We start from the raw sequence: 72,089 nt of genomic DNA on the forward strand, positions 1-72,089 counted from the left end.
CTCAGCCTCAAATCTCCGTAAGCTGATAAGCAACTTCAGCAAAATCTCAGGATACAAAATCAATTTGCAAAAATCACAAGCACGCCTATACACCAATAACAGGCAGAGAGCCAAATCATGAGTGAACTCCCATTCACAACTGCTTCAAAGAGAATAAAATACCTAGAAATCCAACTTACAAGGGATGTGAAGGACCTCTTCAAGGAGAACTACAAACCACTACTCAATGAAATAAAAGAGGACACAAACAAATGGAAAAACATTACAGGCTCATGGATAGGAAGAATCAACATCGAGAAAATGGCCATACTGCCCAAGGTAATTTATAGATTCAATGCCATCCCCATCAGGCTACCAATGACCTTCTTCACAGAATTGGAAAAAACTACTTTAAAGTTCATATGGAACCAAAAAAGAGCCCGCATCGCCAAGTCAATCCTAAGCCAAAAGAACAAAGCTGGAGGCATCCCAATACCTGACTTCAAACTATACTACAAGGCTACAGTAACCAAAACAGCATGGTACTGGTACCAAAACAGAGATATGGATCAATGGAACAGAACAGAGCCCTCAGAAATAACGCCGCTTACCTACAACTATCTGATCTTTGACAAACCTGACAAAAACAAGCAATGGGGAAAGGATTCCCTATTTAATAAATGGTGCTGGGAAAACTGGCTAGCCGTATGTAGAAAGGTGAAACTGGATCCCTTCCTTACACCTTATAAAAAATCAATTCAAGATAGATTAAAGATTTAAACATTAGACCTAAAACCATAAAAACTCTAGAAGAAAACCTAGGCATTACCATTCAGGACATAGGCGTGGGCAAGGACTTCATGTCCAAAACACCAAAAGCAATGGCAACAAATGACAAAATTGACAAATGGGATCTCATTAAACTAAAGAGCTTCTGCACAGCAAAAGAAACTACCATCAGAGTGAACAGGCAACCTACAACATGGGAGAAAATTTTCGCAACCTACTCATCTGACAAAGGGCTAATATCCAGAATCTACAATGAACTCAAACACATTTACAAGAAAAAAACAAACAATCCCATCAAAAAGTGGGCGAAGGACATGAACAGACACTTCTCAAAAGAAGACATTTATGCAGCCAAAAAACACATGAAAAAATGCTCATCATCACTGGCCATCAGAGAAATGCAAATCAAAACCACTATGAGGTATCATCTCACACCAGTTAGAATGGCAATCATTAAAAAGTCAGGAAACAACAGGTGCTGGAGAGGATGTGGAGAAATAGGAACACTTTTACACTGTTGGTGGGACTGTAAACTAGTTCAACCATTGTGGAAGTCAGTGTGGCGATTCCTGAGGGATCTACAACTAGAAATACCATTTGACCCAGCCATCCCATTATTGGGTATATACCCAAATGACTATAAATCATGCTGCTATAAAGACACATGCACACGTATGTTTATTGCGGCATTATTCACAATAGCAAAGACTTGGAACCAACCCAAATGTCCAACAATGATAGACTGGATTAAGGAAATGTAGCACATATACACCATGGAATACTATGCAGCCATAAAAAATGATGAGTTCATGTCCTTTGTAGGGACATGGATGAAATTAGAAACCATCATTCTCAGTAAACTATGGCAAGAACAAAAAACCAAACACCGCATATTCTCACTCATAGGTGGGAATTGAACAATGAGATCACATGGACACAGGAAGGGGAATATCACACTCTGGGGACTGTGGTGGGGGGGGAGGGCAGAGGGATAGCATTGGGAGATATAACTAATGCTAGATGACGAGTTAGTGGGTGCAGCGCACCAGCATGGCACATGTATACATATGTAACTAACCTGCACAATGTGCACATGTACCCTAAAACTTAAAGTATAATTAAAAATAAATAAATAAATAAATAAACCAATAAAAGAGCCCGCATTGCCAAGTCAATCCTAAGTCAAAAGAACAAAGCTGGAGGCATCACGCTACCTGACTTCAAACTATATTACAAGATTACAGTAACCAAAATAGCATGGTACAGGTACCAAAACAGAGATATAGACCAATGGAACAGAACACAGCCCTCAGAAATAATACCACACATCTACAACCATCTGATCTTTGACAAACCTGACACAAAACAAGAAATGGGGAAAGGATTCCCTATTTAATAAATGGTGCTGGGAAAACTGGCTAGCCATATGGAGAAAGCTGAAACTGGATCCCTTTCTTACACCTAATATGAAAATTAATTCAAGATGGATTAAAGACTTAAATGTTAGACCCAAAAACCATAAAAACCCTAGAAGAAAACCTAGGCAATACCATTCAGGACATAGGTATGGGCAAGGACTTCATGACTCAAATACCAAAAGCAATGGCAACAAAAGCCAAACTTGACAAATGGGATCCAATTAAACTAAAGAGCTTCTCTTCTGCACAACAGAAGAAACTACCATCAGAGTGAACAGGCAACCTACAACATGGGAGAAAATTTTTACAATCTACCCATCTGACAAAGGCCTAATATCCAGAATCTACAAAGAACTTAAACAAATTTACGATAAAAAAATCAAACAACCCCATCAAAAAGGGGGCAATGGATATGAACAGACACTTCTCAAAAGAAGACATTTATGCAGCCAAAAGACACACGAAAAAATGCTCATCATCACTGGCCATCAGAGAAATGCAAATCAGAACCACAATGAGATACCATCTCACACCAGGTAGCATGGCGATTATTCAAAAGTCAGGGAACAACAGGTGCTGGAGAGGATGTGGAGAAATAGGAACACTTTTACACTGTTGGTGGGACTGTCAACTAGTTCAACCGTTGTGGAAGACAGTGTGGCTATTCCTCAAGGATCTAGAACTAGAAATACCATTTGACCCAGCCATCCCATTACTGGGATACCCAAAGGATTATAAATCATGCTATAAAGACACATGCACACGTATGTTTATTGCGGCATTATTCACAATAGCAAAGACTTGGAACCAACCCCAATGTCCATCGATGATAGACTGGATTAAGAAAATGTGGCACATATACACCATGGAATACTATGCAGCCATAAAAAACGATGCGTTCATGTCCTTTGTAGGGACATGAATGAAGCTGGAAACCATCATTCACAGCAAACTGTCGCAAGAACAGAAAACCAAACACCACATGTTCTCACTCATAGGTGGGAACTGAACAATGAGAACACTTGGACACAGGATGGGGAACATCACACACTGGGGCCTGTCAGGGGGTGGGGAGAGGGGGAAGGGATAGCATTAGCAGATATACCTAATGTAAATGACGAGTTAACGGGTACAGCACACCAACACGGCTCATGTATACATATGTAACAAACCTGCACGTTGTGCACATGTACCCTAGAACTTAAAGTATAATAAAAAATAAATAATAATTAGAGGAAGACACACACACACACACAAAAAGAAAAAAAAACAAATACTAGTTGTTAATACCTTCAAAACACATTTCCTTTTTTTTTGTTTTGTTTTGTTTTTTGAGACGGAGTTTCGCTCCTGTTGCCCAGGCTGGAGTGCAATGGCGCCATCTTGGCTCACCGCAACCTCTGCCTCCCGGGTTCACGTGTTTCTCCTGCCTCAGCCCCGAGTAGCTGGGATTACAGGCATGTGCCACCATGGCCGGCTAATTTTGTATTTTTAGTAGAGACGAGGTTTTTCCATGTTGGTCAGGCTGGTCTCAACTCCTGACCTCAGGTGATCCACCCGCCTCAGCCTCCCAAAGTGCTGGGATTACAGGTGTGTGCCACCATCTCCAGCCTAAGATAATTTTAGAAGAAGATTAATGAGAGGAAGTTATATCCTACCAGATATTAAAACCTTATAATCATGTATTTAACGAGGTAATTACACAAGTATATGCAGATGTAAAGATGTGCCATAGGAAGTGGTCACAAAGATTCTATGTGTTTCCCTATATTTTATAGCCTGTTTTATAATCAGATTGAGATGGTTTCAAAATTGACTAGCTCTGGGCAGTGAACCGGGTGCAGAAAACATACACATCATTTTAAGGTTGAGGCACTTATGCCCTCATGTGGCTTTTTCATTCTTTTCTTCTGTCACAGTGACCTTGACAACCACGAGTTGACAAGGAAATGAACAAGATGGAGGAAGCCTGGCTCCATAAGGTATTGGATGGAAGAGTCTCTGCTCACCCAGACAGAAGTTTCATTCGTCAGAAAACAAACCTTTGTTATGTTAAATCACTGAGATTTTATTTTGTGATTGTTGTGGAGTCAGCACAGCCTAGCATTACTCTTACGAATACAAACGCCAATAAAAAGATATTAGTATTTCTCTACTGTTAAAAATAAACTAGTAGAAAGAGAATGTGCTATTCACTAAATGGAAAACTGTTTTAACCATTTCCACAACAAACTGTAGGCAAACTAGGAAAATGTATAATTTTTAAAGTATGCATAAAACAGCTATCAAAACTAATAACTATATAGGAAAGATTTCTTTTTTAGCTCACTTTCTTTTTCTTCTACCAACTTTGTGTCTTTTTCTTCTTTCCTTTTTTTTTTTTTTTTTGAGACGAATGCTCGCTCTGTCACCAGGCTGGAGCGCAGTGGCGCGATCTCGGCTCACTGCAACCTCTGCCTCCCAGGTTGAAGCAATTCTCCTGCCTTAGCCTTCCGAGTAGCTGGGATTACAGGCACATGCCACCACGCCCAGCTAATTTTTGCATTTTTAGTAGAGACAGGGTTTCAGCATGTTGGCCAGGTTGGTCCCGAACTCTTGACCTCAGGTGATCCACCCGCCTCGGCATCCCAAAGTGCTAGGATTACAGGCGTGAGCCACCGTTATATCTTTTTATGCAATGATTGCTAATTCCTATGCATTTATGCAATGCCTTCCTATGGTAGATAGCAATGATGGCCATATTATTTTACCCCTTCCTGAATCTACCCTTACATCATTTTGCTTTTCCTCTTATGACTTGCTTTGGCCAACAGAATGCAATAGAGTTTCAACGTGTCCATTCCAAGCCTAGTTTTCCATGACTCGTTGTGTGCATCCTCTTGCTTGCTGTTGCCCTCTGCTGTTAACTTCAAAACATGCCCAAGCTAACACACTTGTCTCAGAAGAAGAATAAGAGACGAGGAGCAGAGCCCGTCATCAGGTATGGGAGCAAGCTCAGGTAAACCCAGAGTACATCAACTGAACCTCACAGACACATGAGAAATTATTGGGTATTGTTATATGCCACTGGTGTTACAGTAGTTTGTTACACAGCAATACTGTGGAACTAGATAATTGATACTTATTCCACAAGAAAACCTGGGCACAATGATACTTTATAGGGATTATACTCTTACAATACATGTACAAAGAGATAATTTTATGTGTATTATCCGTTCATTGGAAGAAGGAGGATGTGAGCCAGAGTGAGATTTTATTGCCATAGCCTCTTCAGAATGCAATTTCAGAACATATAGAATCAATTTCTCAGTTTACTGAGTGCTGAGTAAGACCTTGGGACAAATTAAGACTAGAAATGGGGGCTGGATAAATATTTCACTTCAGGCTGGTGGGTTTCTCAAGCAGCAAAGTGTTTCAAATCTGCTGCCAATAGCAATTTTTTTTTCAGTACTGTTAGTAGAAACTCTTCCCATCTTCTGGCAAAAGGTTGGATGTTAGCTTTACTTTGAATTACGTTAAGGATTCCATCCCCTCTCTGAATCTCTCTTGTATTTTGGTGAGAACATAAGAGATGCTGAGAATGCAGGATAACTGCCTTAAATTGGAAGCCTCACATTATGGCACTCATGAGGAAACGGTTGAATAAAAATAATTTAGATGGGAGGGACCGGGCAAGAATCTTCTCTGGATGGAGGGTGCAAAAACGGGAAGACGGGAATCTACATGGAAACTACAAAGAAAATAAGGGAACAGAAATACACCTGCTCTTCAGGATAAACAACAAATCAAAGAATATGAAATAATACTGTTTTAATCAGAACATATTCATAATGGAGGACCTCAACTCATCCGTATTTGGCTAAATCCCAAACTTAGGAACTCAGTCCAAGGAACACCATAGAAATGCAATTAATATAACTGCATTTCTCTATTTTTTAAATTGGTATTCAAAACATTCTTTTCAATGATCCTGCAACTGTGCGATTTTCAATCCCCATGTCTGACCATGCCATGTCCTTGCTCAAAATCATTCATTTCCTCCAGTGCTTATACAATAATGCCCACAACTCTTTTTTTTAAATGTTTTCCAGTTGTTTTATATTTTGGTGGGTACACAGTAGTTGTGTATATTTATAGAGTACATGAGATGTTTTGATACAGGCATGCAATGTGAAATAAGCACATCATGGAGAACAGGGCACATCACGGAGACTAGGGTATCGATCGTCTGAAACATTTAGACCTTGAGTTACAAATAATCCAATTACACTCCTTATTTCAAAATGTGCAATTAAATTATAATTGACTATAGTCATCCTATCATGCTATCAAATAGTTTTTATTTACTTTTTCTATTTTGTGTACCCATTAACAATCCCAGCCTCCACCATCATCCCCCACTACCCTTTCCAGCCTCTGTTAACCACCTTTCTACTCTCTATGCCCATGATTTTAATTCATTTGACTTTTAGATCCCACAAATCAGTGAGAACATGCAATGTCTGTCTTTCTGTGCCTAGCTTATTTTGCTGAACATAATGATCTCCAGTTCCATCAATGTTGTTCCAAATGACTGGATCTCATTCTTTTTTATGGCTGAATAGTACTCCCCTGTGTCTATGTACCACATTTTCTTTCTCCATTCATCTGTTGATGGACACAGGTTGCTTCCAAATCTTAGCTATTGTAAATAGTGTTGCAACAAACATAGTAGTGCAGATATCTCTTCAATATACTGATCTCCCTTTTTTTGGGTGTGTATACCCAGCAGTGGGATTGCTGGATCATATGGTACCTCATTTTAGTTTTCTGAGAAACCTCCAAACTGTTCTCCATAGTGATTGTGCTAATTTATATTCCCACCAATAGTGTGGAAGGGTTCCCTTTTCTCCATATCCTCGCCAGCATTTGTTATTGCCTGTCCTTTTGATGTAAGTCATTTTAACTGGGGTGAGAAATCTCACTGTAGATTTGATTTGCATTTCTCTGATGATCAATGATGTTCAGCACCTTTTCAAATGCCTATTTGCCATAGTATGTCTTATGAGAAATGTCTATTCAAATATTTTGCCCATTCTTCGATCAAATTATTACATTTTTTCCCCTATAGAGTTATTTGAGCATCTTACATATTCTGGATATTAATCCCTTGTCAGACGGGTACTTTGAAAATAATTTATCCCAGTCTGTGGGTTGTTTCTTTACTTTTTTTACTGTATCCATGTTGCCCAGGACAGGTCTGGAAATGCCATTCAAGAGTCAAGTCCCAGGCCAGGCACAGTGGCTCATGCCTATAATCCCAGCACTTTGGAAGGCTGAGGCAGGTGGATTGCTTGAGCTCACGAGTTCAAGACCAGCCTGGGCAACATGGTGAAACCCCGTCTCTACCAAAAATACAAAAACTTAGCTGGGTGAGGTGGTGCGCATCTGTGGTCCCAGCTACTTGGGAGGCTGAAGTTGGAGGATCGCTTGAGCCCGGGGCAGAGGTCGCAGTAAGCTGAGATCGTATCACTACACTCCAGCCTGGGTGATAGAGTGAGACTCTACCTCAAAAAAAAAAAAAAAAAAAAAAAATTCAAAGATTCAAGTCCTGGAATTGGGGACCCTAGGAGCCCACTTGGCTCTCTAACCCCCTATAATGGTGCTGGTACCTAAAGTGCAAGACAAGGTCCCCTCTGCCTTTCCCTCTGCACTTCTCAAGCAGAAGGAGTTTTGTCCCATAGCCACCACAACTAGTAATATGCTGAGTCTTACCTAAAGCCAGCAAGTCTCAGAGGCTCACCAAGGCCCTAAACATAGTACCTGGGTATCACTGTTCATTATTCAGGGCCCAAGGGCTCTTCAATTAGCAAATAATGAATGCTGTCAGGACCGGGTCCTTTCTTTCAAGGTAGCTTGTTCCCTTCCGGTCCAAGTGTGCTTAGAAATGTCATCTGGGGCTAGAGCCTGGAACAGGGGCCTCTTGATTCCAACCATTGCCCTATCTTGCTGTGGCTGAGCTGGTATCCCAGATGCAAGCCAAAGTCCTACTCACTCTTCCTTATCTTCTCTTCAAGTGGAAGGAAGCGGTCTCTTTCGAAGTTGTGAGCTGTGCAGCCTGGGGTCAGGGGAGTGGCGATGCCAACACCCCCTTGCCTGCCCCAGCTGATGTCTTGGTATGCTGTGTGCCTCTCTAGTCCACAGTCTCTGGGCCTAATTCAAGACTAGGACTTGGCTATGAGTTGCAGATCTTATGGATTAGACTGCCTTTCATGTTTACTTAGGGACCAACAGCAGTTTGCCTTTCAGTGGTGAGGCTTCCGAGCACTCGAGTTCAGATAGCTGGGATTGGCGATTCCCCTCTGGCTAGAGCTAGTTTAAATGCTCCTTCTGTGTCATCTGAGTTTGGTCTAGTTTTCCTTCCTGATTTAACAGGATGAAACTTAGTTCAATGCCTCACAGTTGCTGTGTTCTCCTTCTCCGCTCCCAGAAAGTCTCTCTGTACCACGCAGCTGCTACCCAGGGTGGAAGAGGGGTCACGTAGGCGATTCTGGACATTTTTTTCTATCTCTTCATTGCCTCTTTCAGCCATATGAAGTTAAGCCAGGTACTATGAGTGCCCATCTAATTTTTGGTTCTTATAAAGGTGTTTTTATCTGTGTAGTAGTGGTTAACCTGATGTCCTTGTGCAGGGGACGAATGGTGGAGCCTTCTATTCTGCAATCTTGCTCCACCTCTCCCTGTCGACAGCTCTTGCCATCACACTGTGGATCTTTCACATCTGCAGGATTTCCCATTAGAGTTCCCTTGAAACTCTAAAGTAATTTTACAAAGTTCATTTTACTAATCCTGACTGAGTATCAATTCAAATGGGAGTAGCAGCTGTTCCACTAACTTGGCTCCTACTTTTGCCTTATTCCCTTTCTTACATTCTTCCTTCTGCCTTTAATGCTTTACTCGCTTCTCTTTCTTCCCATGTTCAAGTATTTCCTGAAGCTTTCCTTCATGCCTCTAGCCTGTCTTCTCTGAATTCTACTGGCACTTCTTATATGTTCTTTGTTTCGAAGCTGTTATTTGTATCTGTATGTGGCATCTACTCCTGAACTATTAGCTTCTTTCCAGTTTTGCTCTTGTTGCCCAGGCTGGAGTATAAAGACACGATCTTGGCTCACCATGACCTCTGCCTCCCGGATTCAAGTCATTCTCCTGCCTCAGCCTCCCGAGTAGCTGGGATTACAGGCGCCCACCACCACACCACGCCCAGCTAATTTTTGTATTTTTAGTAGAGACGGGGTTTCACCATGTTGGCCAGGCTGGTCTCAAACTCCTGACCTCGTGATCCACCCACCTTGGCCTCCCAAAGTTCTGGGATTACAGGCTTGAGCCACCGAGCCCGGCCTATTAGCTTCTTAGTGAAAGGAACTAAGTGTGAAAAAGTCAAAGAATTCGTTAATGTACAGAAACAAGCAATTTGTACTCCTTGAGGAGCTCAAAGTACTCGACAGCGTTTCCAGTCCTCTCCATCGTTACGGGAAATAGATGAGAGAACGTGGCTTTGGGGAACATGCATAGGCGAATAAACATAATGGGGCTTGAAACACGAATGAAGAGGAAAAATAAAGGTGTTGAATGATCTCCTTAAAAGACTCCTTTCTTTCTTGGTACCTTCTACCCAGCCTAGTTCCTCTTTATCTCCCATTTGAAAGCATGGGTGCCAGATGAGAACTTTCTCTCACATAGGTCAGCAGAAACACATAGAGTATTATTATATGGATTCCATGGAGTAATAAACTAAGGCCCCAAGTTATGACAGGTTCTCCGTGTCATCTGGTAATATTGTAACCGAGCGAGTTATAGAGAAATGCCACACTACGAGATTAATTCACGAGTCCTTTATTGCCGGCGACTGAGACACGGCTAGAGCTCAAAATTCTCTCGGCCCCGAAGAAGGAGCTAGATTTCTTTTTATACCTTGGTCTAAATAGGGGAGGGGGAGTGTAGCCGAAGCGATTTTTACAGAAGCAGAACAGGCAAAAAGTTAAAAAGATTAATGGTTACAGAAACAGTTCCAGAAAAATAAACAGTTCCAGGTGCAGGGGCTTAAACTATCACATAGAGATAATGCAGGGGCTTTGGGTACCACCCACCGAGCGCATCCCCAGGAGCTGCTGGTTCAGTTTGCCTCTATATCTTATCAGTAACTGCATTCCTGGACGTGCTTGGAGTCAGCTTGCACTAGTTATGTCCTTGAGGGAGGGGGATAAGGGGGACTGCGAGAGAAGAAACAAAAATGGAGTCTGTCCAGCTCTCTCAGCTAAGAGAGACAATCAGGTTAAAATAAGGTAAGGCATCACAGTAAGCCATCACTATGCCTCAAAGCCCTCATCTTCTCATCTGAACCGAGACTCTTCATGTGAGAAGCTGGGTATATTCTAATGCAAAATCAAAGTTAAAATTCCAAGAAGGGTGATAATCAAAGAGTTTAATTTTGTAGACAGGGGAGAGAGAAAACTGAGAGATGAGAATATTTTATTTATTAGATAAGGATGACAGAAGAGTGGCTCTTTGCAGGTTCCAGAAACCTATGTTAGCATATTCAAGAAAAAGAATAATCAGTATCAGAGGGTAGACACATGCAAAATAAAATCCTGACTAAAGCAGAAGCTTATTTGCCACTTTAGAAATGGACATTCTAACTGCCTAGTAGACCAGCAACACAGAGTCGCATAACAGTACCACAGTATGTCTGAGTTGAAAATTATTCAGTCATCACATTAAACCTTCTCATTTTATGATGGAAAAAAAATGAGATAAGGAGGCCGAGCGCAGTGCGGTGGCCCACGCCTGTAATCCCAGCACTTTGGGAGGCCGAGGCAGGCAGATCACCTGAGGTCAGGAGTTCGAGATCAGCCTGACCAACATGGCAAAACCCCATCTCTACTAAAAATACAAAAATTAGCCAGGTGTGGTGGTGGCCGCCTGTAATCTCACCTACTGGGGAGGCTGAGGCAGGGAGAATTGCTTGAACCTGGGAGGCGGAGGTTGCGGTGAGCTGAGACCACACCATTGCACTCTAGCCTGGGCGAGAGAGCAAGATTCTGTCCCGCCCCACCCCAAAAAAAAACAATGACATAAGGAAAGAGGATGTGTTTTGTGCAAGATCGCAGAGCTAGTTGGGGCGGAGTTGGAAATAAAACTCCTTATTTCTGAATCTCAAGCCAATGAATTACAACGGTAAGTCATTACTAATTCAATAAACATTTATGGAGCACTAAATATGAGTCAAACACAATAAGTCACAAATAGTAAAATGTGACCTGGGGCCTGTCTACAGCACACTGACACTGGCATTTTTCTGATGGAGGACCAGCAGCTGACTAGCTTTTCTGGAGTAGCCCAAGTCTTTCTTGAAATCCTCTCTAACAGAGATAATAACAGCAAAAAGCTTCTTATCAACTGGTCCTTTAAGTCATTTAAAAATCTATTTTCTCTATCCAAGTGCTGATTAATAGAAATATAACATAAGCTAGTTATTTCATTTAGAGTTTCCTAATAGCCATAATAAAAACATAAAATAGTTGAAATTATTTTAATTCATGTTTGATTTAACCCAATATATCTAACATATTGTCATTTCCTATGTATTTGATATAAAATGTATTAACGTCATATTATCCATTATCTTCTTTGTACTAAGTCTTCAAAATCCAGCATGCATTTTACATTTGCAGCACAGTCCTATTTCAACTGGCCACATGACAAATGTGCAATCGTTTGTGACCAGTTGCTACTGTAGTAGACGACACAGCTTCATATCATCTATTACGTTAGTCCCTGATGTATTTCTGAACAAGCAATTAAAATGCAACCAAAACATGTTATATTTATAAAACATATTATATTTAACACAGTAAATTACAACAGGTGGAAAATTCCTTTTCAGATAGATTCTTATGAACTTCAATTAAGTGTACTTCTTTCTTTAGTTATTCTATGTCATGCCTGAACATGCTAGGTCACTGGAAAGCTTAAATGAAAAGAAGCAAAAAGAACATTAAAGTAAAATGTTATATTAAACCCCGGAAGTTTTTAGTGATTTGTGGTCTTCACTTATTGCAAGTCTTTAGAATTGAGATTAAACATTATTTTCTCAGTGGTAAGTCAGAACAGAGAACAACAGGAATGGAGCCACCTCTCTGGTAACACATTAGGGAATTATCTGTCCATTTAAATTACGGGTTTTTTTCTATATCACTGTCAAGACTAGATTTTCATAAAAGGAAGATCATTTTACATGGAAGGAATTGCTAAACAGGCTAGAGGTTCGAAATCCATTACCTATTCATCACCTAGTTAATAGATGTTCATCCTCTATAACCTTCAAGAAACTCTGCCACAAAATTCAAAGGCAACATACAGGTCATATTTCTGAACCTAGTGCTACAAAATATGGCTGGACAATATTACAGAATCCTCCAAATTAAAACTTTCTAGAAAATCCAAAATCTATGGTCACACTAGCTGTAAGTCAATGAAATGCTACAGTAAATTTTGGATCCCAGGAAAAAGCGGCCTAACATTATAGTAGCTACCAGAAGGTACTTTCTGCAAAATGGTTAAACACCGTCCTCTTAGGGGTCCATTTTTCTATCACTCTAAAGAATACATGCTTTGGGGAAAATGAGCTATTTTTATGGTTTGGCTGTGTCTCCACCCAAATCTCAGCTTGAATTGTAGCTCCCATACTTTTTTTTTCTTTTTTTTCTTTGAGATGGAGTCTCGCTCCGTCACCCAGGTTGGAGTGCAGTGGCACAATCTCAGCTCACTGCAACATCCGTCTCCCAGGTTCAAGCGATTCTCCTGCCTCAGCCTACTGAGTAGCTGGGATTACAGGCATGTGCCACCACACCTGGCTAACTTTTGTATTTTTAGTAGAGACGGAATTTTGCCACGTTGGCCAGGCTGGTCTCGAACTCCTGACCTCAGGTGATCCGCCCGCCTTGGCCTCCCAAAGTGCTGGGGTGAGCCACCGCACCCAGCCAGCTTCCATAATTTCTACGTGTTGTGGGAGGGAGCCAGTGGGAGATAATTGAATCACGGGGGCTGTTTCCCCCATACTGTTCTCATAGAGATCTGACGGTTTCATAAGGGGTCTTCCCTTTTGCTTGATTCTCATATGCTCTTTGCCTGCCAGCATGGAAGATGTCCCTTTGCTCTTCCTTCATCTTCCACCATGATTATGAGGCCTCCCCAGCCATGTGGAGCTGTGAGTCCATTCAACCTCTTTCCTTTATAAATTACCAAGTCTCAGGTCTGTCTTTATTAAAAAGATGAGAACAGACTAATACTGGTATGAACACTGGATATTTCATTATTTTTTGTTTTCATTTATGTTGCTTCCTGCATTGACACTTGACAAAGTATCACTTTTCTTTTCCTGAAGAGTTGTAAAATATTTTATTTCATTTCCAGGTCTCTGGGGGTAAAAAAATATTACTTTACCTCTATTTTGCCTGCAATTTAAAACTTTCCTGCTCTAATTATTAAGAAGATAAACAATTAAAATTTATATGTAATTTAGTTTATGATAACTGAAATCATATGGGTTTTAAGGAAATGTCAGGAAATTTATTTTCTCAGAAGTTTATTTAATTTATTTATTTTTAGATGGAGTCTCGATCTGCATCCCAGGCTGCAGTGCAGTGGCACAATCTCGGCTCACCACAACCTCCGCTTCCCGGGTTCAAGCGATTCCTGCCTCAGCCTCCCGAGTAGCTGGGATTACAGGCACCCGCCACCATGCCCAACTAATTTTTGTATTTTTAGTAGAGATTAAAATTTCTACTATGTTGTTTCACCATGTTGGCAAGGCTGGTCTCGAACTCCTGACCTCAGGTGATCCGTCCGCCTCGGCTGCCCAAAGTGCTGGGATTACAGGCATGAGCCACCACGCCTGGCCCCAGAAGTTTACTTTCAAATAGAGTTATCTTCAAGTTTCCAAATATGAGTGTCTGCAGTTGTTTGGGGGCGGAAAACTGTCAATCACAAATTCTACAAATACTTACTACTATGACCTGGAGGCATTTACAAATTGGAGGGGTTTTGTGAGGAATTGTTGATGGAATCAGGAAAAAGGCTGTGGGAAGATGCCGCCTTTAACATTTATCTGTGCAACCCTCACCTCCCAATTCTAATCCAACTACAAGTCTGCTCTATTTACGAGATTGCCGCTGAGGCAGAAAGATCTATGAAACTCCAAGACTATAAAAACTAAGCCCCTTGTGTGCTGGGGTCCTCACAAAATTAGAGGATGACTGTGTACCTATCTGCTGAGACTAGAGCTTCATGATCTGCCAGTCAGGGGTGAGAAGCTGCTAGAAAGAGTTTAGCCAGAAAATATCTGTGAGTCCTCCTGCAGGATGGGAAGTGGTGTCCCTAGCTCCCACTGTGCTACGGAAGTTTATAAGGTGCTTTGAGCCTTCTATATGCCTAATGGGACAGAGTGGAAATTTTTGCAACTGAGACCAGAGGGCAGAAATACATTATACGAGTATCGCCACAGAGGACTAGTGACCTGCACAGGGATAAAGACTACCATGCCACACGACACAATCACCATTACCAGTGCTTAAGGTACCGTATAGCTTGATCTGAGCTCTGATAATAAGTATATCCATGACTAAGCAAAGGAAAGTAAAAATTCCCTTAAGACGACCCATTGTCAAGTAAAGAATGAAAAAGCAAGAGAGCAAGTTACTAGTGAAATGAAGCTGCTGGCAGAGATGGATGACAATAAAAATACGTTAATAAAAAAACACTTAAAGAAATTCAGCCAGGCACAGTGGCTCATGCCTGTAATCCCAACACGTTGGGAGGCCGAGGTGGGCGGATCACAAGGTCAGGAGTTCGAGACTAGCCTGGCCAAGATGGTGAAACTTCGTCTCTACTAACGAAATGCAAAAATTAGCCCGGCATGGTAGCGTGTGCCTGTAATCCCACCTACTCGGGAGGCTGAGGCAGGAGAATTGCTTGAACCCGGGAGGCAGAGGTTGCAGTGAGCCGAGATCACACCACTGCACTCCAGCCTGGGCAAGAGAGCAAGACTCTGTCCCCCCCACAAAAAAAAAACAAAGAAATTCAATTATGGCATTAAAAGATTGTGAAAAATAAAAATATCAGTTGTGAATTAAAACATTTAAATGATGGAATGAGACGGGATAATACTTCCCAAACACAAATTACATCCTTGGAAGATCAAGTAGAAGAAAAATCTCAAAAGATAAATGATGATGGGAAAACTTCATCTCCACATGCAAAAAAATAAGACTAGGTCCCTACATCTCACCATATACAAAAATCAACTCAAAATGGATTAAAGGCTTAAATGCAAGACCTGAAACTATGAAACTACTATAAGAAAACAGTGAAAATGCTTCAGGACATTGGTCTAGGCAAGGATTTTTTGGATAAGAACTCAAAAGCACAGGCAACAACAGCAAAAATAGACAAATGGGATTAAGTCAAACTCAAAAGCTTCTGCACAGGAAAAGAAACAATCAACAGAGCAAAGCTACAACCTACAGAATGGGAGAAATACTTGCAAACAATGTTCTGATAAGGGATATGATGTATATCTGGAATTTATAAGGAATTCAAAGAATTCAATAACAAAAAAATAAATACTTTGATTTAAAAATGGGCAAAATATCTGAATAGACATTTCTCACAAGAAAACATACAAATGACCAACAGGTATATGAAAAAATGCTGAACGTTACACTAATTATTAGGGAAATGCAAATCAAAATCACAATAAGATCATCTCGCACCTTTTAGAATGGCTATTATGAAAAAGACCTTTTAAAAAACCCCACAAATGTTGGTGTCTATGTGGTGAAAGGCAACCTTTTATATGCTGCTGATGAGCGTGTAAATTAGTACAGCCATTATGGCCAATAGTATAAAGGTTCTCCAAAATGTTACAAATGGAACTACTGTATGATCCAGCAATCCCAGTACTGGGTATATATCCAAAGGAGATAGAATCATTATGTCCAAGACATATCTGCATTCTCATGTTTATTGCAGTACCATTTACAGTAGCCAAGATATAGAATCAACCTAAGTGTTCATCAGTGAATGAATGCATAAAGAAAATGTGGTGCATGTACACAATGGAATACTATTCAACCATAACAAATAACAAAAACCTGTCTTTTGCAACAACACGGATGAACCTAGAGGACATTATTTTAAGTGAAATAAGCCAGACACAGATGGACAAATACTGCATAACCTCACTTATATGTGGAATCTTAAAAACGCTGATCTCATAAAAGTAGAGAGCAGTTACCAGTTGCTGAGGAGGGTACTGGGGAGGAGAGATAGGGTGAGGTTGGTCAATGAGTATGTCACAGTTAGCCAGGAGAAAAACGTTCTGGTACTTTATAGTGCACCATGGTGAATATAGTTAGCAATAACGTGTTGTATATTTCAAAATAGCTAGAAAAGAGGATTTTGAATATTCTTATCACAAAAAAAATGGTTAAGATTACGGATATGTTAATTGCCCTGATTTTACTTCTTTTATTTCCTTTTGTCTTTTCTTTTTTTTTTTTTTTTTGAGACAGTCTCTCGCTCTGTCGCCAGGCTGGAGTGCAGTGGTGCAATCTTGGCTGACTGTAACCTCTGTGTCCCGGGTTCAAGTGATTCTCCTGCCTCAGCCTCCCGACTAACTGGGACTACAGGCGCGTGCCACCACGCCCAGCTGATTTTTGTATTTTCAGTAGAGACGGGGTTTCACCATGTTGGCCAGGATGGTCTCAATCTCTTGACCTCCTGATCTGCCTGCCTTGGCCTCCCAAAATGCTGGGATTACAGGAGTGAGCCACCGGGCTCGGCCCCCGATTTGATTTCTAAACAATGTATACATGTATTGAAACATTACATTGTACTTCACAAATATGTACAATTATATGTCCATTAAAAATAAAATAAAACTAAAATAAGATATGTAAATCTGGCTAGAAAAGCTGAGGAACTTTGAGCATAGACCCTGAAATTAATAGGGGTTCCAGAAAGAGAAAAATCAACAGATGAAGAAGTAATCATTAAGGAAATAATTGAACAGAGTGTACCTACTGAAAATAACATGGGGGTTTCCAGAAGGGACTCATTAAGGAATATACAGCTAGGTATATCCTGATCTTAAAAAAAATAGAAAATGAGTATAGCATCTGGAGAGGGAAGTAACTTTTTAAAAGAGTAAATTAATACTGGACTTGTCATCTGTAATACCAAAAACTAGAAGTTGTAGGCTAAGGGGCAAACCACTGTGAAAAAAACAAAGTGTGACCCCCAAATCCAGGCAAGATATACATAGTGCCCATAGATCTCTTTGAGTAATACTTTCAAGAAAAGACTAATGGACACCGATCAAACATCTAATAAACTCTGCCAAAGCCTTAAGAGAGGAAACAATGATGAAAGGAAAGAAACAGAGGTGACAATAAATACTGAAATATATATAAGTAAATCGAAATGCAATATGCCATTGTGACTGTGAATGTGTAGTATACATGAAAGAGAAAAGATATACTACAAAAGAAATCTAATCACAATCTGGAACTAAAAATATTATCGCAGGAAAGTTGAAGGGAGGATAACAATAGGAGCAAAATCCAAATTCCAAACCAGGTGAAAGATGGGAAAGAAGGAAAAAAATAAGCAAAAATAGAAGGAGAAATAGAAAACATAGACTATGATGACAGATATATAAGTCCCAATATGACACTAACTATAATAAATGTAAATAGATTACACTCTAGAACCAGTTTCCACAAACTGTGACCTGAGGGCCCAACAGAATATAAAATTTCATAGGGACCCCACCTGTTTACATATTGTCTATAAATGTTCTTATCTATAATGGCAGAGTTGAGTAGTTGGAAAACATACCAGATGGCCCACAATGCTGAAAATATTTCACTATCTGGCCTTGTACAGAGGAAGCTTACAACATCTGTTTTAGAATCAGAAAAAGAGATTCAATGATTGGATTATTTTAAGAAACACATATATGCCAAGATATTATCTAGAGCAAATGCATTTAGACCAAAAAGATAGAGTGATTCAAAAATAAAAATACAGGAAAATGTAAACTGAGCAAATGTGAACCAGAAAAAAAAGCAGAGGTAAAAACTTTTCATTTCAAGAAAAGGTCATTATGTACCAGTAAATGGTCAAGAGATCGAGGGAAATATACAATGACTATGAGCATGTATGCACTCAGTAATATAGCTTTGAAATAAAGCATGTGGCTGAACTATGCAGCCAAATAATTAAGTTGATAAATGTACTTGGGAGATTTTAATGCACCCCTCTCAGACACTGGTAGTTCAAGCAGATAAAATTTAAACGAGTGTAATCAACTGTAGATTTGTTTACATTTAAAATTTATATTCGGCAAACGAAATACATACTTCATTTTATTTTTTTATTTTTAAGACGGAGTTTCGCTCCTGTTGCCCAGGCTGAAATGCAATGGTGCGATCTCGGCTCACTGAAACCTCCGCCTCCCAGGTTGAAGCGATTCTCCTGCCTCAAGCCTCCCAAGTAGCTGGAATTACAGACACGCGCCACCACGGCCGGCTAATTTTTCTATTTTTAGTAGACATGGGGTTTTCACCGTGTTGATCAGGCTGGATGGTCTTGAATTCCTGACCTCAGGTCATCCACCCATCTCAGCCTCTCAAAGTTCTGGGATTACAGGCTTGAGCCACCGTGCCCGGTCTCATTTTCAAGCACACGAGGAATATTCTCATTAACTATACTAGGCTGTTTCACAGTATGTATCAAATACCTTAAAATTACACAAATCCTTTAAACCAGCAACTTCTCTTTCAGGCATTTACCTTAGGGAACTAATCAGACTTGCACATAAATATATTTTCACATAACGTTCATTGCAACATTGTTTATATTAGAAATAGATTGCTAATAACCCACGGTCACACAACGGAGCAGTGATTAGATAAATCACTGGTGCACTCACATGCTGTAACAGCCAGGAATGCCCTTTCTTGGACATGAATAAAAAATTGCTAGTTCCCATATAGGCACAGACAAAGGACCATTGTATAACCTGATGCACAGACCCAGATGAATGAAAATGCTATGCTTGCGAATAAATGTGAAAGAACAACAATTTTAGGACCCGGAATTGTAACGCTAAGCCTTAGTAATGAACGGTACTTCTTGAGTCGCAAAAGTATTCACTTTTGGGCTAGTATATGATGCTTTGGGGCACTTATGTGACCCTTTAAGCAGAGGTCAAAATAAAAGCCTACAAACTCTTTTGCTCAGGACACCACGGATCTAACAAACTCCTGCCAATGGACAGTAAAGGGACATTCAGAAGCTACCCTACCTCAGATATGTCCTGTGCGTATCTGTTCTCTTACCTTTTTTAGCTTGATAAAACTTAGGAGTAGAAGTCATAGGTATCCATACCTTTCATTTTCAGCATTCCTCACATCTGGTCTGATCTTTGTCCAGCACCTAAGGCATAATTACACCAAAAATGATAAATCCATTAAGAGTAATGTTAGACAAATCTTGAATTCTTATAGCAAAAGTTTATTATGATATATCCAAAAAGCAATCACTAAATAGCATTACAGAATGAGACACCATTAAATTACAGCTATCCTTTGGACACATACATCGAAAAAATAACTAGAAAATGTATACCAGCTTGTTCACAGTTCTCCAGAACTGAGATTATCATTAGTTCACTTCTTTTTAGTCTTATGTGTTTGCTACATTGAGACCAATTAATATGTATTACTTTGGTAATCAGAAAAATTGATGTTATTTCACAAATGAATGCCATAAAATTATTGTGTAATATTTCATATGGTAGTTCTTAATTAGCCCACTTTTTTCAACAATACGCTGGAAAATTCCCACTGAGTTTGATGGGAATTATAAAGCCCGTGGGCGAGGGGAAGAACTGATTCAATTTCTGTTTCTAATGCTAGTGTAATAGATAACTTCTAATTTTGGATTCTAAAACTAAGATACATTGAATTTATATCTAGGAATGTAATTCATATAAATGTTTCCATACATAAAATTAAAACTCTAATTTTAAACATATAAATAATTAACAATAATTTAGGACAGCTCATTTAAAATCCTTAGGATTAAATCTCTGAACTTAAATAAAGAAAATATTATTTCCATGATTATATTGTTTTCCTGGGAAATACAACATAGTTCCTACAATGGGAAAAAACAGTGACCTGGATCTGCTAAATATCTCACTGTGAGTTGGACAAGTCAGATTTATCTCCAAATCCTGCATCTGAATACAATTATGCATTTATATCTTTATACATACATTATCTATTTATTTATGTTTCTACAGAGCAGCCTTCTAAAATACACCACTATTTCAAAGTTTATTCACTGAGCAGGTTCTATTTTCTTCATGTATGACGTGAGACAGTTGGAATAAATGATCTCTGATGATTGCTTAAATGGGGCAATTGTCACCCTACAGACACAGCAGCTCTATGAAGGAATCTGTGTTGATATAAAGCCATCCCGGTTTTATACAGAGATTCACAGATCTAACTTAAGAACAAATTTGTCCCCATAAAGAAACCTTCTTTGCCAATCTGACCCAATGACCACATTGAAACGTCCCGGCAATGATAAAGCACACCCAGGCTTACCCATAGGAATGCCTCCTGCTCCACAGAAACTGAATTCCTTTAAAGAATTCCTATAATCTCCTGCCATTTGTAATCTCTCCAATATGTGAAAGGGTTTCTCAGTCACCATGCAATTAAAGGTCCTCCTACACATCCAGATGTACTCATTCACATCATCATTTCACATTTTGGTTTTATAGGTTAATTTATACAAAGGTCTCACTTGCAAGTAAAGGAATGCATTCTACTGGTTTTCAGAAGTATCTAAAGGCTGCAACTACTTACCGCTTTCCATAATGCTATCAAAATACACTACGTTTATTTATTATTTCTGCAAAGCAAATCTAAAACTGAAATCCACAAAAATACAGCCAGTTCATTTAAATAGCATTAAAATTCCTCGCTGTATCTAGGTGAATACTATCATGGTTAATCCCATACTATCACTGTCACAGCAACACAATTAACATTTTTTTTCATTTAAAATGTTTTCGAGAACAAAAGATGAATGCTTCCAAGTTAATTAATGCTCAAATAATTATTTTAAAAATTAAATCAGAATTTCTAACACTGCATCTCAGTCACATTATCATTTAGTGAATTCAACATGAGTTATAGCACCCCTATGACTATTCGATGAACTAATAAATGATCAGCTACTTTAGTTTTTTTTTTTTAACCATGAAAGCTAAAATGTATATTTTTATCCCTTTTGCATGTGATTTTTCTTCTAGCTCATTCCAATAAATGAACTCTTCAATCCACCATTGTTTCACACATAATCTAATTTGGGTAATATAGTTCTCTATTTCTTTATCTTACGACTCATACTACCACATTATTTCTTTAATTGTGTAACTGACTGTAATGCATTTATTACAAGAGTTAAATGTTACTATAATGATAGCTACTGCATTATTAGATGATGTCTAATAGTTAAACATTTCTTGATTGCCAAACATTCATTTTATTAGGAATGTAAATTTTTCTAGTGTAATCATTTACTGATACAGCTTTAAAGGCACCAACATGTCTCTGGCAAATATTGGAACACATACGGTCATGGACTTTAGCTATTGGTAAAAGTCAAGTACCACAGAGTACTATAAAATAACCCTTTGAAGCCAAGTCCTTGATGCTGTTTCACGGACTCTATGAAATAACATCAGACTATACTTAGATATCTTGCTCTGCTACGTAATTTTACGGGTTGATAAGTCTTGCGCCTCGTTCTTTGTGTGTAATTCCTCATGACCTGGCCAGCGACATAGAAACACTGTAATGCTAAGTCATTATCACTGGCTAGATAGCTTAGATTCAGCCTTCAGTAGGCCAGATGCTGTTGCGATAGCCACCATTACAGGGAAAATCTCTTTAAACCAAAAATCAAAGCTTCATCCAAACCCTACTTGTTTCAAATAAACTGGGTAAAATCAAATATAATATTTATCAAATGCTAGGAGTGTGGCAGACACAAAATATACTGCCCAGCTCCCACTTCAAGGAAGGACTTGCTGCCCATCTGCAGGAAGTGTGGTTCAGCACACAGCCTCTAGCTGTCAACTCCTTCAGGGTCTGCCTCAGCCGCAGAGTCACCTGGCTCAAGGTAACACCCACAGAAGCCTACATCTGGCATCTGAACAGGTGGCTTTACAGCCATAAAGCCTAGACCATTCCAGACCAATGCCCGGTATCACTGATGCACAATGCTTTCTCAAGAGCTGCCAGTAAGGCTGAATGAGGCTTTGTTGCGCCTGCATAGAAGTTCCACCTCTTTCTCTTCCCAATCCTGCTCCAGCCTCCTCCCTCTCACAGCTGTTGATCCTTAATAAATATTTGACACCCCATGCACTCAACCTCAATGTCTGTTTTTGAGATCCCAACCTCCAGCAACATATCAGGTGGTATATATTTATATGTGCTTGTGCATTGTAAATGTCAAATTCTGTTAATAACATCAAGGCAAACTAAACTTCCCTTCACTGCAAAGCAACTAAAAAACCATGTATAACCTATTTTGAAAACTTTTCAAATGTATCACCCATCCAAAAAATGAGGAAAATCCTTAGAGGCCAAAAAATGAAGCTAAAATCTAAGTACTGCTCCACGTAGAGCACCTAATAGGAACTAACATGACTCAGCCAAGGAATTTATAACTGGCCAAGTCCCTATGTAAAGACGTCAGGAACAGGTAAATATACTGTGGTAGCCTCTGTAACTATTCACCAAATGTTCCAGTGTTTCTCCTTTAGTCTTCTTCCCTGTAGAAGGATACATCCCAGTCCAAATGAAATCAGGAGAGCCCACGGGACTCGCTTGGGCTAGTGAAATGTGGAAGTGATATGTGTCTTTTCCGGGCAGAAGGTTTAAGAGAGTGGTTCACTTTGTCTCCTTTCTCTCTGCCATGAAGACTGACAGTATTCCAGAAAGAAGATACTCCCTCAGCTTGTTTTCTGAAGTAAAGATGACATAGCATAGCAGCTGGGCGCGGCGGTTCACGCCTGTAATCCCAGCACTTTGGGTGGCTGAGGCGGGCGGATCACCTGAGGTCAGGAGTTCAAAACCAGCCTGACCAACTTGGTGAAACCCTGTCTGTATTAAGAATACAAAAATTAGCCAGCCATGGTGGTGGGTGTCTGTAATCCCAGCTACTTGGGAGGCTGAGGCAGGAGAATCACTGTAACTACAGCTACTTTAACTTCAGCTACTTGGGAGGCAGAGGTTGCAGTGACCCCACATCGCACTACTGCACTCCAGCCTGGGCGACAGAACGGGACTTCGTCTCAAAAAAATGACATAGCACCGAGAAATAGCCAATCCACAGTAGACTTGTAGCATGAGTGAAAAGTAGATATTTATAATTATATGTATCCAAAATGTAGGATACATTTGTTACTGAAGCAAAACCTTGTGAATCTTAAATTTAATTTTATTCAGCATCTACTTAAATGTTATCTCATCTAGTCCTCAAATCAACCTTATTAGGCAAATAATTATTCTAGTTGGTGCTTTTATTTGCGAACAACAGACACCAAGTCTGGTAATATAAGCAGAAAAACAATTCGTTAGAGAGATAACACATTGTTCTTAGAGTCCATGAGAAGAGCAGAGAGTCAGGTGAAGAATATATGGCAATAGTCAAGGGAGGAAGAGCTCACCCAGAATCACCCCAGAGAAGCAGTTTTCTTAGGGTCCCACTGGAAGCACTGTCACTTCTCAATACTCTCTGTCACACTACTGGACTCTAGCCTCTGCCACAAACACTGCAAATAAGTGTTGACTTTCTCTACATCTTAGTATACCTCCTAAAGTGTCAGAGCTCCTGGCAGAAGCGTCCACATGGCTATGCTCGTCCCCTGGGTCTATGCCAACAACTTGAAGTTAAGAATATCTGCCCCTCATTCAGTTTCCAAGTAAAAGGTAAGGCCCTGACTCACATTTCTCTTTGGATTACCCCCAATGTTATTTAGATACTATGAAGACAAAAGTGATTGATATAGTATTTTCAGAAAAAAAAGCTGAGAAAATTGAACCTTGGAGAATTTAAGTCACCAATTCAAAATCACACACCAAGAATGACTTGTATCAGTCAGAATGCTTACAGCTGCAAGTAACCAAAATCCACAACTCAAGCAATGAGGCGTATGTTATCACACACAAAAGGGATTTCGAGTGAAGTGAAGGCTTCTGGGTGGACTGGATCAACTCTTTAATAATGTAATTAGTTCATGTAATTTCTTAGCCCTCCTGTCCACATTTTCAGCTTTGTATTAATAATGCTAGTACCCCTCATGGTTATATGATACCTGCAAGAGCCATCAAAGCTATGCACGTCTTTGTTCATTTTCTACCAGAGAAATTCTACCACCCTCTTTATAGCTTCTTTCTTGCTGAGCCAAATTACATCACATCTTCATCCCTAGACATTGCCACATACTGATTAGCTTAAGCTTGGCTTCCTGAAATAATTGCTGGCAAGAGGAAAGGCGTTCTTATGATTGATTAGTTTATCATTTCTTCTGAAGCTGAAGATAAGGGCACCTTTTTTTCAATTACATGAGCTTCATGAAGGAAGGTAAATGCCTTAAGAAAATTACGGTTCTCTTAAGAAGAAAGAAGGGGGAAATGGATAATCTGTAGGCAAACAACAACCATGTTCTGCGTCCTTCTAATACATACATTTTTAAAAGTGTCCACACCTACATGAAATTCCTTCAAGTGTCCCTAAAGACAGGCTCCCTAAAGCTTCTTCTGGGTAATGCACTCAACTCAAGTCCATAATCTCTACGTGATGCATCAGTGATCCAAGACTAAATAGTATTATACTAACCCCAAACACATTCATGTATCCATGATGGAGGAAAAACAAGGCAACATTAATAAAAGTGATTATTTTAGACCATCCTGGCCAACATGGTGAAACCCCGTCTCTACTAGAAACACAAAAATTAGCTGTGCATGACGGCACCCACCTGTAGTTCCAGCTACTCGGGAGGCTGAGGCAGGAGAATCGCTTGAACCCGGGAGGCAGAGGTTGCAGTGAGCCAAGATCGCGCCAATGCACTCCAGCCTGGTGACAAGAGTGAGACTCTGTCTCAATAAAAAAAAAAGTTATTATTTTTGGAAAACGACAGGAGGGAAAATAAAGTGATAATGCTTTACAATACAATATACTCTGTTAGATAGCAATAGAGAGGATGTTCTGTCCTAGAAGTGAATTGAGTTTCCTGATCACCCAAGCTGGCTTCCCCTGGTTCTGTTCTGGGAAAATATCCCTCATCAGTATTTCCCCAAAGTCAGATGCAGGATAATCATTTTCCAGATTATTCCTCATAAGAGGCTTCACTGCTTTAGTAGTCTACTTTGTATTGGTATAAGCATACAGACAAAGGGATCAAGGTTGTTGGCTAGGATTTTTGTTTCTTTGGCAGTAAAGCACACATAAATTAACAGCCTATTTACTTTTCAGCCATTCTACTGGCTAGGAACTCCAGCCAGAGATCTTGTCAAACCATGGGCTTGGAATCTGACAATATCACGTTCCTTGCTAGAGCTTTCAAAGTGCTACATTCAGCTTCTGTTTAGCTATTAGACGACATTTATGAAGACAGGAAGAAGAGCTACCATACTCCAACATTCAAAATGTCCTCTACTAATACATTCTATATAGGAACATGATGATTCCCAATGTCAAATGCCTAGTAGTTTAACAAAATGCTTTTTAATCATATGAAGCAACATGTGCCAAATATTTACAACTCATTTCATTCATTTAATGATAACTTATTGAACACTTAGAGCCTAAAGTAGCTATTGGTACAGTAAGGCTACATAACAAATAAGTATAATAGCTCAGAGGTAGACAAAAATACTCATTTTTCTCATCCATGGGTCTTCAAAGTCAATGAGGGCAGAATAAATTCAGGCTGAAAATTGAATATAGGTGTGCTTCACTATGTGCCTCATTCTGGCATATAGGTTGAAGCAGTCGCAACTAGACAGGGCATCTTTTTTTTTTTCTCACAGCAATGGCAGTAGACGAGACAAGCCCAGCTTTAAAGGTACTTCAAAGGTACATTTCAACTCTCTTCTCAGATCATGATAATCTCCTCTAGAAACACGTTCAAAGACATACCCAGAAGTAATGTTTAATTTGAGATCTCGGTACCAGGCGACCCAATCAACTTGACATATAAAATTAACCATTACATCATCCAACTATCATAAGGCCATGGCAGGGAAATGTATGTATAATACCAGTACTACAAGTGACTGAATAATTATGACAATTTAATCTACCACATCTGCTGCATCCCAAGAGTTGTTACAAACACTGAGGACAGAGCAGTGCTCAAAACAGGCAAAGCCACAACGCTGCTGGGTTTTAACTTGCAGTTGTGGAAACATGAAAACAATGAGCACAACCCCAGGTGTATTTATAAAATGTTACACAATGTTAAAAATGTTCAGAGTAGGCCAGGTGCAATGGCTGACGCTTGTAATCCCAGCACTTCGGGAGGCCGAGGCGGGTGGAACACCTGAGGTCAGGAAGTCGACCAGCCTGAACGACATGGAGAAACCCCATCTCTACTTAAAATACAAAATTGGCCGGGCATGGTGGCGCATGCCTGTGATCCCAGCTACTCGGGAGGCTGAGGCAGGAGAATCACTTGAACCCGGGAGCCGCAGGTTGCAGTGAGCCGATATTGCACCACTGCACTCCAGCCTGGGCAACAGGAGCGAAACTCCATCTCAAAAAAAAAAAAAATGTTAATGGTAGAATCGATGGTGGGTAGACAGGGAAACGTTTGAAAAAGCGACGCAGGTTAAGGGGTTTATAAAGTGGATGCGTTTTTGACATTTTGGATGGGGTGGTCAGGGAAGCATCTATGAAGAGCTTACATTTGAGCAGAGATCCGACAGATGGGAGGGATGGCTCCAAACTGAAATCTGGGAGGAAAGATTTCCAAGCAGTTGGTAGAGCAAGCTGAAAGGACTTTAAGATGAAACATGACCTGCTGTGTTTTAGGACAGCAAGAAAGCCAGCACAGCTTAGAAGACTGGTGGTGGATGAGCCCAGAGCGTTAAGCAGTTGTGTGATCACACAGGGCCTTGCGGCAATAAAAAGAACTTTGAATTTCATTTAAAATACTATGGGTAATATGACGATGTTTTCATATAAATAGATGTGAACATTTTAATTTATTAATAAGGGAACCAATAGGGAAGAAAGAAAAGTGAGTTCCAAGAGTATTTGACAAGCAAGAATTTATATAGTCAAGGCAAAAAAAAATGCCTATGTAAGACTTCTAAGTTAGATATATGGTTGTATGCTTTTCTACAGGAAAAGAAAACCATAGCAGTTTGGGTATTAACTTTTCCAGCAGACTACACAATTCTAACACCTTATCAATTTCTTGGTTAACCTCTAACTTCACAGGGTTCTAAACTGACTTCACTGTTAATAGCTGTGGATGATTATTAGCCAAATTTTGACAAGGCTGCCATCAGATGAGAATGTGTGTCAGACGAATGTCAGATGAGAATCAATCAGGCTTCTTAGGACATATTATAACATGATATTAACATATCAGGTCATTCATATTTTGTGATTTTTCCAAGTTTTGGATAAAGCTTCCTTTCACAAAGACATTGGAGGGAGTACGATATAGTTTGGATGTTTGTCCCCTCCAAATTTCACATTGAAATGTGACCCCCAGTGTTGGAGATGGGGCCTGGTGGGAGGTGTTTGGGTCATAAGAGTGGATCCCTCATGAATGGCTTGGTACCCTACCCATGGTTCTCATTCTATCAATTCACGGGAGAGCTAGCTGCTTAAAAAGAGCCCAGAACCTTCTCCTCTCTCTCTCTTGCTCCCTCTCTCACCATGTGGCATGCCTATTTCCACTTCACCTTCTGCCATGAAGAAAAGTTTCCTGATGCCTCATCAGAAGCTGAGGGTGCTGAAGTGATGCTTGTACAGTCTGCAGAATTGGGAGCCAAATAAACCTCTTTTATTTACCAATTACCCAGTCTCGGGTATTCCTTTTTAGCAACACAAAACAGACTAATACAGAACAGAATGTTGATATTCTATGACTTCTTTTTTAAAATAATTTCTTTTGCTGTTATGTGGTGAAGAGATTGCAAGATGCAACCATCAAAGTAGAATCACCACTTAGGAGCGTCTTACGGGAATTCTGATGAGAAACGATGGCAATTTGGACTAAGACACTGTCGGTGCAGATGGAAAAAAGCATAGAGATTCATAAGAAATTTGGTTGTTGAGTTTGCAGGAATTGATGATCTGTGCCTTTTTCAAAATATCCCCTCTTCAGACCATAAACATTACTAGTAGTTTATAAGGCTTATCACTAGTGGGGAGAGAGGCAAGCTCCAAAATAACCCCTTTCCCTGATTTGTTTGCAACGTTACTGGTAATTTGTCTTTCCAAGTTCAATGTCAGTACTCCATTTTCCCTGTTACATAGCTAAAGTCTTCAGGGACAGCGAAAAGCAATGTCTTCTCTCCAGTAATGTCGACAAACATGTCTTAATCGCATCACTCCAGCAGTTCTCCCCTCTATCTAGCATTGCTCTTTTCCCACTCTTCTGGGTCAATATCATCAGATACAACTATGCTATTATTTCTACCATCTTAAGAAAAACTTGACTTGATCCCACTTCTTTGTTCAGCTTCACCCCCATTTCTGTCCTTCTCTGAAAAACAAAAGTCTTAGAAAGTATTGTCTATATTCTGTTTCTAATTCATTTTAAACCCAAATAAAGCTTGAGCTCCCACCATTCCAATAAAACTGCTCTTGTCAAAGTCACAAGTAAATAAATTGAATTGAAATAAAATGAATTAAAACCTACTCTTTCTATTCTGAGGCCTCATGTTATTAAAGTTAGCAACAGCATTTCAACAAGTTGGTCATATTCCCTCCTCTGATAGGCTTTCTTCATGTAGCTTGCAGAATACCACACACTTGGATTTCTTCCCAACACTCTTTCCACTGCTTCTTGGTTCCCTTTCAAGGTTCCTTGTTATTTCCGAGGCTTCTAAATGGCAGAGCGTTTCTGGCCCTTAAAGAGTCTCTCTACATTCATATATTTGATAGTCTCTTTGTATCCTGGCCAAAATACCATCTACATGCTGCTGTCTCCAAAATATATGTTTCCAAACTAGATCCCTTCTCTGAACTTTATATGTATACCTTTATATTTTATATATAACAATATTCTTAGATATAAATATTCTTACATATTCTTGGCTGGGCGCGGTGGCTCACGCCTGTAATCTCAGCACTTTGGGAGGCCGAGGCAGGTGATCAGGAGGTCAGGAGATCGAGACCATCCTGGCTAACACGGTGAAACCCCGTCTCTACTAAAAATACAAAAAATTAGCTGGGCATGGTAGCACACTCCTATAATCCCAGCTACTCGAGAAGCTAAAGCAGGAGAATCGCTTGAACCCGGAAGGCGGAGGTTGCAGTGAGCCGAGATTGTGCCACTGCACTCCAGCCTTCCAGCCTGGGCAACAGAGGGAGACTCCATCTCAAAAAAAAAAAAAAAAAAAAAAGTGGCCAATAGACATGAACAGATCTTTTTCAGAAGAAGACATACAAATGGCCAACAAACATGAAAAAAGGCTCACCACCACTAATCATCAGAGAAATGCAAATTAAAATAACAATGAGTTGCCATCTCACAACAGTCTGAATGGCTATTACTAAAAAGTCAAAAAACAACAGATGTTGGTGTGGATGTATAGAAAATGGAACACGTACTCTGTTGGCAAGAATGCAAATTTGTACAGCTTCTTTGGGAAACAGTATGGATATTTCTCAAAGAACTAATAATAGAACTACCATTCAATCTAGCAATCCCACTACTTGGTACCTACCCAAAGGAAAAGAAACAGTGATATCAAAAAGATTCCTGCACTCGAATGTTTATCGCAGCCCTATTTGCAACAGCAAAGTCATGGAATCAGCGAGTGCCCATCAATGGACGATTGGATAAAGCAAATGTGAGAGAGATATATATGTGTGTTATATGTATATATATCTATGTGTGTATATATGTGTGTGTGTATGTGTATATGGAGCACTACTCGGCTATAAAAAAGAATGAAATGGCCAGGCGTGGTGGCTCACGCCTGTAATCCCAGCACTTGGGGAGGCTGAGGCAGGTGAATCACCTGAGGTTAGGAGTTCGAGACCAGCCTGGCCAACATAGTGAAACCCGTCTCTACTAAAAATACAAAACATTAGCTGGGTGTGGTGACAGGTGCCTGTAATCCCAGCTACTCGGGAGGCTGAGGCAAGATAAATCGCTTGAACGTGGGAGACAGAGGTTGTAGTGAGCGCTGAGATCGCACCACTGCACTGCAGCCTGGGCAACAAGAGCGAAACTCTTGAAAGAAAGAAAGAAAAGAAAATGAAATCATGTCTCTTGCAGCAACATGAATGAAACTGAAAATTTATTATCTTAAGTGAAATAACTCAGAAACAAATAAAATATTGCATGTTCTCACTTATAAGTGGGAGCTAAATAATGTGTACACATAGATATGGAGGGTGGAATAATAGATATTGGAAACTTGGAAATGTGGGAGGCTTTGAGGGAGACGAGAAACTTCGTAATGGGTACAATGTACACTATTAGGGTGATGGTTACATTAAAAGCCCAGACCTCACCACTATACAATATAGTAAGATAACAATACCACATTAGTACCCCCTAAATATGTACAAATTTTTAAAAGGCCTAGTTAACATCTCAACTAAAATATCTAATAGTAATAATAACAATAATAACAACCGATGCTTCTATGGTGCCATTAATGACTGAGTCTTCCTGTTCTCTCAAAATTAATATGTTGAGATCCTAACCCCTGATGTGATGGTATTAAAAGAGACTTTTCAGATGTAATTAGGTCATGAAGACACACTCATCAATGAGATTTATGCCTTTACATAAAGATGCAAAACAGTTGCTTTTTCTCTCTCTGCCATTTGCATATTCAGTGAGAAGTTGACAGTCTGCAACAGGAAAGAGGGCCCTCACCAGAATCTGACCATGCCAGCACCTTGATCTTGGACCTTCAGCTTCCAGAAATGTGAAATAAAAGTCTATTGTTTATAAACTGCTCAGCGTGTGCTAATTTCTTATAGTTAAGCTAGGTTCTTCTTATTTGCAGACTTTATCATAAGCACTTTAAAAAATATATTAATTCAATTCTCACAAAAACCTATGATGTGTTGCATTAGCTCGTTTTCACACTGCTGATAGACATACCCGAGACTGGGAAGAAAAAGAGGTTTCATTGAACTTAACAGTTCCACATGGCCGGGGAGGCCACACCTGTATTCCCAGCACTTTGGGAGGCCGAGGCAGGTGGATTACCTGAGGTCAGGGGTTCGAGACCAGCCTGGCTAACATGGTGAATCCCCGTTTCTATTAAAAATACAAAAAAATTAGCCGGGCGTGGTGGTGTGCGCCTGTAATCCCAGGTACTCGGGAGGCTGAGGCAGAAGAATCGCTTGAACCCGGAAGGCAGAGGTTGCAGTGAGCCGAGATTGCACCACTGCACTCCAGCTTGGGCAAAAAGAGCGAAACTCCGTCTCTCTCTCTATATATACACATATATATAGATACACACATACATATATATGTATATACAACACACATATATATACATATATATAGACATATACACACACACACACACACACATTAGAGTCACCATTTACTCCCTACCACCTCACAAAACCCACATGTGCTTCATCAACAAATCTAACATTTCCACAACCTCCACATTTCCACAACCTCCACTGCTGCCATTTTGATCCCAAAGACCTCAGCTTTCATCTAGAACACTGCAATAGTATCCTAACTTTTCCCCTCCCCCTCCTTCCATTTTGCCTCTCCTGCATCAAACTCTCCAGTGGATTTTCATCTCACTCACCGTAGAAGTTCCAGTCCTTACAATAGTCTATAAGGTTCTACATGATCTTCCTCTATATATTTCTCATTTCATTTCATCCTACTCTCCTGCTCACTCATTATGATCCAGCCATACTAGCCTCCTAGCTATTCCTTAAAAACATCAGGCTTGCTCATGCTTCAAGGTTGCAGTTGTTGTTCCTTCCGTATGCCTAAAATGCTATCGTTTAGATATATCTGCATAGTTCACTTCCTCACTTCCTTCAGGCCTTTACTCAAATGTCGTTTTCCTAGTGAAGTTTCCTCGGCCACCCTATCTAAACTTAAACTCTGCCCAACCGCTGCACAATCTCTCCTCATGCTTTCTTTTTTTTTAATTTTTCTGTTTCTCATTTATTGCCTATATCCTTCTATTAAAAGGTAAGTTCTATGAGAGTAAGGATTTCTATTTGTTTTCTTTGCTGCTGTATCCTCCGTGTCTAGAACAGTATTTGGCACATAGCTGGCACTCAATAAATATTTGTTGAAACAAATAAATGAATGAAATCAAGTAAGTAATTTTTAACAGGGAATCTCAAGTGAGGTAAGGTATCCCTTGGTTGATGGGTATGTATTATCCAAGGTGTCTTTCTCTTAAACAATCTTCAGATTCCTCTCTCATTTCAGCCATGTGAATCACACTTCTATAGGCCCTCACTGACCTGGAAGTAAATTTATGAAGTAGATTGCCATCACCAATAGGTGAAATTTGATCTGCATAGAGTTAACTGATGTAAGTAATCGTAGTTATTACATAACTTGGTTAAGTTTTTTCTTTTTTTCTTTTTTTTGAGACAGAGTCTCACTCTGTCGCCAGGCTGGACTGCGGTGGTGTGATCTCGGCTCACTGCAACCTCCACCTCCCGGGTTCAAGCGATTCTCCTGCCTCAGCCTCCCGAGTAGCTGGCACTACAGGCGCGCACCACCATGCCCAGCTAATTTTTGTATTTTTAGTAGAGACGGGTTTCACCATGTTGGCCAGGATGGTCTCCATCCCCTGACCTCGTGATGCACCCACCTCAGCCTCCCAAAGTGCCGGGATTACAGCGTGAGCCACCGTGCCTGGCTAAGTCTTTTTCTTATAAGGACTTTCCCAGCAAATATCCTTGTAGCTTCTAGATTGGAAAAACACAGGCCTCAGATACATACCAGTGAGTTTCTTGTACCCTGTGTGGTAGGTATTCTTTTAAAATTCAGTCAACTAGTGTGAGTACTCTAAGGGGAAAGCTCCTTTCTTTTAAAGTTTTTAAACCTCTGCATTTAAAAAAAAAATTAACTTAAGGAAAAATCCTTGTTAAACTTTAATTATTAACATTGACTACTGATAAAAAAGGAATGAAAAAATATTCTCTTCTTATCAATCCCTTAATTCTATGAAGAGATGTCCAGCTGAAACCCTTTCTGGCACCTGAGCTTCACGGGTAGAGGAACTTTAATTGAACTCTAAAAGATGGAGCCTCTATAGAAAGTATGAATATTTTGGTACACATCTTCATGAGCCATTTGCTCCACAGTATTTTTCTTAATGGAGACATTCAAATATTACATTTGCTATTAACATCAACGGAATTCAGTTATACCTTTTAAATAAATACATGTTATAGAGTACCTAGTTTAACTAGGAATTGGCATGAAAGAAAATCTGTTGCAATTTTAAGACCGGTGTTCCGAGCATTTTATAGAAATATCTGTATTAAGACACTGCATTGCCCCATTATTTGAGCTGGCACTTTGGTCTTACCTGGAAGACACATAACTGACACAGAGATCATTCTGTGATTATCAGACAGTGACTGCTGTAAAACAGCAAGTGAGGTATTTTTTTCTCAGCTCCAGCGTTATTAGCCTTAGACAACTCAGATACAGCAGCAACTGCTGATCCAGCTATAAAGTGTGAAGGGAAATGAAGCCTGTGATCTCTGGGAGAGTCTGATTCTCCCATTTCCTGCCATTAGCAAAAGTAAGTTTTATTAAATACAGAGTTATTTAGTAAATGGGGACACCAAGTAGGCTTTAAAGTTGCTTCTAAACTGTGCTTATACTGGTTATTCATTTCAAAGTAAGTTGGAAGAACCGAGGGGAAAATAGTATTCCAGAAACTTTTACCTCCATCTACATGACTTTGGATTGACTGGACACATTTTGCATACAAATGGAGATTCCTAATATTCTTACCCCAGAGGATCAAGCCCAAACCCATATGGTACAGAAGGAATTGTAAGTAGAAAATATAAAATAAGATGACATCATTCCAAATATACAAAATGAAACTAAATGTTGATTATATTTGCCTATTTAACAAGAAAGATAGTAATATTTGAATCTAAAAATATAGCTATTTACTACTTACAAGAAATTCACTTTAAAAAAAAAAAAAGCAACAACACCAGAAAGGTTGAAATAATTAAAACGACATAAAAAGATATATGAGGCAAGAGATCATGCCACTGCACTCCAGCCTGGGCGACAGAGTGAGACTTCGTCTCAAAAAAAAAAAAAGAAAAAGATATATGAGGCAAATAATTAAGTTGGTACATCAACAATCAATATTAATATGAAAATAAGTTGAATTCAAAGAAAAAAATACTAAATATATGAAGAAGTATACTTCATCATGATAGAAAGGACAATCCACCTAGCCCACGTAGCTCGAATTTGTGAAAACTCAACAGCATGACCCAAAATCACATGAAACAAAACTTGAAGAAAACACAAAAAGAAACCACTAAGGTAGTTTTAACATGAATTTCTTTTCAAAACTGAACAATTAAAATATCAAATTATACAAATTATTTGAACAATGCCATTAATATACTTGATCTAACGTGTGTGTTCATGCATGTATGTGCATGTGTGTAGAAAAAGACGAAAAGGAGAAAATAGAGAGAGACATAAGAAGAAAAGTTTGTTTTTTTTTTATGCACACAGTGAACATTTACAAAAATTGACTGTGCTCTGGGTCAGGGGTCTGCGAATTTTTTCTGTTTAGAATCAGATACGTGGCTGGGCGCGGTGGCTCACGCCTGTAATCCCAGCACTTTGGAAGGCCAAGGCAGACAGATCACGACATCAGGAGATCAAGACCATCCTGGCTAACATGGTGAAACCCCGGACTCTACTAAAAACACAAAAAATTAGCCGGGTGTGGTGGCACATGCCTGTAATCCCAGCTACTCGAGAGGCTGAGGCAGGAGAATCGCTTGAACCCGGGAGGTGGAGGTTGCAGTGAGCCAAGATGGCGCCACTGCACTCCAGCCTGGGAGACAGAGCGAGACTCAGTCGCAAAAAAAAAAAAAAAAAAAAAAAAAAAAATCAGATATGTAGTAGGCTCTGTGGGTTATAAGGTCTCTGTTTTACAAATATTCAACTCTGCCAATACAGTACAAAAGCAGCCATAGATAATACCTACACGAATGAGCGTGACTGTGTGCCAAAAAATCTTTACTTATAAAAATTTGCCAATGTGACTGTTTCACCTCATAAAAAATTTTCAGCTTGGTCACAATGGCTCACGCCTGTTATCCCAACACTTTGGGAGGCCAAGAAAGATGGATTGCTTGAGCTCAGGAGTTGAGACCAACCTGGGCACCATGGCAAAACCCCATCTCTGCCAAAAAAAAAGGACAAAAATTAAAGATCAGCTGGGCATGGTGGCATGTGCCTGTAGTCCCAGCTACTCACAAGGCTGAGGCAGGAGAATTGCTTGAGCCTTGGAGGTGGAGGCTACAGTGAGCTGTGATCACACCACTGCACTCCAGCTGTGGCAACCGAGTAAGACCCTGTCTCAAAAAAAAAATCTAAATAAATTTAAAGAATTTACATCTTAGGCCTCATTTACACACACACACAATACACACACACACACACACAAAGAAAGTAGAAATCAGAAATTAAAAGATGAGTTTACATTTTTGGAAATTAGCAAATTGCTCTCATATTACTCACATATTAGAAAAGCATCATACTGGAATTTACAAAATATTTTAAACTAAATAATAAAAACCCACACATAAAATGTGTGGCTCTTTTCTTTCAATTAGATGTAAAAGGATGGAAGAAGTTTTTTCAAGAGATTAATAAATTTGTTAATCTCCCAATAAAACTGAAAACAAAATAAGAGAACATACAAATTCCCAATGTCACGAAACAAAGAGGAACAGCACTAAGAGACAGGACTAGCTGGATTTCCTAGACCGACTAAGAGTTCCTAAGCCTAGCTGACGAAGGTGACTGCACTCACCTTTAAACACGGGGCTTGTAACTCAGCTCACACCCGACCAATCAGGTAGTAAAGAGAGCTCACTAAAGTACCAATTAGGCTAAAAACAGGAGGTAAAGAAATACCAAATCATCTATCGCCTGAGAGCACTGGGGGAGGGACACTGATTGGGATATAAACCCCAGGCATTCAAGCCGGGAGTGGGCAACCCCCTTTGGGTCCCCTCCCGTTGTATGGGAACTCTGTTTTCACTCTATTAAACCTTGCAACTGCACACTCTTCTGGTCCATGTTTGTTCCGGCTTTCGCTCACCGTCCACCACCGCTGAAGGCCGTCCACCACCGCTCAACACCCTCCGTCCACCACCGCTGAACGCCGCCCTCGCAGACCCGCCATTGACTTCCACTCCTCCAGATCCAGCAGGGTGTCCTCTGCCCTTCTGATCCAGTGAGGCGCCCAGAGAGGCTCGCCATTGTTCCTGTGCAGCTGAGTGCCGGGGTTGGTCCTAATCTAACTGAACGCTAGTCGCTAGTCGCTGGTTTCCACGCGAGAATTCTCTTCCATAACCCAGGGCTTCTAACAGAACTGTACGGATCACCGCGTGGCCCAAGGTTCCCTTCCTTGGAATCCGTGAGGCCAAGAACCCCAGGTCAGAGAGCAAGAGGCTTGCCGCCATCTTGGGAGCTCTGGACGCAAAGACACGCCCATAACAGCACTACCGGCCCTACTGAAAGTGAAATACTACTAATAGAATATGAGAGCAAGCTGGTCGGGCACGGTGGCTCGCGCCTGTAATCCCAGCACTTTGGGAGGCCAAGGCGGGCGGATCACCTGAGGTCAGGAGTCTTCTGAGACCAGCCTGACCAACATGGTAAAACCCCGTCTCTACTAAAAATACAAAAGTAGCCAGGCGTGGTAGCGCGCACCTGTAATCCCAGCTACTTGGGAGGCTGAGGCAGGAGAATCACTTGACCCAGGGAGGTGGAGGTTGCAGTGAGCAGAGATCATGCCACTGCACTGTAGCCTGGGCAACGAGAGTGAAACTCTGTCTCAAAAAACAGAAAAAAAAATGAGAGCAACTGTATGCCAATAAATTTGAAAATTCAGACTCAATAAAAAAATTACTTGAAAAATACAACTTACAAAAACTAATAATGAATTGAGATATACAAATATACAAACAGCCCAAAATCTGTTAAAAATTGAACTTTTAAAGGTTATATATATTACGTACATGTAATTTAACTCCCCTCCACAAAAAGACTCCAATGTTTTCACTAGTGACTTCTGACATATTTAAAGAAATAATACCTAATTTACATAAATTCTTTCAAAAACAGGAGAAAGAAATGTTCCTCAACTCATTTTATGAGACTAGCAAATCCCTGATATCAAAATCTATCAAAGATATTATTAGAAAACTAAAGATCAATATACCTCATGAATGCAGGCACGAAAATCATTAAAACATGAGCCAACAAAATCAAGTAAATAAAATCAAGTAAACACAAGGGTAATTTATCATGACTGTGCTAAGTGTCCCCAAGTCCAAAAACCAGCCTTGGTGATTCACTAGAAGGACTTACAGGACTGACTCAGGATATAGACGTTGTATTCATGGCTAAGATGTAATAAAATGAAATGATATAAAGCAAAATCAGCAAAGAGAAAAGGTATGGAGGGAACCAGGAATAAGTTTCCAAGTCTTCTCCTGGGAGAGTCACATAGGATGCACGCACTTCTTGCAGCAACAAGCTGTAACAAAATGTGTGAAATGTTTTCTACCAGACAATTTCTTTAAAGACTCAGTGTTTATTAGAGGTTGATTATGTGGTGACTTTCTGCCTAGGGCATACCAAAATTCCAGTCCCCCGAAAGTAAAGTAGGTGTTCAGTATAAACCACATTGTACGGTTTAAGCACAGTAAGCCACTCTTATCAGTTCCTTTGGGGAGAAGTCTCCCAAAATCCAAGTTACCAGACACCATCCAATGGCCAAACTTGCAAGCAAGCCTTTCTAATATCTAGGCCTACAATATTAACATTTTTCTGAAAAATGACCAACTGAGTTTTATTCTGAGAATAAAAAGAAAATGTTTTAACAATTAAAGTCCAACCAGTGTATTTCACCATCTTAACAAAATAATCCAAATAAAGAACATCTGATTGTTTGAATAGATGCAGTAAAACTACTTGGCAAAATTCAACATTCTTGATAATCTAGTTATAGACAATAATTTCCTCATTCCAATAAAAATCATCTATAAAAACTTATGGCTAGTATCATACTTCCTGTGAAATTGTAAACAGTTTGCATAAGACTTCCAAAAAGGAAATGGTTTTACAAGCAGTCCTAGACAGAGCAATAAAGCAAGAATATTAAATAAAAGGTCGACATTTTAGTATGAAAACAGTTAAAACTTTATTAGCAGACGACATGGTCATTTGCACAGAAAATTCTATGTAATATACAAAACAACTAGTAAAATTAAAAAGTTAATCTAGCAAACTTACAGCATACAAAGTTGACATAAAAAAACTATTGTTTATGTACCAGCAACCAAAATTGCAAAATAAACTTAAAATACCACTTTCATAATATTCAAAAGCAGAAAATGCTTAGAAATGAATTTAATAAGTATCTAAAACTTCCACACTAAAAACTGTAAGACATCATTGAGAGAAATTAAAGAAGACCTAAATAAAAAGAGACATGTACTATGTTCATCAATTGGATTACTTAATATTGTTTAAATGCCTGTTCTCTCTAATTTAATTTATACATTCGTCATGATCTCAATGAAATCACAGCAGAATTTTTTAGTGGAAAACGAAAAGTTGGGGAGCAAGATGGCAGAATAGACAGTTCTACCAGTCATCCACCTCACAAAGACATCAGGTAAACAATTATCTACACACAAAAAAAGCACATTCAGAAGAACCAAAAATCAAGTAAGCACTCACTATGAAAGGAAAATAAATCTTGGAACCCCCAAATCACTACACTAAAGGGAAAAGTCAAGCTGGGGACTGCTTCAGGCAAACCTACCTCCCATTCTAGTCAAAGTCATCCCTCTGCTCACTGAGATAAATGCATATCTGATTTCCTTCTTTGGAAAGGCTTATCAGAAACTCAAAAGAATGCAACCATTTGTCTCTCACATACCTATGACCTGGAAGCCTCGTCCCCACTTCGAGTTGTCTTACCTTTCCAGGCAAAACCAGTGGACATCTTACATATATTAGTTGATGTCTCATGTCTCCCTAAAAATATATAAAACCTAACTGTAGCCGTGCGTGGTGGCTCACGCCTGTAATCCCAGCACTGTGGGAGGGCTGAGGTGGGCGGATCACGAGGTCAGGAGTTCGAGACCAGCCTGACCAACATGGTGAAACCGTGTCTCTACTAAATATACAATAATTAGCTGGGCGTGGTGGCGTGTGCCTGTAATCCCAGCTAGTCAGGAGACTGAGGCCGGAGAATCGCTTGAACCCGGGAGGTGGAGATTGCAGTGAGCCAAGATCACACCACTGCACTCCAGCCTGGGCGACAAGAGCAAAACTCCGTCTCAAAAAAAAAAAAACACAACAGAAAAACCAAGCTGTGCCCCGACCACCTTGGGCACATGGGCACATGTTGCCAGGACCTCCTGAGGCTGTGTCACGGGCGCACATCCTTAACTTTGACAAGATAAACTTGCCACATTGACTGAGACTTGTCTCAGATACTTGGGGTTTACACAGAATACATGGTTTTAATTTCAAATTGCTGAAAGAGTCACTGAAGAGGTAAGAAAAAGTGCCTGGGATCACCAATGCCACTTCTCCCTCATCCCTCAGCAGCAGTGGTGTGGTGTGGGGAGCATTTCCGTGTGCAGGAGGGAGGGATAGTGCAGCAATTGTGAAGCACTGTAACTCCTGCCCTGTAATAGCATAACATAAAACCAGACCAAATTCAGCTGATGCCTGCCCACAGAGGGAGCATTTAAACCAGCCCAGCCAGAGGGAAATCACCGATTCTTTTGTTACCAGAAAGGGGTCCCGATCCAGACTCCAAGAGAGGGTTCTTGGATCTGGTGCAAGAAATAATTCAGGCCGAGTCCACAGAGTACAGTGAAAGCAAGTTGAAGAAAGTGAAGGAATAAAAGAACGGCTACTCCATAGACACAGCAGCCCGGAGGGCTCTGGTTGCCCATTTTTACGGTTATTTCATGACTATATGCTAAGCAAGGGGTGGCTTATTCATACCTCCCCTTTTACACCATATAGGGTAACTTCCTGACGTTGCCATGGCATTTGTAAACTGTCATGGCGCTGTCGGAAGTGTAGCAGTGAGGACGACAAGACGTCACTCTATGGACATCTTGGTATTGGTGGGTTTGCTTGGCTTCTTTAAAACTGCAACCTGTTTTATCAGCGAGGCCTTTATGACCTGTATCTTGTGCCGACCTCCTAGCTCATCCTGTGACTTAGAATGCCTAACCATCTGGAAATGCAGCCCGGTAGGTTTCAGCCTCATTTTACCCAGCTCCTACTCAAGATAGAATTGCTCTGGTTCAAACGCCTCTGACACCAGTGGTCTACACATGAGTTCCTGCAAGCCTCACCACTGCGGGACAAAGTGCCCTGGGGCTCTAAGTAAATTTCAATGGTAGTTTAGACCACAAGGACTGCAACTTTTCCGTGAAACCTAGTGCTGAACTGGGCCCAGAACCAGTGGACATGACCCACCCAGCAAACAGCTGGAGCTTCTTTCTTTTTTTCTTTCTTTTTTTTTTTTTTTTTTTGAGACAGAGTTTCACTCTTGTTGCCCAGGGTGGAATGCAATGGCGCGACTTCGGCTCACTGCAACCTCCGCCTCCCAAGTACAAACGATTCTCTCCTGTCTCAGCCTCCCAAGTAGCTCGCATTACAGGCATGTGTCACCACGCCTAGCTAATTATTTTGTATTTAGTAGAGACGGGGTTTCACCACGTTAGGCTGGTTGTGAACTCCTGACCTCAGGTGATCCACCTGCCTCGGCCTCCCAAAGTGCTGGAATGGCAGGTGTACGCCACCGCGTCCGGCCTTCAGCTACGGTTTCTAAGGAAGTGCTGGCATCACTGCTCCCCTAACCCCAAGCTGCACAGCTCATGGCTCTAAAATACACCCCTTCCTTCCACTAAAGGGGAGGAGAGGAAATAGTTGGGAGGACTTTGTTTTGCATCTTGGAAACCAGCTCAGCCATAGCGGGATAGGGCACCAGTCAGAATCATGACACCCCCTCCTTTCCAGGCACTAGCTCCTAGATGATATTTCTAGATGCACCCTGGGCCAGAAGGGAACCTGCTGGCTTGAAGGAAAGAATGCAGTCCTGGCAGCATTCATCACCTGCTAACTGATGAGCCAAAAGTGCAAGCAGGTGAAGCAAAATTAAACAAGTGGTACTACATGAAATTGAAAAGCTTGATGTACAAAGGATACCATCAACAGAGTGAAAAGACAACCTACATAATGGAAGAAAATGTTTCCAAACCATACTCCTGACAAACGAGTAATGTCCAAATATATTAGGAACTCCTACAACTCAATAGCAAAAGAAAAACACACACACACACACAAAAAACCTGGACAGTGGAGTTGAATAGGCATTTCTTCAAAGAAGACATACAAATGGCCAAAAAATAGATTAAAGATCCTTAATGTCACTAATCATAAAAGCAATGCAAATCAAGACCACAACGAGATATTAACTCATGCTTTTAGGATAGCTGTAATTAAAAAATCAAAAGATAACAAGTGGGGCAATGATGTTGAGAAATTGAGAACCTGTAAACTCTTGGTGGGAATGTGAAATAGGGCAGCCGCCATGGAAAGCAGTGTGATGGTTCCTCAAAAAAATTAATAATAGAAAAACCTAAATGTCTGTCAGTAGATGAATAAATAAGAAAAATATATATGCATTCAGTGGAATATATTATTTAGCCATGAAATCCTGCCATATGCTACGACATAAATAATCCTGAAGGATGTTATGCTAAGTGAAATAAATCAGTCACAGAAGGGCAGTTACTTCGTGTTTCTACTTATATGAGATATCTAAGATAATCAAACCCATAAAAACAAAGAGGGCCGGGCGCGGTGGCTCACGCCTGTAATCCCAGCACTTTGGGAGGCCGAGGCGGGCAGATCAAGATGTCAGGAGATCAAGACCATCCTGGCCAACATGGTGAAACCCCGTCTGTACTAAAAATACACAAATTAGCTGGGTGTGGTGGTGCGTGCCTGTAGTCCCAGCTACTCGGGAGGCTGAGGCAGGAGAATTGCTTGAACCCAGGAGGCGGAGGTTGCAGTGAGCCGAGATTGCACCACTGCACTCCAGCCTGGCAACAGAGCAAGACTCCACCTCAAAAAATAAAAAAAATAATAAAACAAAGAGTAGAATGGTGGTTTCCAGGGTCTGCTGGAAGGAAAAATATGTACGGTCACTGGTATACTTCCTCAGGTTCCTCTCTCAATTATATTTAAATCTATACTTCTTTGGGGCAGCTCTTTCTTCTATCTTGGGTTGGTACCTTAAAATGTTTCCTAGATTTTGCTAATATCGAACTTGGCTATCTTAATATTTTCTCTGCTATATTTGGGTTATTTCAGAGTGGAGAAGGTAGAAATGCCCATTACTCTCCCATTTTCAAGCATCAAGTCCCTTTAAAACATGTATTTAATGACATAAACCTAATTAGACATTCTGGTTCTTTTAAAACAAAATGAGGAACCATTTTAAGAAGTATACAGTTTGGTGGTGTTATCATATTCAGAGTTGTGCAGCTCACAACACTAATTCCAAAATATTTTAATCACTCTAAAAAGAAACTCCATACTCATCAGGAGACACTCATTATTCTTCACCTTAGCTCCTGGCAACCACTAATCCATTTTGTGGCTCTGTGGATTTCCCTGTTAGAATATTTCATATCAATGGAATCAGACAATTCATACAATTTGTGGCCTTATGTGTTGGGGGGCTGTTTTCCTTTAGCATGATGTTCTTGAAGTTCCTCCATGTTGTAGCATAATGAATACAATTAATTGTATTAATTAATTAAATTGTATTAATACAATTAATTTTTTTATTGTGTTAAGAACCCTTAACATGAGATCTACCATCTTAACAAATATTAAAGTGCACAGTACAATATTATTAACCGTAGGCACCAACGCTGTAAGCAGAGGTTTAGAACTTACTCACTTTGCCTAACTGAAACATTATACCCATTGAACAGCAACTTCCATTCATCTGGTGCTCAGCTGCAGCTTACAAATGTTGCAGAATTAATGTCCCGAGCACCTAATTTCCAAGGATGGTGGGAGGGAGTAAGAAGGTAATTGCCCCAGCCACCTTATCTTTCAGAGGTGTCTTACTCTCCTTGCTCCCATACTCGGAAGACCAATGCTCACCTCTCAAACTTCCTGCACCCGTTCTTGCACTCATTCTTAGAATGAAAAGAAAAGGACAAATACTCTGCATTGTAAATATCCCTAGAGCAGCCAATGTCTTTATTGACATAGGGGAAAATGAAGCTTCAAAAGAAAAAAAAAATACACTCATACACATCAACACACATACACATACATGCACACACGTGCAAAATTCTGAATATTAAGGAAAATTCCTACCATCCCCAAACTCTTCCCATGCACTTTCCGTAGATAGATAGATGGAAATGATTTGGCCCAGAAAAGCCTTTTTTCAATCAAAAAGGTGCTCAAAACAGGGCAGGCACAAATAAATAAAAAGTACCCTATGAGGGCCGGGAGGGGTGGCTCACACCTGTAATCCCAGCACTTCAGGAGGCCGAGGCGGGTGAATCACCTGAGGTCAGGAGTTCAAGACCAGCCTGACCAACATGGTAAAACCCCGTCTCTACTAAAAATACAAAAAGTTAGCTGGATGTGATGATGAATGCCTGTAATCTCAGCTACTCAGGAGACTGAGGCAGGAGAATCGCTTGAACCTGGGAGGTGGAGGTTGCGGTGAGCCAAGATCGTGCCACTGCACTCCAGCCTGGGGCACAGAAGGAGACTCCGTCTCAAAAAAAAAAAAAAAAAAAAAAAAAAAAAGGTACCCTATGAGAAACAAAGGTGAAGAGAACAGAAAAAAAAAGTCAGAAAAATAATACCCACTGCTAAAGTTTGCCACAGGAAAGATTAAAAATTTCACCAATTTCCACGTTCTATAACGGAAGCCAAGGTTAGTTGGACCAACCTCTATTAGTTCATTGTCACGCTGCTGATAAAGACATACCCGAAACTGGGAAGAAAAGGAGGTTTAATTGGACTTACAGTTCCACATGGCTGGGGAGGCCTCAGATTCGTGGCGTAGGACCAAAGGCTACTTCTTACGTGGCGGTGCCAAGAGGGAATGAGGAAGAAGCGAAAGCGGAAACCCCTGATAAACCCATCAGATCTCCTGAGACTTATGCATTATCACAAGAATAGCACGAGAAAGACCAGCCCCCATGATTCAATTACCTCCCCCTGGGTCCCCCTCCCACAACACGTAGGAATTCTGGGAGATACAATTGAAGTTGAGATTTGAATGGAGACACAGCCAAACCATATCACCTCCCAAACAATTGAAAATTCTGAATGGAAGAAACATTAATTGTATCCAAAACTGATGGGCCAGGAAGGAACTATCAGCCTCCTATCTCTAGAGAGACAGTAGTCAAGGCCCAGTAGTCAAGGCCCAGGGCGTACTTATGAAAAGAGTTTAATAGCCGACTCTCTCCAGATGCATCTGGGATTCCATAGGACTGTATCTTCATGTTAAGGGTGAAACAGAAGGAAACCCGTCCCTATTTCCAAACTCAAGGAACTTTCGCAAAAGTTATCTTGGAGCTCAGCAGAACAAGGAGGAAAACAGAAAAAAATTTGTGTCCCTGAGAAGTCATGACACAGGCTGGCTATCACACAGATTGTCAAGCCAGCTCCGTATTGCTTGGGTATTACGGAAAATCTCAAAACATACATTTGTGTGTGTGTTGTCCCAGAGTAGCAGGATCTGGCAGAAACAAATTTCAACCCAACCCTCAAAGAATCCACATGAATCTTTTTACATTTGGGATTTTACCATTTGTTTTATGAATGAGAATGGACTTTAGTTTTAATATCTTTTTACATACTCAATTTCTGTGGTGTTGGTATCAAAGTTCTGCTCGCCTCATAGAATAAGTTTAGGATTTTCCCTTTTTTATTTTATAGAATCCTTCATATATATTGAAATGCTCTGTCTGGGGAAAAAAATCTGGGCCTACTGTTTTATCTGTAGGAACAATCCTTTATTTCCTTTAACATTTATGAGACTATTCAGATTACATACTTCTTATTTCAATTTTACTAAGTTATATATTTATAAAAATCTGTGTATTTGATCTAGGCTTTCAAATTTGTAGCATAAAGTGTTAATCATATTTTCTTATTAGCTTCTTAATCTATACTCTATCTGTAGTTATGTATCTTTTTAATTCTTACTTTTATTTGTGCTTTCTCTCTTTTTTTCTTAACTTCCCTGAGGTTTGCGCCTTTTATTATATTTCTCCAACAACCAAATTTTAGCTTTGTATGTTTTACTAATTTTCTCTACATCATTATCCCCTCACTTTAGTTTTTCAGAATTAATTCTGTTGTTTCTTTTCTAATTCTTTATTTAAATACGTAGTACATTAATTTTCAACTTGTAGAAACATTTAAGTCTATAAACTCCTATTGTAATATCACTTTTACTGCTACTCACACATTTACTCTGTAATATTTTCAATATCGTTAAGTTCTAAGTACTTTTAAATTTATATTATGGTAATCCATGACTTGCCGAGAAATATTTATGTTATTGATTTTGTTGTTGAATTTCAACTTAATTTTATTTTAATTTGTGCTAACTCAATTGAAAATTCTTTACTAATTTTTTAAATCTCATATCAAGACTTTTATTCACATCAATTGTTGTGTAAATGCTCTCACCTTGAAGGACACTCTCCTGTAAGCTGCTTCCCTGCAACAGTCTTGACTGCTTGCCCTCTAGGCCTGATTCAATTTTCTCATCCTAGGATTTTCCATCACTACACTTTTAAGAATTTCTCTCTCTCTTGTGTTGTGTCTCCTATTTTCCGCATTCCACATCTTCATCTTTCTTGGTTTACTTCTTCCTTTTGGTAGGAAAAAAATCTCTAGTAGCTTCCTAAGAAAAGGTTCACAGGGAGACAAAATTTTAGAGATCTCATATGTCTGAAAAGTGTATGTTTTCTACTTGTACATTTCATTTTAGTCTACGTGGGAATAGAAACGTATGCCAGAAATCATTTTCCTTTAGAATTTTCAAAGCATAACTCCATTGTGTTCTGGTTTATAGTGATGGTGTCAAATTATTATTATTATTATTTTCTGAGACGGTGTTTCACTCTCGTTGCCCAGGCTGGAGTGCAGTGGCGCGACCTTGGCTCACCACAAACTCCGCCTCCCGGGTTCAAGTGATGCTCCTGCCTCAGCCTCCCGAATAGCTGGGATTACAGGCAAACGCCACCACACCCTGCTAATTTTGTGTTTTTGGCAGAGACAGGGTTTCTCTATGTTGGTCAGGCTGGTCTCGAACTGACCTCAGGTGATCCGCCCACCTAGGCCTCCCAAGGTGCTGGGAATATAGGCGTGAGCCACCATGCCTGGCTGGTGTTGAAAATGTTTAAGCCATCTGATTCCTTGTTCGTTGTACCTTACCTATTTTTACCCCTCTGGAAACTTATACAATTTTCTCTTTGTTGTCAGTGTCCTGAAACTTTACATTGCTATATCTTGACACAAGTCTATTTTCATCTATTTTGCGAGGTGCTAGCCTTTTAATCTATAAATAAGCATCCTTAAATTCTCAGACTTTTTACTGAATTATTTCACCAACGATTTAGTCCCCTTTGTTTTACTTATTTATTTTCTTTCTATAACTCATATAATTAAAATGTTGGAAGAAATTATCTTGGAGAAGAAGATAGCGCCACACTGATTCTATCTGTGTCAAACTATCACAGCTCAAGATTTTCATATTTTATTAAGGAGAATTGTATTTCTTGGTATTCACATTGTTACCTAAAGAAGGGCAATGACTGGTTAAAAATTGAAATGTATGAGTAATAGTTAGAAGATGCAAGCACTGTATCCTCCAGAACTTTAGCATATGAAAACCATTAAATTCCAGGCAAGCTGATTTAAGCTTCAACATTCTCCCAGCTAAAATGAATCTATTTGTGCTACGTTCTGAGATCAAAGGTGAATAAGACATTGTTTCTGCCTTCGGTGATATCTCAGTCCAAAGGGAGACAAGTAAAAATGATATAAAAAGAGAGATATCTAGGCCGGGCGTGGTGGCTCACGTCTGTAATCCCAGCACTTTGGGAGGCCAAGGTGGGTGGATCGTGAGGTCAGGACATCGAGGCCATCCTGGCTAACACGGTAAAACCCCGTTTCTACTAAAAATACAAAAAATTAGCTGGGCATGGTGGTACACGCCTGTAGTCCCAGCTACTTGGGAGGCTGAGGCAGGAGAATCGCTTGAACCTGGGAGGCAGAGGTTGCAGTGAGCCGAGATCATGCCACTGCACTCCAGCCTGGGCGACAGAACGAGCCTCCATCTCAAAAAAAAAAAAAAGAGAGACAGAGATATGTAAAGTTCTATGAAAACTGAGAAGAGGGACAGAATATCTGTGACAGATAACTTGGTTGCGGCAGTTGGAAACAAGGAGGTCTCAGTGTGTGCTTTCACTGTGTCACATTTGATTATAGGCAGAAACAAATGAATCTTAACATTTAAGGGTCACAGACCCTTTTAAGGATGTAATGAAATTTATAATGATTCTTTCAATAAAAAATTATATAACAAACATACATTTTATAATAATAAAAAATTATATAACAAAACATATATTTTGCTTACTAACTCAGAATGTGCATCATCAAGAACTCTGGGTATAGGAGAATGAGTAGGAATGTTTCAGGCAGACAAGAAGGGAAGGTGAGTCCACACAGAGGAAACAGCACGTGCAGGAGCCTGGAGACACAAAAGCTTGTGCATTATTGGAATCAAGGTGACTATAACATAATTCAGGGTGATTGGAGCATAAGCTGGAAGATTAACCAGTCATGGTATAAGATGAAAATAGAAGGCTGGGCCTGGTGGCTCATGCCTATAATCCTACACTTTGGGAGGCCGAGGCCTCCCTCAGGTAGATCCCTCAGGTAGGCCTCCCTCAGGTAGATCACCTGAGGTCAGGAGTTTGAGACCAGCCTGGCCAAAATGGTGAAACTCAGTCTCTACTAAAATAACAAAAATTAGCCGGGCATGGTGGCAGGCGCCTGTAATGCCAGCTACTCAGGAGGCTGAGGCAAGAGAATCACTTGAACCCGGGAGGCAGAGGTTGTGGTGAGCTGAGATGGCGCCATTGCCCTCCAGCCTGGACAAAAGAGTGAAACTCCGTCTAAAAAAACAAACAAACAAAAAAGCCCACATGCGGTGGCTCACGCCTATATTCCCAGCACCTTGGGAGGCCGAGGTGGGCGGATTACCTGAGGTCAGGAGTTCGAGACCAGCCTGACCAACACGGAGAAACCCTGTCTCTACTAAAAATACAAAATTAGCCAGGCGTGGTGGCACATGCCTGTAATCCCAGCTACTCGGGAGGCTGAAGCAGGAGAAGCGCTTGAACCCGGAAGGCGGAGGTTGCGGAAAGCCGAGATCGCACCATTGCACTCCAGTCTGGGCAACAAGAGCAAAACTCCATCTCAGAAAAAAACAAAAAAAAGTAGAAAATATAAGATAAGAAGATAGCCAGGGATAAAGCATGAACTATCTCAAATGTCAGTCATGCACTTTGTTTACTCAGAGACAAGACCATGATTGATTACAATTATACACATCATGTCAACCCTCTTCTAACTGTTAACAAATATAACTGGAACAGCTAGTACCCAATGGAATACTAATTAACATTCTGACTGTAGGGTTTCACTGGCATTCACTACTTGTGTTGAGTGTGGAGTGCTCAAACCTCAAGCTTACAGCTTCATGAAAGAAAAATCAACGTTAGAATGAAACACAAAGCCCCTCAACAACTACATCAATTATTTTATTCCTGAATAACTTACAGCAGAATGGCAATCTTCAATGAGTAGAAACGGTTCTCAACCATAGAAACAACTTAGATTTACCTGGGGAGTTTACAAAAAGCATACCACATGTCAGATCTATCCCAGACCAATTAAACCAGAATTTATGGGGATCAATGGATCCTGGACATCTGAATTTTGGAAAGCTTGACAGATAACTTTAATGCGCATTCAAAATTGAGAGCTTCTATGTTAAGAAAAATAATCCATGAAAGTAAGTTCCTATCTACTCATCTGCCCTTAATTATACTACACTGTTCTCATGCAGCATGATACAAGTCAAAATTATTAATTTTTTTCTGAGATGGAGTCTAGCTCTGTCGCCCAGACTGGAGTGCAGTGGCACCATCTTAGCTCACTGCAACCTCCGCCTCCCGGGTTCAAGGCATTCTCTTGCCTCAGCCTCCTAAGTAGTTGGGATTATAGGCGCCCACTACAACGCCCAGCTAATTTTTGTATTTTTAGTAGAGATGGGGTTTCACTGTGTTGGCCAGGCTGGTCTCGAACTCCTGACCTCGTGATCTGCCCACCTTGGACTCTCAAAATACTGGGATTACAGGCGTGAGCCACCGCACTCGGCCAAAATTTGTATGTTTAAATATTTAAAAATATATGTGGTAGGGCGCAGTGGCTCATGCCTGTAATCCCATCACTTTGGGAGGCCGAGGTGGGTGGATCACTTGAACTGAGGAGTTCAAGACCAGCTTGAAAATATGGTGAAACCCTGTCTCTACAAACACTACAAACATTAGCCGGGCCTGGTGGTGCGTGCCTGTGGGCCCCGCTACTCAGGAAGGTAAGGCGAGAGGACTGCTGGGGAGGATCACTTGAGCTCAGGAAGCCGAGGCTGCAATGCACAGAGATGGAGCCACTGCACTCCAGTCCAGTCTGGGCAACAAAGTGAGTATATATATATATATGTACATTTGGCCACTTTAATTCCTCTGCAATGGAAGTCTGAGCAGCATGCTTGAGGGTCAATATCAGGACCTGCAGGCAGCCAGCCTGTGCTAGAACTGTTCAGAGTGGGTTTTTTCACATACAGTTTCATCTTCTGAGTGTACTGCCTGAGGCTGTTGTTCTCTTCATATCTTGCAGATCTTTCTGGGGAAAAGGCCACATGCATCAACAGTTTTCTTGCTAAGGGTCTTGTAATTAATTGGATGCCCTTTCATTCAAAGAATTTCTAAGGACAAGATTTTTCCTATTTTGGCTCAGGAAACTGCAGGCATCAGTTGCACAACAATATTTAACATTAGCACAGCTGATAAGTCATATCCGTTGCATTACACAAAATGTACAGAACTTAATATTTTTAGTTACACCCAAACACTAGATAGGGTTTGCAATTAATCATTTTTATATTCTATATTCTGTTTGACACTGATTGTACAACTTCTAGAAGAGGGTCACACAATGATTTATTCAGTAAATATGTATAGAGCTTGTGTGTATCAAAAACTGTGCTAAGTGCTGAAATTAGAAAACATACCATGTACCTGCCCTCAACATGTTGTCATTCTATTAAATGGTGTAATAACACAACACTGAGTCATAAAAGTTTCGAAAGAGAAGTTCACACAAAAAAAGAGCTCGGCAAATACGTGTGACATTATATCACTTATAGCTGGTATCAGTTAAAGCCAGGTCTTCAAGGCCCATGAATGCCAGGATAGAAAACTTAGAACAAACTGTCTACACAAAGGGGAGTTTGTTTTATTTGGTTTTGTTTTTCCCAGGAAAATAAGATCAGAGTTTCAGGAAGGGTATAAGACTAACTGCAATATATAGGATGGATTGAAGATCAACAAGAGAAGACAGAAGGTGAGTTATGAGTTTTATTAAATGGTTAAACTAATAGATGATGGTGGCCTGGGCAAGGAAAGCGGAAGCAAGGACTGGGAGAAAGAGACAGATGCGAGAATCATTGCAAAGATAAAGTGTGAAAGTCTTGGCATGAGTTTTCAAGTTGGGGCTAGTAAAAAATATTGTGGGATTCTTGGCATTCATCTATCCATCAAATTATTCAACGAGTCTTTATTAAAAAAACTACTATGCAACAAGCACTGTGCTGGGTTCTGGAGGTACAGCAATGAATATGGGATTCATAGTCCCTGACTTCATAAAGCTTTATGTACAGGGAGAGACAGATAATAAATAAAAGACACAAGCAGTTGTAAATGCTGTGAAGGAAATTTTGGGATGCTGCAAGAGAGTAACAGACAGCAGTGATGGTTAGTGTAATGGACAGAACTACTGTATATTGGGTACTAAGTGAAGCTTTCTCCAAGGAAGTCTTATTTGATATATCAGAAAGAGCAAGCATTGAAAAAGAGGAAAAAAAAAACAGCTGCCAAGGCTCAAAAATAGGACAATTTTGGCATAGTTCTGTGTTTGAAGAACAGAGAGTTGCCAATGTGCAGAATAATGCCGAGAATTTGAGTAAGAGGAAAATGATAAAGTAACCAGTGGTTTTAATAGTGCAGATGGTAATGCTGACCTTGATAAAAGCAGTTCCAGTGGAATGAGAACAAAACCAAATTGAACTGAACTGAAAAGTAAGTGGGAAGAAATGAGGGAAGTGGGTACAGTGTGTTTAGTGGAGAAAACAAATGAGGGGGTAGGTGGCAGGGGGATACACAACGGGGAAAATTCTAGTTTGTAAAAGTGATATAAGAATTTAGATCACAATTGTACATGTATACTGAGCTGGCAGAGAGGGAGAGATTACCGTACATGAGAAAATAAAATTGAGAGCAGTGGATTGTGGTTTCTAGCACCAACAGTTCACTCTCACCTTGCCTTTGAGTTGGATAAATGGCTGAAAGCTGATTCTTTTTCAAGGTTGGTTTCTATTTGGGAGAGAAGGGAGTAGGGAACAAAATGAAATTGTAAACTGCATAGAAAAATAAGGATATTGAGTACCGTAGAGGAAGAAAAGAGCTCAGGAACAACAAGATCCTGGTCCTCAAACCGAATGCTGCCTACTTTCTAATCTAGCTTCACATCACCCCTACTCCAGTTCCCGAAAGAACAATGCTTGTTTCATTTAATCTGACCAAGAGCACTTTATACATCCCACCATATACATCTGTCATCTCAAAGAAGAAAGAGTATTTTAGGACTAAAAATAAAAAGAATGTAATATTAAGATTAAAATCAAATAACAAATCTAGCTTCATTGAAAACCTGTCTATACTGTTTTCTTATTTTTCTTTTAATTCTGCCATGGATTAGTGAAAATATTATCCCAGTCTTGTGTCTGTCTAGAAATCAGTATTGGGAAATCACTAGACTGATTGCCTTATGAAATCTCTTCCAATTCAATTTCTATGATTCAGTTAATAATTACAAAACATATCATATTTGAAGTAAAATAATTTCCTTTTTATCTTCCATTCAATGATCTTATAAATAACTCTTCGCCAAGTCACCTTTGCAGTTCTCTCAGCTATAGGGATCTAAAGCGACATTTTGACACCCTCATCAGTTTCAAGGGCCTATTCTCCCAACTTTTCAGAGAGCCAAGAGCATTTACCATAAACATATCTCTCAGCACAAAAGATAATAGCTGGTTCAACTGTTCTCTGTCAGCCTGAATGTTGGTGAAGACCTCAGTAATCACACTCCACTCTGCACAAATCCAAAATCACAAATGCAGATTAATTTATGAGAACAGAAGGAAGGAATTGAAAGAAAAAAAAGGCTGTCTTGCTGGAAGAAAGAAAAACACAAAAGAAGTCCCACTGGCTAGCTCATTTGGATATTTTTATTTCTAAAGTGTTCAAGCATCCTGATATTTTTTCAGCACTCTTAAAGAGACAATTAAATATTATATCAAATAGGATATTTAAAAAGATGACTTAAGTTATAACAAGTGGACTCTGAATACCAGAATGACCACTGGCTTACTAAGACCTCTGATCTGCAGGCATGTGCCTGATGATGCCTTTCTAATTGCAACAGCATGGGCCTGGAGCAAAGTTTATTTTACTGCAAGGTCTACTTTATTGAATTTACTGCCTGTCCTAATTCTATGTATTTCCGATTAGCTGGCCTTCAAAGCTGATGTTAGTAGAAGGAAACTGTTTTCTGACATGCTAACATTTTAAAGCTAATAGGTTTTTAATAAGCAATTGAGTTTGCAGCATTCTGCTCCTGTTATGTTTTATTGGTTTTTGTGCTTTAATTTGGTATGTGTGTTTTGGCATAACTCCAATGGCAGGTGCAATTTTAAAAATGGAATCAATTAGATTCACTGTGATGTCTGATAAAAGCATTCCAAGCTTAGCTTTTCAAACAAAATGCTAGGCTTGCCTCTTTCCAGAGTCCTGCCAAGAAAATGTATTGATTCCATAGGGCTTTCTCTACTGTAGCTTTTTGAAATTTTGTTCTCACTCTTCAAATGTCCAAATCCACAATCCCTTAAACAGCTTTTATTGAGAACCACAACCTCATCTCCTCCTTTTTTCGAAGCGATTAAGTCCATCTAGCAGGAGAGCCCGAGTACAGTTTATTTTCCTCTTTAAAATCTCTCTCTAGTGCTTTCTACAGTACTGCCAATTAATAGGGGCTTAATAAATCTTTGTTAAATGATAGGTTGAATGAATTTGTCGTCTCTTCTCTTTTCTCTGACTTGCAGTAAGAGAAATTTCTTTTTCTCTAAGACTAAACCTTGTCAATGATGTAGGATTTATCTGATTCTTTCCACTCATGCCTTCTTCAAGACTTTGATTCATATGATGTATTTCTTCTTAGTCTGTCTTTGGTCTTCATTTCTTCATTGGCCACTTAGTGGCTTCCTATTAACACAGACAAATGTCTTAGTTTTGTTAAACGGCCTAAAGGGAACGGTGACTGGGACAAGGTATCTGCATTGGAATACTAGGTTGGGTAGCAATATTGTGTTGCTTTATATCTGCGTGGCGGAAATAAAACTATACACTTTTGTCGTGTGCTTTCCATATCTGAGTTTTCTCTTAAAATAAAAAGGTAACAATAAAAACAACAAAAAAGAAACACGTTGAGGACAAGAGGTTGATTAAGGCTGAACCAAATTAAAATAGAGACGAGACCTGAAGACTCTCTTAGAAGAAAAACACAGTTAGGCCTCAGAAGTGACTTCAACCTTGCTTGATTTGCAAACATAAGCAAAACTTAACTTGAGCTATTTCTCAATGTTTATATCACAGAGAAACAGAATGTAAACTCAACCAATCAGAAGCAGTTAACAAACTTATATAATTAGGACTTTCCAATGGGATAGATCAAATGAGGCAACTGTATAACTGTAACCAAATACCATCTTCTTTAGTTTCGTGTCTGTTTTATAAAATTCTCCCCATTGTTTTCCCTTGATGGAGCTCCCGAATGGCTTCTGGTTTGGAGCTGTACAATTCAGGGAATATTTTTTGCTCAAACTCTTTAAAAATGGTATTGTGCCTCAGTTTACCTTTTAACATTAGGAATATTACTCATTGACTTGACAAGGTGAACAATTTCTAAAGACTAGATAGCAACTCCTTTTGTAAGTCAAGCAATTTCCAATGCTTTGTTTTCAACAAAATTGAATGACTTGCAATTGTCATGTACATAGTTTTTGGTATGTAATTCATGAAGAATTCAAAGAATTGAGTGAAATTGCTGTAAAAAAAAAATCCTTCTTCCATTCCTATATACATATTCATGGAAACAAAGTCTATTTTTGACAAAGAAAAAAATCAAAATAGAATTAATAATGAACCCTCTCTTATTCTAGCAATTAGTAATAGTTATCTATGTCTACAAGAATGAATGGGAGTAAATGAGAGGGGAACAGGAACAATATGGGCCATCTCATTAAGAAATGTAGTTTTGTTTTTTTTTTTGAGACGGAGTTTTGCTCTTGTTGCCCAGGCTGGAGTGCAATGGCGCGATCTTGGCTCACTGCAACCTCCGCCTCCCTGGTTCAAGCGATTCTTCTGCCTCAGCCTCCCGAGTAGCTGGGATTACAGGCATGTGCCACCACGCCCAGCTAATTTTGCATTTTTAGTAGAGATGGGGTTTCTCCATGTTGGTCGGGCTGGTCTCGAAATCCCGACCTCAGGTGATCTGCCCGCCTCAGTCTCCCAAAATGCTGGGATTACAGGCATGAGCCACCACGCCCGGCCAAGAAATGTATTTTCAATAAATATTAACATTGTATGTTTAGCAATTATTTTCCAAAAAAAACCTAACATACTCTTTTCAATCAATTTTATGTTGCTGTTAATTGAAACCTGCAAGTATGAAAATTATCAAAACAATAAGGGTGGTTATTTTTCTGTATTGTTGCATTACATGTGGTTTTTTTACTTTCTTCTTTGTACTTTTTGTATTTTTAAATCTTACAATAGGCACATATTTTTCACTGAATAAAGCAATAACCTATTAAAGGTATTAAAAAATACTTTCCCTTGAAAACACCTCCCTAAAGCTATTTATCTTCTTTCTTTTTTGCTTATCTCCTTTTCATCATTATTCAGTCATCTCATTTTCTCCAAGAATCCTGCCCCTACTACTCCACGGAAAATATACTCTTCAAGGTCAATCTTATCATTACAAAACCTTCAGTCTTTACTTCCCTTGACAGCTCTCCCAACATTCAGTATAGTCAACTTGTTTGAGCCTTGCGAAATGTGTCCCTTGGCTATTCATTCCCTTTTTTTTTTCCCTTTCTGCTCGCATGTTCTCTCTCTCTTTGGCTTTATTATGTCACCTGCTAGTTGCGAAATGTAAACCTCAGCCTAAATATTTAGGACAGTACTACCTATGTGTCTCCAGGCCATTATATCATGGTTGAATGACTTTCCAGTCTGCATTCACCATTCAGAGTGTTCTTTGACCTTGAGCCACAGTTCTGTAACTGCCATTTTCACTAGGATATCTTGACACCACCTTAAACCCAACATGTCTAAAACCACATCTGTTGCTCCAAGTCAGGTTTCCCTGTAGACCATACTTGTTCTGCCACAGAACTAGGTCATAACTTCATTGCTTTTGCAAAAGCCTTTGGCCAAAAACAAGAAAAAGTCACAAAGTGATCTTTAGCTACAGTAAAAAGATGAAAACAGAACACACAGAAAGTCTGAATACAAGAATATTTATTTTTAGAGCTGATTTCATAAAAGAAATCAGACCAATATATCATTATGTCAGTTTAAGCACAGCCATAAAAGTAAATTTGGCTTCAAATTTGGAGTCAGTCAGTCTCTGGAGAGAAATGTGTTCATTACCAGTATTAGCAGCACTTTATCCTCCAAGTCATTTGGATTAAAAACCATGGGGAGGTACAATTCTCTGTTTTTTAACCCTCATATTCAGCCGTTTGCCTACTCTTGTCAAGTATTTTTGAATGTCTTTTGTTGTTCATTACATTTGCACTCCCACAAAATACCTAATTCAGGCCATGTTCACCTTACGTTAAGATGTTACAACACTCAAACTCTTTTAACTGACAGACTTCACCTCCATTGTCTTCCATGTTCTGTTCCTGTTTGTATAAATTCAACCTGCTTTAAAAATTATATTTGGTACTTGATGACTATAAGATAGAGACTGTAAACCTGAGTATTCAAGGCGTATAAAATCTGATCAGAAACCACCCTCCAATCTAAACCTCAACTATATTCCTTCACAAACTATGTCTAATCAGCTTTTGATAAATGCTATGTATGAAGTGTGGGATATGATGAAGTTTCTCTTCAAATAACCTGATCAATCTTTTATTCTTTAATTCATAGTACCCTCCTCCCTTCTTTTCTCTTTTTTCTCCTTATTTCCTTTTTGCCTTTATTAGATGCCCAGGCACGCCACAGTACCAGGCGTTATCAGTACCAGCTCACATTCCTTTCCTTATTTGGAAAGAGGACTAACTTTCTAGCTCATTACAGCCACCCCTTCCCCTTCCCTCTCTGCTTTCTTTTACCTGCCCACCTTGTCTAAAAAAAAATCAAATGTTTAGCCAACCGGGATTAGTTTAGATTGTACGACCCGACCCCAGCCAATGGGGAAAGGGTACAGGGGCAGGACTTGCATCAGGAATAAAGGCTCTGGTGCCCCTTTGTTCAGGTGTGTTCTCATGGCGACTGGCCAAAGAGGCACCTCACTGCACAGAAGTAAAATTGCTTTGCTAAGAATCCTTTGTTCGACTGTTCGATTTCCTTAGAATTTTGAGTGTTATTCCCAACAGTTCGAAATAAAAATGGTGGACACACAGTAACACAAAAAAAATGCATATTGGAAGCAGAGGTGAGGTGGAATCTAGTGAAAGTAGCAAATAAGTAGAGAGCCTAAGACAAATGTTTAGGGGTTGAATAAAGCAGGAGCCAGTAAAGGAGAGTGAGAAAGAGAATTCAGTGAGGTAGGAAGAAAACAAAGTTCAATGTGAAGTTATAAAAGACAGGGGAAGATGATGTTCAAACAAAGAGAGAATGACCAACTGTTTAAGAGTGGTAGGTCACTGTTAAATTGGAAATATGGAAGTCGCTGATGACCTTGACAAAAGCAAGATCAATGGAGTGGACAGATTGAAATCAGGAGTGGTTTAAGGAGCGATAGGAATTTTGAGAAAAAGAAACAGTGAGTATCAACAACTCTTTTTTCTTTTTTTCTTTTTTTAGATGGAGTCTCACTCTGTAGCCCAGGCTGGAGTGCAATGGCACGATCTCAGCTCATTGCAGCCTCTGCCTCTCAGATTCAAGCAATTCTCCTGCCTCAGCCTCCTGAGTAGCTGGGACTACAGGCGCACGCCACCATGCCTGGCTATTTTTTTTTTTTTTTATTTTTAGTAGAGACAGGGTTTCACCATATTGGTCAGGATGGTCTTGATCTCCTGACCTCGTGATACGCCCACCTCGGCCTCCCAAAGTGCCGGAATTACAGGCGTGAGCCACCGCCCCCAGCCAACAACTCTTATAACAGGTTTCGCAGTGAGGAGAGCAGATAAATTAGACTATAGATGAGATTTAGGGTGAATAAAGTTTTTCATTATTTTATTTTGAAGATAGTAGTTATTTTAACACATTTGGGTGTTAACAGACATGATCCAATAGAGGAGAAACTGATGTTGCAAGAGAAAGATGGTGCAACTGAAAGAGCAAAATCCTTGGGGAGGTGAAAGAGAATGGGACCCAGTGCAATTGTGGAGGGACTGCCCCTTCATAGGAACAGGGACAGTTTTTGGTTTGAAATAAAGAAAAGGGGTATATTAACATGAGGCTTGGAGATATCACAGTCAAAAGATGGAGCAGACCTCTTTCCATGGCTTCCTTCGATTTTCTCAGTGAGGTATACAACTGGAAATAAGGGGATTGGGACAGGTGGGTATATGAAGTTTAAGGAAAGGGAACATATGAAAATGAGTTCTCAGTGAAAAAGTGAACTTGCTATAGAAAAACAGTTGAAATTCCAGGAAGTATTGAGACCTGACTTGAGTTTTGAGAGCATTAAAGTTAAACCAGGGTGCCTGATGATTTGATTTTCTCCAGCTATGAAGAAATGGTAATTAATGTGCAAGGCAAAAATGGGACCCAACTTCATGATTTCCGACTCTAAGACCAATATTCTTTGTACTATACTATATTAATGGTATTTTATTTTAAATTCACTAGAAAAATCACAGCTCAGGTTATAATTGAGTAAGATATTTTCTTCAAATTAAAAAATATATATCCAAGTGGAGTATGAGCAACCATACGTATGGAAATACATTGAAGAAGCTTACAACAGGAAGCCATTTGCAGCCTGTATGCCGATCAGCATACATTTCCTCCTGTAAATATTGCAAAACGTCCATATGCTCATGTTGCAAAAGCCCTCTTGGAGCCTTGTAATCAGGCCAGTGGACCATATTGTTAGGCGCAATCTAACCTCTTTCATTCTTGGCCCCAAACAAAGGACAGCAGGCTGATAGAGCTAGAGCTAATTAGCACCCCATTCATCTTGCCTTATGCTTAGAATGCCTAAAGGAAGCTTCCTGTTTCTGGCTGATGATAAAACAGAATCAGTCTCTTTTGCTTTCTGATTTGAGTCATTTATCAATCATCATTCCGCAGACTCACTGAGAAGCAAAGAATGTATACACATATACATGCTTATGTTTAAAATGTTTTATAGGGGGGTATATATGTTTTTTAGCAGGTGTGTATGTGTGTGCTTGGCACCCTAATAGAATGAAAAGAAAAGTGGGAGGGGTTGAGGGAAGTGAAGTCTGGAAACTGAGTACAGCTATTCCTGAAGAGACAGAATGGTGTAAAGTTAAAAGCATCGACTCTGGAGTCAAACTTCTTGGCCTGAATCCTGGCTCTGACACTTACTAGCCACAGGGCCCTGGCCAAGTTACTTACCTTTTCTGGACCTCAGTCACCAATTTGTAACATATAAATAATAGTAGTACTTAAAATAAAAGGTTGTTGAAAGAATTAAATGAGTTGATGTTTGGAACTCTAGTATTTACCAGCTGGTGATCCTGGGAACATCATTTAAACTCTTAAGGTTCCATTTCCTTATCAGTAAAACTTACCTCCAAAGTGTCCTCTGCTTTTGCAATTTTTTTCCTATCACAAGATTTTACATTTTCTGGTATTTTGGCAACAGATTCATGGTTAAATAAATACTGTATTAGTTACAAAATTTCCTCAAAATTCTGTTACCTATACCAATGTCCTCATCAGCGGCCAGATACATTTATGACCATTAATGTTTGATTCAAGAATGACATATGTTGGCCGGGCGCAGTGGCTCACGCCTGTAATTCTAGCACTTTGGGAGGCCGAGGCAGGCAGATCACGAGGTCAGGAGTTCAAGACCAGCCTGGCCAATATGGTGAAACCCCGTCTCTACTAAAGATACAAAAACAAGACAAAAAAAAAATTAGCCGGTTGTGGTAGTGCGTGCCTGTAATCCCAGCTACTCAAGAGGCTGAGACAGGAGAATGGCTTGAACCCGGGAGGCGGAGGTTGCAGGGAGCCAAGATCGCGCCATTGCACTCCAGCCTGGGCGACAGAGTGAGACTCTGTCTCAAAAAAAAAAAAAAAGTCATATGTTAACCTGAAAAGCAGATGTGTCTTCCTAAGAATATACCTACATTAATATCCAATTTGGTTTGCAGTTCTTGAGGCCTTATCAATGGAATCCAAAAAGGCGTACGAGTAATGAAGCTCAGTCTATGTAGTGGAGTGCATAGAAGATGCCTCATCTACAAAGCTCAGAGGAATTATAGAATTGTCACTATCAACAGGCAGCTCTTTGTCTCCCTGTCATGTGTCTCCCTATACTTACTTCATAATAAGGGTAGTCCTATGTCTTGCTCACTCTGCATTCTCATGCCCAGAACAGAGTCTCTGACACTAAATGGAAACCATCATTCTCAGCAAACTATCACAAGGACAAAAAACCAAACACCGCATGTTCTCACTCATAGGTGGGAATTGAACAATGAGAACACTTGGACACAGGAAGGGGAACATCACACACCGGGGCCTGTTGTGGGGTGGGGGGAGAGGGGAGGGATAGCATTAGGAGATATACCTAATGTAAATGACGAGTTAATGGTTGCAGCACACCAACAGGGCACATGTATACATATGTAACAAAGCTGCACGTTGTGCACATGTACCCTAGAACTTAAAGTATAATAAAAAATATATATACATTAAAAAAATTGCGTGAAAAGTGAATGAGGAAATGAATGAAGAAAAGGCTCACTTGACTATTTGTCTCATCTTTCATCCACCTTGCAGCCAATTCTCATTATCCAAAACCTTTTAAGTAATGCTATAATAAACATTTATTCTGACAACATAGAAGAAGAATAATGGATATGCTTGAGTAATCAATTCCTGAGCAATATTCAGAAGGCTCACAAGAAATATCTGATTATTTACAATGCCTAAAGTACCATCTTTGCCTACGGCATAAAATGTTGCTTCTTATAAAAATTTTGGTGCCCCCCCCATCACTCACTTCATACACAATACACGGGGGCATGTGCACACACACACACACACACACACACACACAATTAATTTCTTCAGTAAAGACTTCACTTCCGTAGTGATAAAAGACACATTGCTAAAATGGTAAGGAAGAAAGCAAAACAACAAAATGCTGTTTCATACTTAAGGTTCTGGGCTTTTGTGTTCCATATGGTAACTGAGCTTGCAACATAGCAAATACAGATTCCAAAAGATCTTTTTATCCCTCTATTTTGTGATTTGTGCAGCCAAGCATGTTAGAAAGAATAAGTAACCAGAACAAAGAGCTGACAGGCAAACAGAGAGCAATCTGCCATCAGTGAAGAGAACACTTTCCTCAGGCTCCAAGATTATTATTATTTTTTTCTTTTTTAAACCTATACTGCTGGGCAGAACAAACATAAGAACACAGAACCCAATCACAACAGGTGAAATCATGATGAAATAAGACCCTGAATCTTGCTTAGAAAGAAGATAGTCAACATACTATAAACAAGGGTGGGAGGTAAATCCACAAGAATAATTTGGATATGAAAAGTCTGGAAATTATTTTTTAATAGACTTTTGTGGCTTAACTTCACTTAACCATAATCTCATAAATACCCGGGAGTCATTAACTTTGCAAATTGTTTGGAGGACTCTGAGGAGTTAATCCCGGAAGATAGCATGCTGTACCAAAAAATCATTTACTAGAATTTTTTATTATTACAAAGAAGCAAAAAGAAATAAAATAGAAAACAGTTTCCATGAAGTATAGAGGATGCTAGACTAGGAGTCAAAAAACCTGGAGTCCATCTCCACCTAAAGTAAAAGAATTCTCCTTCTCTGTGCTTTCTGTTTCCCATGAATAAATAAGGGGTGATGAAAGGAGATGTGAGTTCAATCAGTTCCATCCAAGCTCAACCATTACTATTTTGAAAGTCTTTCCTATTTACAGAACTTTAGCTTTAGTTTACAAAAAGCTCCCTCATTGAATCCTTACAACAATAGTGTTAACATAAGAGTTGTTATCTCCATTTACAAATAAGGAAGCAAAAACTTAGAGTGATTAACACATTTCCCCAAAATCCTCCTTCTAGAATGTTGTAAATCCAGTTCTCATATCAAATACAATGCTCTTCAAGGATCCTATACTGACTCCCTGATACAATTTATCCTAATATACATAGTATCTCTCAAAACTTAAACTAGTATGTGACCTACACGGAATGGGGCTTTAAAACAGTAATGGATTTCATCAGACTGGAAATGACTCATTCTAATAAAATATAAGGGTCGGGAAGATGTTGATCAAAGGATACAAAATTTCAGCTAGATAGGAAGGATTAGTTTAAGAGATCTATTTTGCAGATAGCATGGTGACTGTGGTTCATAAAAACATTATATTCTTGCACGTTGCTAAGAAAATAGATTTTAAATGTTCTTACCACAAAAAAGATAAATATGTGAAGCAATGTATATGTGAATTAGCTAGATTTAGCCATCCTACAATATATACATGTTTCAAAACAATATGATGTACACAATAAATATATACAATTTTTACTCATCAATTAAAATAAATAAATGTTTAAAAATGAAATAAAATAAAAATAAAAAGCAGTTGGACTATATACCACAATGTTTTCATATTATTATTTGAAAGCCCTCTAGGTAAAGACTATCAGGAACACACTCTAGTTGAACAAATCGGGTTTATTACTCATTACAGTAGGAGAGAATATACATCATAGAGAACTATTTTTATCAATTATGGGGGCATCTCAGTAAGAAGATAATAAAAGGACTTGTTATAGTGTTTGGATTTGTATTAGGTGATTTGGGGGAGATTTTGAGGAAACAGAATTTTTCTCTGGGTTGAATACTCTCGGGAAGTCGGGGTAATATGATGATTAGGTATCTTAATACACCTTATCTATTGTGAGGGCAGTCTAAAGCAAGGGTAGACTTGTAATTGGTAAAAGAAAAAAACCCAGCAACTTATATTAGTCAGAATAGTGAGATAACTGGTCATTTTTGTGACTTGCACAGTGTGCATGTTCTGTCTGTGTTCAGACATGATTGCAGAGCGGTCTTGTTTTCGCCTTCATCCGTCATGGTCACGCAGCGGCCTCATTTAATGCTGATGTTCCTGATAGAGTACTACCAAGGCCTAGCTGTGAGTGCCAAGCCAGCTCCTAGCAACAACTGGGCATAGCTTGTGAATGTCAGAAGCTGTTTTTCTCTTTCTCAAAACCAGTTAAACATTTAGTTCAGTGATTTGTCCTGCAGCTGGTGGATGAGATGGAATTTTCAAAAGCGGAAAAAAATAGAACAAGGTATGTTCTTTCTCAAAAGACATGTTTTCCAGCACTATTTCTATATGGCAAATTATTTCTTATACAAAGTTAAAATATAAAGAAGAGATTAGGAGAAAATACTTGTGATATGTATAACAAACAAATGACTATACAAATTTTTTCTATAAATAAAAAATCAAACAACCCAATAGAAAAATATGGCAACAATTCACAGATTAATAACTACAAATAGATAACAAAACATATTCAACTTTACTATTCGTAAAGTAAATATAAATTAAAACAAAGAAGCCATTTTCTTCCATTGGATTGACAACAAAAATGATGAGGGAATAGGAAATCCTAACACTGTTAGAACAAAGTACAAGTACTTTGCAGGATATTTTGGCAATTTCTAGCAAACTTTAAAATGTTCATTAAATTTTTAAGAATTTTCCTTTTAGAAATGCTACACATGTGCACGAAAACATACGATTCAAAAATGTTCATCGTAACATTTGTTAAACAGAAAAATTGGTGAAAAACATTTGTACATCAATAGAGAAATACCTAAACTTAAAAATGATGTATCCATACTATGAAGTTATATGCAGACAATTAAAATATTGACATAGATATGTATGGAAAATATGAAGGAAAATCAAAGATATAGAATTAGACAAGAAAATTAATTTCCAAAGTACTTAATATCTCATTTATGTCAAAATATTTATGTAGGCCAAACGCAGCAGCTCATGCCTGCAATCCCAACATTTTGGGAGGCTGAGGCAGGAGGATTGCCTGAATCCAGGAATTCGAGACCAGCCAGGGCAACATAGTGAGAACTCTTCTCTACAAAAAAAAAAAAAAAAAGAGCCAGGTGTGGTGACTCATGCCTGTAGTCCCAGCTACTCAGGAGGCTGAGGTGGGAGAATTGCTTGAGCCTGGGAGGCTGAGGCTGCAGAGAGCTGAGAGCATGCCACTGCACTCCAGCCTGGGCGACAGAGCAAGACCCTGTTTAAAAAATATATAATTATGTATTTTTAATATTTGCATATATGTATATGACTATATTATGAATCTTTGTATATATATTTAATTGAATATAAAATTATCTGCAAGTGAGCATACCAATTGCAAGCTGTTTCCTTTGAGGACCAGTAATTCAGTTGAATTTTGGGAGAATAGAGGGTGGAGAGAATGGTAGAAATGCAAGTTTTTCTGTATATACATCTGCACTGCTTGAAATTTTTATAAGAAAATATTATTTTCATAATAAAAAGTTATATAATAATATATTCTATTTTTTTTTTTCAAGACGGAGTTTCACTCTTGTTGCCCAGGCTGGAGTGCAATGGCGTGATCTCGGCTCACCACAACCTCCGCCTCCCGGGTTCAAGTGATTCTCCTCCCTCAGCCTCCTGAGTAGCTGGGATTACAGGCATGTGTCACCACGCCCAGCTAATTTTGTATTTTTAGTAGAGACGGGGTTTCTCCATGTTGGTCAGGCTGGTCTCGAACTCCTGACCTCAGGTGATCCACCTGCCTTGGCCTCCCAAAGTGCTGGGATTACAGGCATGAGCCACCACGCCCAGCCAATAATGTATTCTCTTAGGAACTGTCTAGCTGAGATGGGGTAACTTGTAATGGAGTTATCTTCCTGGCAGAAACAACTAAAAACACTGGACTATATACATATATATATATATAAATGTTTTTTAAGCGTTAGAAATTAGGTAGTGTGAGAAAATAATTCCTTACAGAGGGAAAACAAAGTGAACCCTTACGATTGTCCCGGTTTACTGTCTGAAAGGAGACTTCAGGCTACATCATAGAAAGGGAGAACTCAGGCCGGCCGCGGTGGCTCACACCTGTAATCCCATAGCACTTTGGGAGGCCAAGGTGGGGGGATCACAAGGTCAGGAGAGCGAGACAATCCTGGCTAACACGGTGAAACCCCGTCTCCCCTAAAAATCCAAAAATTAGCCAGGTGTGGGGGCACACGCCTGTAGTCCCAGCTACTCAGGAGGCTGAGGCAGGAGAATTGCTTGAACCCTGGAGACGGAGGTTGCAGTGAGCTGAGATCTGGCCATTGCACTCCAGCCTGGGCGACAGAGCAAGACTCCATCTCAAAATAAATAAATAAGTAAATAAATAAAATAAAAAGAAAGGGAGAACCTAAATGGAATCCAGTGGCCTCCCTAAGTTGAGAAGACAGAGCTAGGAGTCCAAAAGGAAATACAGCTACAATTTTCAGGGAAGAATACAAGAGAAAAGAAAGCTGCACAAAAAATAAGACAACTGCAGAGATTTGTTGAAGGTCCTTCTCAGCTTTAGTTGAGCATGAATCAGTGCATGAATGTGAGGAAACTAACTGAAGCTGGAGAAGCAACTATCTGTAAACAGCAGAAAAAAACAATTCTTAGAGCTCAAACATTTCTTGTTCCCATAAGTCAGAGTGAAAAGCCTTGTATTTCACATGATATTAGGTAGGTCCCTCAGAGGGTATCGCCACAGTAGTGGAAGAAAAATAGTCCTAGATTAATAGCTAGTCTGGTTCTGTCTAACGAAGTTTACAAACAAGCCTTGAAAGAATCAATGTTTTTTTTTTTCCAAGTAATTTTAAAGCATCTCAGATTTAAGTGTGAAAATAATATTAGGAGAAGAAAAACACCATCAAAAAGGTAAAATCCACATTGTCTGACATCAAATAAAAAGTTACCGATCACGCATGAAGGAAAGAAAATAAGAGCAGAAAAGCCATTCAATAGAAAGAGACCAGAAAATGGCACCTATAGAATGAGTAGACAAGAACATTAAAACGGCTACAGACGGCTGGGTGCAGTGGCTCATGCCTGTAATCCCAGCACTTTGGGAGGCTGAGGCGGACAGATCACGAGGTCAGGAGATCGAGACCATCCGGGCTAACACGGTGAAACCCCGTCCCTACTAAAAACACAAAACATTAGCCGGGTGTGGTGGCAGGCGCCTGTAGTCCCAGCTACTCGGGAGCCTGCGGCAGGAGAATCGCTTGAACCCGGGAGGGGGTTTCAGTGAACCAAGACAGTGCCACTGCACTCCAGCCTCAGCGACAAAGCAAGACTCCATCTCAAAAAAAAAAAAAAAAAAAAAAAAAAGCTACAGGTATTCTAACTATATTATATATGTTCAATAAATAAGAGGAAAGGTTGAACATGTTAAGTAAACATATTAAAGATATAAAACATACCAAAATCAAACTTCTATGGATATAAATTACAGGTCTGAAATGAAAAATAAACTGAATGGGATATATAGCAGATTAGACACTGAGAAGAAAATACCAACACTACAGGTTGAATTTTGTTCCCCCAAATTAATATGTTGAAGTTTCAACCCCCAGTGCTGTAGAATGTCACATTATTTTAATACAAGGTTCTTGTAGAAGTAATGAGCTAAGATGAAGTAATTAGGGCAAGACTTAATCCAATACTACTGGCCTTTTAATAAAAAGGGGAAATTCGGACATAGACCCAGTGAGAATGTCACGTAAAAACAAAGGCAGAGATTGGAATGATGCTTCTGAAAGCCAAGAAATGCCAGTGTCCGCCAGAATATCACTGATTTAGCTAGGCAAGAGACATGGTAGATTCTGAGAGGCCTCCGAAGCAACCGACCCTGTCAACACCTTGATAATAAACTTACAGCCTCCAGAGCTGTGAGCAAATACAGATGTATAAGCCACCTAGTTTGTGGTATTTTATTATGGCCACCTTAGCAAATTAAAGCTACCTGTAACATTGAAAACATTAGAAGAGCAATTTCCACATTAAATACAAAGAGGAAACATTATTTCAAAACAAAGCTAGAATACCTGTATAATATGATCTGGTAGATTTCAGAGGCAAGAATATCACACGCAAAATGAGGGACACTGTAAACTGATAAAGGGAGAATTGACCAAGGAAATATAAGAATTTAAATATTTAATATTTAGGTATCCAAAATAACACTGCTTCAAAATCAACATTGAATAAAATAGCAAAACTTAAAGGAGAAATGGGCAAATTCACAATTATAGTCAAATATGCCAACATTCTTCTTTTAATAAATGATAAAAGATGCAGACAAAAAATCAGTAAAATATACAGACTTGAAAAACAATATCAAACAACTTGACTTAACTGCCTTGGGTAGAACACGTGACACAACAACAGTAGAATACACAGTGTTTTCAAGCGCACACAGAACATTTACCAAGATAAACCAGATAGAGGATCATTAAACAAGTCAAATAAATGTAAAATGATTGAAGCCATACAAAGTACATTCTCTGACCACAATGAAATTGAACTTGGAATTAATATCAGAAAAAAATGTCTAAGAAGTTCCCAAGTAATTTAATACTAAATAGCATAGTTCTGGAGAGGATATGGATCAAGGAAAGAATAAGATACAATTAGAAAATATTTTGAACTAAATGAGAATGAAAAGACAAACTACCAAAATTTGTGGGACTCAGATTTTAAAATATTTGGAGGTAAATTCATAGCACTAAAATTTCTACATCATAAAAGATTGGTCTCGGCCGGGTGTATTGGCTCACACCTGTGATCCCATCACTTTGGGAGGCCAAGGCCGGTGGATCACTTGAGGTCAGCATTTCGAGACCAGCCTAGCCAACATGGTGAAACCCCATCTCTACTAAAAATACAAAAATTAGCCGGGCATGGTGGTGCACGCCTGTAATCCCAGCTACTCGGGAGGCTGGGGCAAGAGAATCGCTTGAACCTAGGAGGCAGAGGTTGCAGTGAGTGGAGATCGTGCCACTGCACTCCAGCCTGGGCAACAGAGTGAGACAAAAAAGATTGGTCTCATAACAATGGCCTTAGCTTCTATATTTAGAAAATAAGACAAAAGAGCAAATTAAATCCAAAATAAACAGAATAAAGAAAATAATAAAACTGAAGCAAAAATGAATGAAATAGAAAACAAAAATATACTAAGGAAAATCAATGTAATGAAAAGGTAGTTCATTGAAATGATTAATATGACTGATAAACCTCTAGCCAGATCAATCTGGAAAAAACATACACATTAGGAATGATAGAGGTGCCATCACTGAAGTTCTACATCTATTAAGTGGATAACAATTGAATGTCATAAAAACCTTTATGCAAATAAATGCAACAACTGAAATGAACGACAAATACCTTGAAAAGACAAGCTACCAATGCTAACACAAAAATAAATAGATAACCCAAATACTATATCTAAAAACAGAAATGAAATTTTTAAATAAAACTTTCACACAAAGAAAATTTCTGGCCAGATGACTTTGCATAAGAATTCTAACGAATATCAAAAGAAGAAATAATGCCAAATCTGCACAAAATCTTCTAGAAAAGTAAAAGGAGAGAATGCTTTCTAATTCATTATACAAGCCCAACATTACCTTGATGCCAAAGCTAGACAAAGAAATTACAAGAAAATCACAAACTAATGTCCCCCATGAACAAATTCAAAAATTTCTAACCAATTTTTACTAAAATGAACAGTTTACAGAATGGATAACATATCCATAGCCAAGTGAGTTTTATGTAATGTTGAATTAACTTTAGAAAAATAGTATCATTAACAATTAACAGACTATAAAAGAAAACATGATCATCTTAATAGACACAGAAAAAGCACTTGACAAAATCCAACATCCATTCTTGATAAAACCTCTCTCTTAGCAAATTAGCATTAGAAAGGTAATTCTCCCATCTGATAAAAGGCATCTATAATAAACCTTCAACAGCATACTTAATGATAAAAGGTTGAATGCTTTCCCAAGATAAGGAAAAAACAAAGATATTAGTGCTGACTACTTGTCTTCAATGTTGTATTAGAGGTTCTAGCCAATGTAATAATGGAAGAAAAAGACATAAAATCTTTCCAGACTGAAAAAAGTAACAGTGCTTATTAATAGACAACAATATCATCTAAATTTTAAAAAATGTTACAATCTACAAAAAATTTTCTAGAACTAATAAGTGAATTTATCAAGGTTGTGGAATCTAAGATCAGTATAAAAATGATATCTCTATATGCTAGCAGTAAAAATTAGAAATTAAAATTTTAAAACTGCCACTAACAAACAAAAATATAAAATATTTAATAAATTTGACAAAAATATGCAAGAACTGTAGAGCAGAAACAACAAAGTATTGTAAAGAGAAATTAAAGAAAACCTAAATAAATTGAAGCATATTACCATATATAATATGATAGGGGAAATATCATATATTCATATAGCATATGAATAGTGGAAAGGGGTAATAGGTCCCTTTTGGATTCAAAAGGGGCTTATTGAGGGTTTGATGGCTGAATACTGTTATAATTTCAAATCTTCCCCCAAATTATTAATAGAATCAATGTAATCTCAATCAGAAATCTAGCAGGCTTAAGAAAAAAGACAAGCCAACTATAAAATGTATGTGGAAATACAAAGGAATCAGAATATCCATTAAAAATTTAAAAGTAAAAACAGAAATGAAGAACTAACATTACCAACATTAGCTGATTTATAGACTTGTTTTTAAAAAATGGTTATCAAGACAGACAGATATATCAATGGAATAGAATATTGAGTCCAGAAATTGACCCACACAAAAATGGTCTGTTGATTTTTGACAAAGGCCTATGTAAAATTTGGTGGAAAAGGATAGTCATTTCAACAAATTGTGCTAGAAAAATTAGATATTCATATGTAAAATAATAATTATAATAAACTTCAATCCATACCTTATACCATATATAAAAATTTACTCAAGATGGAACTTAGATTTAGATGTCACATCTAAAACTATAAAATTTCTAGAAGGAAATGTCGGACAACATCTTCATGAATCTGGATTTGGCATAGATTTCTTAAATACAACATAAAAAATCCAAAATATGAAAAAAAAGTCGATAACTATCTTAGTCTATTTGTGCTGCTATACAAAATAATTTAGACTGAGTAGTTTATAAAGAAAATAAATTAACCTTTTGTAATTCCAAAGGCTGGGAAGTCCAAGATCAAGATACCAGCAGGCTTGGTGTGTAGTGAGGGTTGCACACTTTGTCTAAGATATTACCTTGTTGCTGCATCTGCAAAGGGGAGAAATGTTGTATTCACATGTGGAAGAAAAGCAAAAAGGGCTTAAGTTAGTTCCTTCCTGCCCTTTTATAATGATCTGCCCTCCTGACTTAATCACTTCCCAAAAGGCCTCACCTTTTAATATCACCACCATGGGGATGAAGTTTCAACATGTGAATTTTGGAAGGGACATATTCAAACCATAGCATTCCACCACTGATGGCCCAAAATTCATGTTCTCCTCACTTACAAAATACATTAATTCCATCCCAAAAGTGTTAACTCATTCCAGCATAACCTTTAAAGTTTATATCCAAAGTCTCATCTAGAACATGCAAATATTATCTAAATCAGATATGGGTGATACTCAAGGTGTGATTCATTCGGAGTCAAATTTGCCTCCAACTGTGAGCCTGTGAAATCAAACCAGTTATAGGCATCCAAAATACCATGGCGAGACAGTCATGGGATAGGCATTCCCATTCCAAAAGATAAAACTAGGCAAGAGGAAAGGGGTAATAGGTTGCTTTTGGGTTCAAGACAAAACAGGACAAACAATATTAAATCTTAAGGCCTGAGAATAATATCATTTGACTCCATGTCCCACTTTCCAGACACTCATGAGTGAAGGTTGATTCCCCAAGCCTCCAAAAAACTTTGCCCCTTTGTATTTGTTGGGTGCAGCCCATGCCACAGCTCTTAGGGTTTGATTTCATGTACCTGGAGCTCTCCCAGGCTGGCATTGCAAGCTGGTGGCTGTGCAGGTCTGGGGTCTTGGAGGTGGCCTTCCCCCAATAACCCCAGTAAACACTGCCCTAGTGGGGGCTCTCTGCAGTATCCATGACCTCTCAGCTCCACTGGGCATTTCCCCAGTGGAGATCCACTGTGGTAGCCCTGACCCCATGGCTCAACTGGGCATTGCCCTAGTGGGGG

The 72,089-nt window shown here is 39.3% G+C and overlaps 1 long non-coding RNA gene across 1 annotated transcript; it reads right to left on the reverse strand.

The window, feature by feature from the left end:
* Positions 1-19,627: 19,627 nt before the first annotated feature.
* On the reverse strand, positions 19,628-37,134 carry LOC129138604 (uncharacterized). The gene is made up of 3 exons (XR_008541915.2): positions 36,905-37,134; positions 25,357-25,474; positions 19,628-19,724 (listed from the first exon to the last, which is right to left on the reverse strand). It is a non-coding gene; the product is annotated as an uncharacterized LOC129138604 (long non-coding RNA).
* Between the last annotated feature and the right edge of the window lie 34,955 nt (positions 37,135-72,089).

The sequence above is a fragment of the Pan troglodytes genome, chromosome X (genome assembly GCF_028858775.2).
Source record: "Pan troglodytes isolate AG18354 chromosome X, NHGRI_mPanTro3-v2.0_pri, whole genome shotgun sequence".
NCBI classification, from domain to species: Eukaryota; Metazoa; Chordata; class Mammalia; order Primates; family Hominidae; genus Pan; species Pan troglodytes.